General features: G+C 34.6%; 1 protein-coding gene across 1 annotated transcript; it reads right to left on the bottom strand.

Moving 5' to 3' along the window:
• Positions 1-22,195: 22,195 nt before the first annotated feature.
• LOC148947860 (uncharacterized) lies at positions 22,196-36,410 on the bottom strand. The gene is made up of 2 exons (XM_089095122.1): positions 36,251-36,410; positions 22,196-26,420 (listed from the first exon to the last, which is right to left on the bottom strand). Exons 1-2 carry the CDS (start codon positions 36,408-36,410, stop codon positions 25,369-25,371), a joined length of 1,212 nt encoding a protein of 403 aa, XP_088951248.1. The 3' UTR covers positions 22,196-25,368.
• Positions 36,411-72,089: the final 35,679 nt, after the last annotated feature.

Raw genomic sequence — 72,089 nt, forward strand, 5'->3', positions numbered from 1 at the left:
TCCATTTTTTGCCAGAAGAAAGATCACGGATGCGTGTTTATTTGTTTTTTTGTTTCTTTTTGTTTGTTTTTTTTTTTCTTTTTCCCAGGGATGATCGTATCGAACCAGTGGTCCTAGAATATCGCGGTAGGGCTCATTGGAACGGAAATTAAAATTTCTAGTGCTCTTTTAAGTGAACAAAAAAATGGACGGCAACTAGGCCCCCTCCCACGCTCATTTTGTTCCCAAGTCACGCGATCAAAATTTTGAGATGGTCAGTTTGTTCAGCATGGTCGAAAATGTTATAACTATGTCATTTAGGATGACTGAATCCCTCGAAGCCCCCAGGGGGAGGGCTGAAAGTTATGAACTTTACCCATTTTTAACATATAGTATTGGTTATTGGGAAGTATACAGACGTTTTCAGGGGGAATTTTTTCTGGTATTGAGGGGAGGTGGATCGGGAGTTATATGGGAGGATCTTTTCATGAAGGAAGTTTTCATGGGGGAAGGGACATGGCTATGAAGGGGAGCCGGATTTCCCATCATTATTTAAAACAAAAATCAGAAATTAAATATAAAAAAAAAGTTTTTCAACTGAAAGTAAAGAGCAACATCAAAACTTAAAACGAACAAAAAATATTAGCTATGTGATTGGGTTCACCTTCTAGTCAATGCCTCGTTCTTTAAGTCAAAGATTTTTTAGTACTTTCATAAGAACTATTTATTCTAATTAACGGCCTTTGTGATTAAGGGATAATTTTTAAAGAATTGGAACAAAATTCGAACTTTAGCTTAAAGAGCAAGGTATTGACTAGGGTTACGTAAGTTAATTTGTAAATTACATCAGAACCAAATTTAGAGACAGCCATTTAGCAAAAGAGAAGTAAAATTTTTATGCAAATTTTGTTTACTTATTCATGATGGTGAGCCAAAATAAAAGCTGCATTAACTAAAAAACGATCAGAAATTAAATAAAAAAAACAAGATTTTAAACTGAAAGTAAGGAGCGACATTAAAACTTAAAACGAACAGAAATTATTCCGTATATGAAAGGGGTTGTCCCCTCCTCAACACCTCGCTCTTTACGCAAAAGTTTGACTCTGTGTCACAACTTTATTTTTTAAAACAATAAAAAACTTTGGCGTAAAGAGCGAGGCCCTGAAGAGGGGACAGCCCCTTTCAAATACGGAATAATTTCTGTTCGTTTTCAGTTTTATTGTCGCTCCTTACTTTCAGTTTAAAAAACTTGTTTTTTTTATTTAATTAGCTAAAAGGGCCGAAGTCCACCTTTCCTAATTTTACAGGAGATCAACATGAAATGAAAACGCACAATGAAAAAGTCTTTCTCACAAATCCGAATTTAAGAAAGCTATAACTTTAAAGAATGATTCCTAGTTAACTTTTTGATCGAAAATCAGTGGAATATCCTGAATATTACTCAGTGGAATATTACTGAATTTGTTGTTACTTACAAGATAGAGGACTTACGCTCTTGTTACGCCCTTTTGGAACAATTAATAACTCGGTGAGAATTATATAAGCCCATTTTGAATAAAGCAATCGAAAGATATTTTCAAGTTCTTTCGAACCATGTTCGAAACTCATTTTTGGAAGAAAAAAACTGGACTTAGGTCCTTTTTTGCAAAACGCCACAGAGTTGCCAAACACTGTTTAATGAAATCTTCTGAAAGAAAGGATTAGCAGGATAATATAGGTCGGGAGAATCAAAGCGTGGTTGAAGATACATCGCTCCTTCTGAGAACAGCTTAGCAAATTGTTTTGACAATTATTCTAGATCCTTGGAAATGTCATATACGTGTTTTAGCTGTGGCAGTGATGATTTCTTAGTAAAAAATATGGTATATATTATATACTTCCTAATATATAAATTACTAGGATCAAATACGAAAAGATTTATTTTTTTCATAAAAGTTTTACTAAAGACCAGAAAAGTAAAATAAAACACTGATTTGACGTTTTGACGTTTAACGTTCTGATTTACAATTTAACTGATTTAACGTTCTTTAATGTTTCTATCCTAAAATCCACTGTAAACTAAAAAATGTAATATAAAACTACAAATGAAAGCATGGGAGTGTCAGGAAATATTTTATAAGTGTTCAAGGAGGACGGAATGTGATGTTAACGTTAGTAGAATGGGGGGTGCTACTCGTGTCAGGGCTCCTTTTATGGGCATAGAATACTGACAAGGCTCCAAATATGGGCATAGAGTCATTAGGGAGAACACGTGGTTAATGGGGTCAATGACCTCTTTTTCCAAGGTCGATTTATTTGATGTTTCTATGTGCAATAACTCCGGGACGAAGGTTGCACATGCGCATTGAATTCTAACGGGAACAATGTTATTGATTGCGTAATCGAAGGGGAAGTGAATTTCCGAGAACTTGATTGCGTAATCGAAGGGAAAGTGGATTTCTGAGAAATTGATTGCGTAATCAAAGTGTGTCAACAGCAACAACAACGACCTTGACATTCGCTGAGAGCGTGCACTTACAACAACATCGACCTTGGAACACCTGTGCAGTCGACCTCAATTCACCTATCGTGAATCAATAATTCCCCTTAGAAACAACAAATTAATTCCCATTTCTTGACAGATCAATCACTCAATGACATCATCTGTCAGACTTTAAAAATTTCCGCCTAGAAACATTTCTCCAGGAATAGATCCATATCATTAATGTCTTTGCCTCGGGAACAACTCTTTTGGTCGAACTCCAAAGGATATTAATAACCAAAGGCCATGGAAACAATTAGGCAAGAAAGATCTTAGCGATGAATTGTTTTAGCGCGCGAGAAGGTTTCCTATTAATTTGAAATGCGTTAGCACAGAGATGCCAATAACAAAGGAACACGCTGAATTTACGTTTAGTGATTATTTGGGCGAAACCGTTTTAGACAGGTTATGGAACTATTTCGGCGAAACAGATAGAGACATTTTAAAAGAAGATTTTTGAAGAGATTTTGGAGGAGGTTTTGAGTGTGGTCGTTATAATACACAAGTTTCATTTGAACAGTGTTGTGAGGTCCTCTAACCCAACCCCAAAGGGTTCCAATCCTCCTACCCCAACCCCGAAGGAAGCCCCCGGTCCTCAAAGCCCCCCAAACTCCCAAAGGCCCTCCACCAGTCCCCCAAAGGCCCATCGAGTTCCCAAAAGGCCAACAGGGTTCCAAAGACCCTCCCCCGGCCCCCAAAGGCCCACCCAGACCCTCAACGGCCATCCCCGGGCTCCCCAAAGGCCCATCGAGTTCCCAAAAGGTCCACCGGGCTCCCAAAGGACCAATCAGTCCTCAAGTGCCCCCCAGACCCCCAAAGGCCCACCCTGTGCCCCAAAGGCCCACCACCGGTCCCCAACTGTCCCCCAGGCACCCAAAGGCCCTCCCGGTGCCCCAAAGGCCCACCCAGACCCCCAAAGGCTCTTTCCGGACCCCCCGGCCCATCCCCGTAGTGGTTGGTTTTGGTTTAACTTGTCACCGTTACAGTTTCTTTATTTTTCAAAGTTCATTTTTAATTTCTTTCGTTGTAATGCAATAGTTGGAATATTTCAGTAGTGTTTGGTCGTGGTTTACCTTGTCACAGTTACATTTTCATGATTTTTCAAAGTTCATTTAGAATTTATTTCTTTGAAAAGCAAGAGTTTGAATATTTCAGTAGAGTTTGCTTTTGGTTTACCTTGTCAAAGTTACACTTTCTTGATTTTTCAAAGCTAATTTCAAATTGCTTTTGTTAAAATGCAAGAGTTTGACTATTTCAGTAATGTTTTGTTATGGTTTACCTTGTCACAGTTACATTTTCCTGATTTTTCAAAGTTCATTTTGAATTTATTTCGTTGAAATGCAAGAGTTGGTCTATTTCAGTAGTGTTTGGTTATGGTTTACCTTGTCACAGGTACATTTTCCTGATTTTTCAAAGTTCATTTTGAATTTCTTTCCTTGAAATGCAAGAGTTGGACTATTTCAGTAGTGTTTGGTTATGGTTTACCTTGTCACAATTACATTTTCTTGATTTTTCAAAGTTCATTTTGAATTTCTTTCGTTGAAATGCAATAGATGGAATATTTCAGTAGTGTTTGGTTATGGTTTACCTTGTCAGAGTTACATTTTCTCGATTTTTTCAAAGTTCATTTTTAATTTTTTTCGTTGAAATGCAAGAGTTGGAATATTTCAGTAGTGTTTGGTTGTGTTTTACCTTGTCAAATTTACATTTTCTTGATTTTTCAAATTTCATTTTGAATTTATTTCATTGAAATGCAAGAGTTGGAATATTTCACTAGTGTTTGGTTGTGGTTTACCTTGTCACAATTACATTTTCTTGATTTTTCAATGTTCATTTGAATTTCTTTCGTTGAAATGCAAGAGTTGGAATATTTCACTAGTGTTTGGTTGTGGTTTACCTTGTCACAATTAAATTTTCTTGATTTTTAAAAGTTAATTTTTGAATTTCTTTCGTTGAAAAGCAAGAGTTGGAATATTTCAGTAGTGTTTGGTTGTGGTTTACCTTGTCACAATTACATTTCTTGATTTTTCAAAGTTCATTTGAATTTCTTTCGTTGAAATGCAAGAGTTGGAATATTTCAGCAGTGTTTGGTTGTGGTTTACCTTGGCACATTTACATTTTATTGATTTTTCAAAGTTCATTTTGAATTTCTTTCGTTGAAATGCAAGAGTTGGAATATTTCAGTAGTGTTTGGCTGTGGTTTACCTTGTCACAGTTACATTTTCTTGATTTTTAAAATTTCATTTGAATTTCTTTCGTTGAAATCCAAGAGTTGGAATATTTCAGTAGAGTTAGGTTGTGGTTTACCTTGTCACAGTTACATTTTCTTGATTTTTCAAAGTTCATTTTGAATTTCTATCGTTGAAATGCAAGAGTTGGAATATTTCAGTAGTGTTTGGTTGTGGTTTACCTTGTCAAAGTTACATTTTCTTGATTTTTCAAATTTAATTTTGAATTTCTTTCGTTGAAAATCAAGAGTTGGAATATTTCAGTAGTGTTTGCTTGTGGTTTACCTTGTCACAGTTACATTTTCTTGATTTTTCAAAGTTCATTTGAATTTCTTTCATTGAAATGCAAGAGTTGGAATATTTCAGCAGTGTTTGGTTGTGGTTTACCTTTCCACATTTAAATTTTCTTGATTTTTCAAAGTTCATTTTGAATTTGTTTCGTTGAAATGCAATAGTTGGAATATTTCAGTAGAGTTTGGTATAGGTATACAAAGTCAAAGATAGAGATTATATATTTATAAAAGGTAATTTTTAAATTAGTTAAGTTAAATTAACTAGTTGGAATATTTCAGTAGTGTTTGGTTGAGATTTACCTTGTCACAGTTACATTTTCATGATTTTTCAAAACTCATTTTGAATTTCTTTCGTTGAAATGCAAGAGTTGGAATATTTCAATAGTGTTTGCTTATGGTTTACCTTGTCACAGTTACATTTTCTTGATTTTTCAAAGTTCATTTTGAATTTCTTTCGTTGAAATGCAAGAGTTGCAATATTTCAGTAGTGTTTGGTTATTGTTTACCATGTCACAGGTACATTTTCTTGATTTTTCAAAGTTCATTTCGAATTTCTTTCGTTGAAATGAAAGACTTGGACTATTTCAGTTCTGTTTGGTTATGGTTTACATTATCACAGTTACATTTTATTTATTTTTCAAAGATCATTTTGAATTTCTTTCGTTGAAAAGCAAGAGTTGGAATATTTCAGTAGTGTTTGCTTATGGTTTACCTTGTCACAGTTGCATTTTCTTGATTTTTCAAAGTTCATTTCGAATTTCTTTCGTTGAAATGCAAGAGTTGGAATATTTCAATGGTGTTTGTTTATGGTTCACCTTATCACAGTTAAATTTTCTTGATTTTCAAATTAATTTTGAATTTCTTTCATTGACATGCACGAGTTGGAATATTTCACTAGTGTTTGGTTCTGGTTTACCTTGCCAAATTTACACACATGTATACACATGTACGCACATGTGCTTATCATGAGTGCCCATGATAAATTAACCTAACCTTTTCCGGTGAGTATGGTTAGGTTAGACTAGATTAAGTTAGGTTAGATTAGGTTAGGTTAGGTTAGCCTACGTACGCTTCACTTAGGTTAGCTTAAGTTAGGTGAGAGACATGCACTAAGTTAGATGTATGATTAGGTTAGGTTAGGTTAGATTAAGTTAGGTTAGGTTAAGTTAGGTTAGGCTAGGTTAGCCTACGTACGCGCGCGTACGTAGGCTAACCTAGCCTAACCTAACTTAACCTAACCTAACTTAATCTAACCTAACCTAACCTAATCATACATCTAACTTAGTGCATGTCTCTCACCTAACTTAAGCTAACCTAAGTGAAGCGTACGTAGGCTAACCTAACCTAACCTAATCTAACCTAACTTAATCTAGTCTAACCTAACCATACTCACCGGAAAAGGTTAGGTTAACTTATCATGAGCACTCATGATAAGCACATGTGCGTACATGTGTATACATGTGTGTAAATGTGGCAAGGTAAACCAGAACCAAACACTAGTGAAATATTCCAACTCTTGCAATTCAATGAAAGAAATTCAAAATGAATTTGAAAATCAAGAAAATGTAACTGTGATTAGGTAAACCATAACCAAACACCATTGAAATATTCCAACTCTTGAATTTCAACGAAATAAATTTAAAATGAACTTTGAAAAATCAAGAAAATCTATCTGTGAAGAGGTAAACCATAAACAAACACAACTGAAATATTCAAACTCTTTAATTAAAACGAATTAATTTAAAATGAAATTTTAAAAATCAAGAGACATCAACTGTTAAAATTTTAAAAGTAATCAACCACTCGTTAAAGAGTACCCTAATTTAAATTAAACGAATGATATCACAAGAGGAATTACTATACATGCGAATGCTACTTGAACAATGTAAACCATAACCCCAAACTACTGCAATAGAAAAAATATTGAATGTAAACGAAAGAAATTCAATATGAACAATGAAATATAAAGAAAATGTAACTGTGAGAATGTAAACAATAACCAAACACCACTGAAATAGTCCAACTCTTGCATTTCAACGAAAGAAATTCGAAATGAACTTTGAAAAATCAAGAAAATGTAACTGTGACAGGGTGAACCATAACCAAACACTACTGAAATATTCCAACTCTTGCATTTCAACTAAAGAAATTCAAAATGAACTTTGAAAAATCAAGAAAATGTAAATCTGACAAGGTAAACCATAAGCAAACCCTATTGAAATATTCCAACTCTTGCATTTCAACGAAAGAAATTCAAAATGAGTTTTGAAAAATCATGAAAATGTAACTGTGACAAGGTAAACCTCAACCAAACACTACTGAAATAGTCCAACTATGGCATTTCAATGAAATAAATTCAAAATGAAATTTTAAATAAATTGAAATGGCTTAGATACATGTAAAACCTAATACACACACACATTAAACAGTAAAACTCTTACATTACAACGACACACATACAAATGGACATTGAAAAATCAAGACACGTATACTTTTGCAAGGCCCTCAAAAAAAAAACACTGATGACATGGTAAACATCTTTTATTTCACTTAAAGAAATTCAAAATGAACTTTGAAAAATCAAGAAAATGTAACTGTGACAAGGTAAACCACAAGCAAACACTACTGAAATATTCCAACTCTTGCTTTTCAACGAAAGAAATTCATAATGAACTTTGAAAAATCAAGAAAATGTAACTTTGACAAGGTAAACCACAACCATACACTACTGAAATATTCCAACTCTTGCATTTCAACGATAGAAATTCAAAATGAACTTTGAAAAATCAAGAAAATGTAACTTTGACAAGTTAAACCACAACCTAACGCTACTGAAATATTCCAACTCTTGGATTTCAACTAAAGAAATTCAAAAGAACTTTGAAAAATCAAGAAAATGTAACTGTGACAAGGTAAACCACAACCAAACACTACTGAAATAATCCAACTCTTACATTTCAACGAAAGAAATTCAAAATAAACTTTTAAAAATCAAGAAAATGTAACTGTGACAAGGTAAACCACAACCAAACACTGCTGAAATATTCCAACTCTTGCATTTCAAGGAAAGAAATTCAAATGAACTTTTAAAAATCAAGAAAATGTAACTGTGACAAGGTAAACCACAAGCAAACACTACAGAAATATTCCAACTCTTGCTTTTCAACGAAAGAAATTCAAAAATGAACTTTGAAAAATCAAGAAAATGTAATTGTGACATGGTAAACCACAACCAAACACTAGTGAAATATTCCAACTCTTGCATTTCAACGAAAGAAATTCAAATGAACTTTGAAAAATAAAGAAAATTTAAATGTGAAAATGTAAACCACAACCAAACACTAGTGAAATATTCCAACTCTTGAATTTCAACGAAAGAAATTCAAAATGAACTATGAAAAATCTATAAAATGTAACTTTGACAATGTAAATCACAACCAAACACTACTGAAATATTCCAAATCTTGCAATTCAATGAAAGAAATTCAAAATGAAATTTGAAAAAATCAAGAAAATGTAACTGTGACAAGGTAAACCATAACCAAACACTACTGAAATATTCCAACTCTTGCATTTCAACGAAAGCAATTCAAAATGAACTTTGAACAATCAAGAAAATGTAATTGTGACAAGGTAAACCATAACCAAACACTACTGAAATAGTCCAATTCTTGCATTTCAAGGAAAGAAATTCAAAATGAACTTTGAAAAATCAGGAAAATGTACCTGTGACAAGGTAAACCATAAACAAACACTACTGAAATAGACCAACTCTTTCATTTCAACGAAAGAAATTCAAAATGAACTTTGAAAAATCAGGAAAATGTAACTGTGACAAGGTAAACCATAACAAAACAGTACTGAAATAGTCCAACTCTTGCATTTCAACGAAAGAAATTCGAAATGAACTTTGAAAAATCAAGAAAATGTAACTGTGACAAGGTAAACCATAACCAAACACTACTGAAATAGTCCAACTCTTGCTTTTCAACGAAATAAATTCAAAATGAGCTTTGAAAAATCATGAAAATGTAACTGTGACAAGGTAAACCATAAGCAAACACTACTGAAATAGTCCAACTCTTGCTTTTCAACTAAAGAAATTCAAAATGAACTTTGAAAAATCATGAAAATTTAACTGTGATAATGTAAACCACGACCAACCACTTCTGAAATATTCCAACTCTTGCATTTCAACGAAATAAATTCAAATGAACTTTGAAAAATCATGAAAATGTAACTGTGACAAGGTAAACCACAACCAAACACTCCTGAAATAGTCCAACTCTTGCTTTTCAACGAAATATATTCAAAATGAACTTTGAAAAATCATGAAAATGTAACTCTGATAAGGTAAACCACAACCTAACTCTACTGAAATATTCCAACTCTTGCATTTCAACAAAAGAAATTCAAAATGATCTTTGAAAAATCAAGAAAATGTAACTTTGATAAGGTAAACCACAACAAAACGCTACTGAAATATTCCAACTCTTGCTCTTCAAAGAAAGAAATTCAAAATGAACTTTGAAAAATCAAGAAAATGTAACTGTGACAAGGTAAACCACGACCAAACACTACTGAAATATTCCATCTCTTGAATTTCAACGAAAGAAATTCAAAATGAACTTTGAAAAATCAAGAAAATGTAACTGTGACAAAGTAAACCACAACCAAACACTACTGAAATATTACAACTCTTGCATTTCAATGAAAGAAATTCAGAATGAACTTTGAAAAATCACGAAAATGTAACTGTGACAAGGTAAACCACAACCAAACACTACTGATATATTCCAACTCTTGCATTTCAACGAAAGAAATTCAAAATGAACTTTGAAAAATCAAGAAAATGTAACTGTGACAATGTAAACCACTACCAAACACTAGTGAAATATTCCATCTCTTGCATTTCAACGAAAGAAATTCAAAATGAACTTTGAAAAATCCAGAAACTGTAACTTTGACAAGGTAAACAACGACAAAACACTCCTGAAATAGTCCAACTCTTGCATTTCAATGAAAGAAATTCAAAATGAACTTTGAAAAATCAAGAAAATGTAACTGTGACAAGGTAAACCACAACCAAACACTAGTGAAATATTCCAACTCCTGTATTTCAATGAAAGAAATTCAAAATGAACTTATGAAAAATCAATAAAATTTAACTGTGACAAGGTAAACCACAAACAAACGCTAATTATATTTTACATCTAATTAATGAAAAACTAGTAAAATAATAATGAACTTTTAAAAATAAATAAAATTTATCTTGGAAAATTTAAAACACAACCGAACGCTACTGAAATAGTCCAACTCTTGCATTTCAACAAAAGAAATTCAAATGAACTTTGAAAAATCAAGAAAATGTAACTGTGACAAAGTAAACCACAACCAAACACTACTGAAATATTCCAACTATTGCATTTCAACGAAAGAAATTCAAAATTAACTTTGAAAAATCAAGAAAATGTAACTGTTACAATGTAAGCCAAAACCAACCACTACTTAAATATTCAAAGTCTGGAATTTCAACTAAAGAAATTCAATTGAACCTTGAAAAATCAAGAAAATGTAACTGTGACAAGGTAAACAACAAACAAACCCTACTGAAATATTCCAACTATTGAATTTCAACAAAGGAAATTCAAAATGAGCTTTGAAAATCAAGAAAATGTAACTTTGACATGGTAAACCACAACCGAACGCTACTGAAATATTCCAACTCTTGCATTTCAACAAAAGAAATTCAAATGAACTTTGAAAAATAAATAAAATTTAACTGTGACAATGTAAACCACAACCAAACACTACTGAAATATTCCAACTAATGCATTTCAACGAAAGAAATTGAAAATGAACTTTGAAAAATCAAGAAAATGTAACTGTGACAAGGTAAACCACAACCAAACACTACTGAAATAGTCCAACTCTTGCATTTCAATGAAAGAAATTCAGAATGAACCTTGAAAAATCATGAAAATGTAACTGTGACAAGGTAAACCACAACCGAACACTACTGAAATATTCCAACTCTTGCATTTCAACAAAGGAAATTCAAAATGAGCTTTGAAAAATCAAGAAAATGTAACTTTGACATGGTAAACCACAACCGAACGCTACTGAAATATTCCAACTCTTGCATTTCAACAAAAGAAATTCAAAATGAACTTTTAAAAATCAAGAAAATGAAACTGTGACAAGGTAAACCACTCCCAAACAAGAGTGAAATATTCCAACTCTTGCATTTCAATTAAAGAAATTCAAAATGAACTTTGAAAAATCTAGAAAATTTAACTGTGACAAGGTAAACCACAACCTAACACTACTGAAATATTCCAACTCTTTCATTTCAATTAAAGAAATTCATAATGAACTTTGAAAAATCATGAAAATGTAACTGTGACAAGGTAAACCACAACCAAACGCTACTGAAATATTCCAACTCTTGCATTTCAACGAAAGAAATTCAGAATGAACTTTGAAAAATCAAGAAAATGTAACTGTGACAAGTTAAACCACAACCAAACACTACTGGGATGGGCTTTGGGGTCCGGAGATAGCATTTGGGGGTGTGGGTGGTCCGTGGGGGCGCGGGGAGGGCCTTGGGGTGCTGGGGGGACATTTGGGGACGGGGGGAGGGCCTTTGGGGCACTGGGAGGGCCTGGGGGGGGCGGGGGGGCACTTGCGGACGGATGGGTCCTTTGGGAGCCCGGTGGACCTTTTGGGAACTCGATGGGCCTTTGGGGAGCCCGGGGATGGCCGTTGAGGGTCTGGGTGGGCCTTTGGGGGCCGGGGAGGGTCTTTGGGGCACAGGGAGGGCCTTTGGAGGTCTGGGGGGCACTTGAGGACCGATTGGTCCTTTGGGAGCCCGGTGGACCTTTGGGGGCCCGGGGGAGGGCCTTTGGGGGTCCGGTGGGGCCAGTTGGGAGCCTGGGGGACATTTGGGGACCGGTGGAGGGCCTTTGGAACCCTGTTGGCCTTTTGGGAACTCGATGGGCCTTTGGGGGACCGGTGGAGGGCCTTTGGGAGTTTGGGGGGCTTTGAGGACCGGGGGCTTCCTTCGGGGTTGGGGTAGGAGGATTGGAACCCTTTGGGGTTGGGTTAGAGGACCTCACAACACTGTTCAAATGAAACTTGTGTATTATAACGACCACACTCAAAACCTCCTCCAAAATCTCTTCAAAAATCTTCTTTTAAAATGTCTCTATCTGTTTCGCCGAAATAGTTCCATAACCTGTCTAAAACGGTTTCGCCCAAATAATCACTAAACGTAAATTCAGCGTGTTCCTTTGTTATTGGCATCTCTGTGCTAACGCATTTCAAATTAATAGGAAACCTTCTCGCGCGCTAAAACAATTCATCGCTAAGATGTTTCTTGCCTAATTGTTTCCATGGCCGTTGGTTATTAATATCCTTTGGAGTTCGACCAAAAGAGTTGTTCCCGAGGCAAAGACATTAATGATATGGATCTATTCCTGGAGAAATGTTTCTAGGCGGAAATTTTTAAAGTCTGACAGATGATGTCATTGAGTGATTGATCTGTCAAGAAATGGGAATTAATTTGTTGTTTCTAAGGGGAATTATTGATTCACGATAGGTGAATTGAGGTCGACTGCACAGGTGTTCCAAGGTCGATGTTGTTGTAAGTGCACGCTCTCAGCGAATGTCAAGGTCGATGTTGTTGCTGTTGACATACTTTGATTACGCAATCAAGTTCTCAGAAATTCACTTTCCCTTCGATTACGCAATCAAGGTCTCGGAAATTCACTTCCCCTTCGATTACGCAATCAATAACATTGTTCCCGTTAGAATTCAATGCGCATGTGCAACCTTCGTCCCGGAGTTATTACACATAGAAACATCAAATAAATCGACCTTGGAAAAAGAGGTCATTGACCCCATTAACCACGTGTTCTCCCTAATGACTCTATGCCCATATTTGGAGCCCCGTCAGTATTCTATGCCCATAAAAGGAGCCCTGACACGAGTAGCACCCCCCATTCTACTAACGTTAGAAAAATATGTTCATGTTTTAAATGATTTTTGATATAACTTTTCTTAGTTTTGAACCCAAAACATCCTTATAAGGCCTAGCAATTCCTGAATAATTCTATCCGGAATAGTCAAACTGTCAGTTAAAAATATAATAGTATTTGTGAATCGCATGTCCTTGATTCACACTTGTACTTCAGTGACGGAAAATTGAAATGGCAAAAAATAAGACAGTGCGTGGTAAAGAACTGTAAGTAAGGAGTGACTCCGCCCAATAGTAACCTAAACCCTAAGAAAATTAATAACAATTAATGTATAAAAATTTTGGCTTTTTATGCTTATTCCAAATATATAAAATTGATTAAATTTAGTGTTACTTATCAATAGCTTCGAGGCTGAGAAATTTTACCAGATTTTTGAGAAAAGGGAAACATCTCCAAAGAGTCAAGCAACGGAAATGAAAATCATACCGTCAAATCCAGCAAATAAGAAGAACCTACTTTGGATGTTTCAAACTTATATCTACAAAATATGGTCTTTTTTAGTTTTTCCAGACATAGTTTTTTTTCTATTGTTGATCATTTCAAAACTAATGGTCCAGAAAGATCAAAGAGGGCTTATTCTAACGGAAATTAAAGTTTTAATGCCATTTTTCAGTGATCAAACAGATTGATGCGAGGCAAAGCGGTGTTATCTACCATTTTGTGGTATAGCGATTTTGCCCTAAAAAAGGCCGGTTTGCCATTGGTTGACAGTTCTGAGATAGCCAATCGATTTTTGAGTATCAAAAATCGTAGCTAATCTTGATTTTTGAGTAGCCAATCGATTTTTGAGCATCAAAAATCGTAGCAAATCATGATTTTTGAGCAGCCAATCGATTTTTGAGTATCGAAAATCGTAGCCAATTATGATTTTTGAGCATCCAATCGATTTTTGAGCATCAAAAATCGTAGCTAATTTTGATTTTTGAGTATCCAATCGATTTTTGAGCATCAAAAATCGTAGCCAATCTTGATTTTTTAGCCAATCTATTTTTGAGTATAAAAAATTATAGCCAATCTTTATTTTTGGGTAGCCAATCGATGTTTGAGTATCAAAATTCGTGGCCATCTTGATTTTCGATTAGCCAATTGATATTTGAGCCTTGATTTTGATTATCAAAAAACTATATTGACCTTCACAGTTGCAAAGAAAGTAATGCCGTACGCTGATGCATTTGTTCCTGAAAAGTCACGTAGTCTAGTCCATATAAGATAAATTAAATAAAAAAACGAGATTTTTTTTTAACTGAAAGGAGGAGAATCTTCCAATTGTTCGGGGGAAACTTTCCGGGGCAAGTTCTTAGCGACGAGAGAAATTTCAGGGAAATTTTTCTGGGGGAATTTTCGCTGGAGGGATTTTCATCAGGAGAATTTTCAAGGGAAAATCATTCACCGGACAGAGGTCTCTCGACATGATAAGATAATTTAAGATAAAATCAGATAATTTTATTTCACAAAAAAAAATACAGAACATTTTTGCTTCACCTGCTAAGAAAACCGCAAAAGGCATGTTGGGAGCAGGTGGGAATCTTTTATTCTAGGCATTCTACAAAAATACTATTTTATATTATTTTACTTGTAAATGTCACTAAATCCATAGATATACAAAAATTATTCTACTTACACAAAACACATACATAAATACTATTCTTTTGCAATGAAAAATCTTTTGGCTGTGGCCTTGAAGGTTACCAGATGACTTGCATTTCCAATCACAACTGGTATACACAGGGAGCAAAATTTCTTATTACAAAGAAGCTCTAGTTGTTTTTCTAGATTGATGTACTAGATTTGATGCTCCTTGTGTATCATGACTATGGAGAACACTATTAATGGGAAAAATATTTTGTAAAGAAGAGGGAAGCAAATTGTTAAGATATTTATGCGTATGTGAAAATACCAACTTGATAATCTCTAGTTTTTTAAACATCAAAAATTTGATTCCTAATGTAGCATTCGTTAATATTTTGAACAGTGAATGTTTTAGGTGACGAAAGTTTAACAACTCTATTTTGAATTTTCTGAATTTTTTTTTATAAAATGACATTAAATTACTTGCCCATATAGAGCAACCATAGGAAATATATGGGTAAAAAAAAAAGAAAATGATTTAATACATGATCAGAAGTTAAATAAAAAGATAAGTTTCTTCAACTAAAAATCAGAACCAACGCTAAAACAGAAAACGAGCAGAAATTATTCCGTATGTGAGTAGGACTGCTCCTTCCTCAACCCTCGCTCTAAAGTTTGACTTTTTGCCCCAATTCTTTGCCCCAATTCTTTTTGCCCCAATTCTTTAAGAACGACTGCTGAAACACAAAGCTTAAATTGAAATATATTCTATTTCAAAGCACTTAAATCTATAAAAGGAGGAGCAAGTCACCCTCACATATGGAACAATCTCTCTTTTTTTTGACTTTTCATGTTGCTTCTCATTTTCAGTTTTAAAATTTTGTTTTTTTATTTAATCAAAAAAAAAACTTTTTGCACAAAATAAGCTTTTAAAAAACAAGTAAAGAACTCCACTAGACCAAAAATCATCAAAAATAGAATCCAATGCTTTATCCAGTATGCAGCAACCGCAAATCAGAATCAATAAATAAATGAAACCCAAAACAAATAAAAATTAAAATAAGACAAACTAAGAATGATTTTAAATTCATCTGAGTAGGGTTCTAAACCCTGTGATTTCTAAGATCCAGAATATAACTTGTACTTTACTGAAAAAAATTCAGACGAATTTACTTAAATAAAAATGTGCATTGTCAGTTTAATATACATATGCTGATATTTATTCCTTAAAATCTTAATTGATTTTTGATTTCTTAAAGTTATAAAATTTAAAACATTTAAAAGAATTTTAAATCATACTAATCATAGGCAGCGCTATTGTGCTGCCTATGATTAGTCTTGAAAGCCCATATCAACTCTAATCTGCTCCAAAGCATTGCCAATTAATACTACTTTTTTGTACATTTAGCCAGATAGAATAACTGCTGTCCCAAAGTTTTTATTCTTTTTAATTAAAAAAAACTGTATGCCTTAAATCTCCACTCTGATTAGTCGATCATGAAGTCTTTGCGTGAAAGTTGAACATTGTTCAACTCAAAAAATTACGGAAAGGATTCTTTATTGATGTTGTAGACCTGTATACTTTTGATTTTATCCATAAATGTGACTAAAATGTGTCCCGGGCATGAAAGCACTGCTCAGAAGCTGGTGTTCAATGATTTAAGTACTTTTTACCAAATATTGCTGATTGGAAGCCTGCTTCGGTACTTGTGCATAATATGGTACCCACAAAAGAAGTCAAGTGTGGTTAATGATAAATAAATATAATAAAATAGGATGAATATATAATAGTTTAGAAACAAATTTGGGCTGTATATTTGCACATTAGGGTGGGGTGTGGGGGGGGGGTTAAATCATAGCATATATTAAATACGTAACTTAATCTAGGTACCATTCCACCCCTCCCCCCTCCCTAAACCCGCCAAAAAAACAGTTTAAATATCGTAAACGCAATCAAAACCACGCTTTGCATTCCATTTCTCTATTGCAAATATCCGTTTTGCGGGTTTTGTTTCTCGTTTCCTTGGTACAGTTATAGCGGCGGGTACCAGATAGTGCCCAAATACCTTTCCTTCCACCATCCTAACAAAAAGTTGCTTACAACTGTTCCATTTGCCCTTATGTTCCGCAATTTGAACAGTTTTTAGTTAATTTCTCAAAGGATTTGAAACATTGTTATTGAATAATAACTATAGATCGTCATAGCAGAAAGGAAAAAAAAAAGACTAGCACGCCTATTCATCTACTATATACTGAATTTCGGGAAAGGGGTAGACAATTCTACCTTCAGTTTTCACAAAGAGTAGACTACACATACGTCACGTTTTTGGTTTATTTGAATACCTGTCTCTCGGAATGCTCTTTAAGTAGTTTGGGATATAACTTAGGTAGGATTTTATCACAGTAGACAGAATATACCAGTAAGCTTATCGCAGATCATTTCTGGTCTTCGTTCTCGGTACGAACAAAAAGCTCCTCCCACTTATTTCTGCATTAGCGGGATCGATGTTTCCGATTGTTTCCAACAAAGTGCATTAATCGTAATAGCGGGTTTCCACTTGTTTCCGATTAGATCAGTCTGACTTGTCTACCCATGAAAAGATCTGACTTCGCTTATGTTTATATCTGCAAAAACACTCTCCGGAGCACTCGCACCCCGGTCCGGGTTTTTATAATGGGTGAGATAGAGAATAATCATACTGGATAATTCTATAAACTGTGGTTTTTATGTTCTAAAATTTGTGTTACATTTTACGGTTATTTAAGATTTAGTTGAAACTATACTGTTATTTACCTATAACTAACAGTATAGGTAAGCCAATAAATTATATAAAAGTTGTGACGTTAGGCTATAGATGCTATATAGCGATTAACAACCCAGTTTCCCTAGAGAGACGAAATCAAATCAGTTAGTGACTATATCTCATCATAGAAATTGTATGCAATTAGTAGGTTTTACTAAAGGGTGACAAAGTTCATACGTAGCATGGTAATTGTACCCAGTTTTGTCTCATGGCTTGGTGACCGAGTTGGAACTTTCAGAAATGAGTTTTGCTGTTTTTTAGGAGGGGTGTGAGATACTTAAAATTTTCGGGAAGGGGGTAGACTATTCTACCTCCAGTTTTCACAAAACAATAGACTACACATACGTCACGTTTTTGTTTTATTTGAATCTCTTTCTCTCGGCATGCTCTTTGAGTAGTTTGGGATATAACTTTGGTTGGTTTTTACGTTCTAAAATTTGCCTTATATTTTATGGTTATTTTAAATTTTGGAATGCTGTTTAATTTTGCTTCTGCTTATAAAGGTTTACCGGATATATTTCTGAACAATTAATGTGCACACAAATGCGTCCACAAATGACTCCACAAATGCGTCCACAAATGACTCCACAAATGCGTCCACAAATGACTCCACAAATGCGTCCACAAATGCGTCTACAAATGACTCCACAAATGCGTCCACAAATGACTCCACAAATGCGTCCACAAATGACTCCACAAATGCGTCCACAAATGACTAGCAACACATTTTTATTTCTTTGCAATTCTGTTCGACAAACTTTCAGATTCTTTCATTACATTGGTTGTAGAAATTGCAAGTGACCATTCTTACTATGGATATAGCCCCTAAATGACTATTTTTTGAATGAATGTGACTAACCCGTCAAATAGAAAGTCATTTTGTATTTCATTGAAGCGTGGCTACTCTGGAGGCTGTGACACAAAGCTGCCACTTGTAATCCCTCAATGAGTGACAACAATTGTGATGCATATAACAAAAAAATTAACAAAATATCTAGATATGTTGGCCTCAAGCAGATTTATTTTTTCGTAAAGAGCTGTTAGCTGTAGTAGTCAGGCTATCTTCATTTTAATATTCACTGGACACACATGATTACCAATGCTTTTCCCGGGAAAAGAAATAATTCCACTTGGGAGTGATAAAATCAAAAGGAACCAGAGCCGTTATTTGGGGGTGCTTGGTGAGAATGGATAAAGGTCCTCTGTCGCATGGAGCCAGGTGTTAAAACCCTCATGGTATTAAAACACGTGGACAACAGAGTGACGCTAAGCAGTTATGTCTAGAAATCTACTGCAATGGCGCTAATTGGTAAGGATAAAACAAGCCCCCTTGACTCCCTCCGTATTTTAAAAATTTACTTATTTGGTATTTTCATTGAAAAAATACCCTGTTTTTATATTTCCACTTGAAATAACCTAGTTTGGTATTTTTATTGAAAAAAATCGCCCCTCCCCTTATGTTATCTTGCTCCGCTTCCACTTCAAAAAAAAAAAAAATATGAATTGTTGCCATTGGGATGCTGCACTGTCCTGGTCGTCACTTCAATTGTTTTTTTCCTAAGCGCTGACGGGCTCTGAACACAATTGTAGCCAGCATGAGAAGGCCTAAGTCTAAGTAAAGTATATCTGTCAAAAAATTTATGTATCTATAATTTATTAAAATTGCGAAGAAAACTGGGTTTAACAAAGGTATAAGCGCCAAACTAAACAATTCTAACATATTAAACTAACGAACTTCTAGCAATACAGTGTAAAAGATATATAACAATAAGAGACCTATTTCTAACCACTACTCTATATTGCTCATGAGAGTCTTGCATATAGCAGAAGTGCCTTTTTATTGCGACTCGTTTCTACACATATTATTGCTTATCGAATACCCAGCGAAAATTGACCCAAAACCGTATATTTAACAAGTTAGCGTTTTAGTTATTGCAATACTGTTTTCTTCATATATGATACTGGTTTCATCACTAACAGGTTTCGCTTTGTTCAAAAAACCGGTTTTTGGCACCCGTAAGAGAATCAGTAAGCTGATTTTGCTTCAATTCTATTTCTTCATTTTTCGTGTACATTTAGAATGTTTGAAGTTTGAACATTAGTATTTGAAATGAATTCAAAAGATTTCTTGAGTAACAATTTTCCCAGAAAAACTATTGAATATTTGAAAAAAGACATTGTAAAATATACGGTTTCCAATACAATTAATATTCACACATTTTTCAAAGCACTTAATACAATAAGGTTAAAATCAAATTACAACAAATTTCCAATTAGCTTAATTAATAATGACGCATGAATGAAAAACAATACGGGAACATTTTGGTGAATTAACCAAACTGGATGAACGATATATTGAATAAGCAAAACAACACTACAGGGACGTTTTGTTGAATCAACCAAAATATATTTTTCACATTATTCTCATGAGGATAGAGGGTACTGAATTTTTTTTAGAGTTAAAATCTTTTTAGGGTGAATTTTTTTTAGAAATAAAATCACTGGTGCACCTAAGAAGAGGTTTTTATGTTAGAGGTTGCTCTATAGTTTGAAAGATTTGAACGCACTGAGGAAAAATCATAATAAGGAGAATCGAGTCTTTGAAGGGTGTAGTTTTCCCAACTTCAACCTCCCCACCACAGTTGCAGTGCTTATGATGAAGTTGTTATTCTTTTTATTTTTCATATAACTGGAACCGTCTTGTCTCAATTTGGCCATGTGCCAATTTACTGAAAGAGTGAGGGAGGACGATTTCCTGTAGTTGGGAAGCAATTGTCAACAAATTAAAAAAAAAAATCAAATTGTACAAAAACAACCAGAAAGCAGAAAAATAATGACATTTTAGGGGAGGGGTTCTCAGAGACCCTAGCTTACACCCCTGTCTTAAGTACTATATTTAAAGTTTTAGGAATTTTTTAAAGACTTAGATGAAAAGCTTGTTTTGAGGTTGGGGAGGGGTGAGGGTGTTGTTATTGCACTGAAAAAACTTAGCGTGCAAAAAACAAGATTTTACTTCTTGGGGTGGCCGCTAAACTGATGTTAAATTGTTTGTTTGTTTAGAATAAATCTCTCTCTCAAAAAACATTCTAGATTTTATCGCTGTTGAAATCCTTGCAGTTTAAGTTAAATTCTTAGGCTAACCTCTAACAAGGTTCGAATCTTGATTCTGCAGTTGAATTTCGAGTTGCCCGAGAAAAAATTATTTCACGCGTACTTAAAATAAAATTAAACTTGAGTAGAATTAATTACCTCTATTTATGCATTGGTAAAATACACTGTAAATTTTCACATTTTACAAGACTTTCCCTTCCTATTTTCTATGAATGGTGTTTTAACAGCGGTTTATAAAAGCACAATCAAATTAATAATGATAAATATATTTTTGATATGTAATTTTGAGGAATGTGACTAAATATCTAAATCACATGGACTAATTAATGAGATCAAAAAGAAAGCTTTACTGGAATAAAACTGAGATCGCTAATCCTAATTAATCATCACGCTATTTTCAATAATAACGAATTATCTACAAAGTAAATCATCAATTACAAACAGTGAGAATATGGTAACCATCTATAGTTAAAACGCACTAATCAAAGAAACAAAGTTATTAGCCATTTCCGAATAAAGATTCCCATATACAATTACGTGATTATATTATGGTTGCATTATACGCTCAACTAGGTAAAAGTATCTTGAAATTCCAAGATCATATTATAGTGATATTTTACACTCAATGAGGTTAAGTCGCAAATATCAATTGTTTTTTATGCTGCCAGACGATACGCTAGATTGAATGACTGGAACTGGATGTGAACACAATTAACTGAACTATAAACAACTACATAGTTTTTTTTTTTTATCAAAGCACTGTAAGATCATCAAATGAAGTTTGCTGAATGAGACTGCTAGATTATGTTATGGCAAATACTGATACAGATTATTCACTTAACCTCATTTGCAAATATGCAAATGAAGCATATAGTGATTTTTCTGGCGTCTCCAACTGATAAAGTTGATCCAATGACTGGATGTGGCTATCGAATCCAAAAATTTATACAATAATTTTTTTTTTTATTTCAGTTGGCAAAATAAACTTCAAGATTGGGCCCTAGCGCAAAGCCCAAAAATATTATTTGAAAATTTCTATATTTGAAGAGTTTCTAAACAAGTGAGCGTGTCAGCATCAAGGGGGAAATTTGTAATGGAATCATCCTAAATCATCCATTTCTCGAAAAAAAACATTAAACGGAAATTAAAAAAATGTATTTGTGATTTTAGTGAATCAAACGTTCACGAAAAGTTCAGGGTCTTGATTAATGGTTAGGAGTTTGTGAATTATTTCCAGTATTTAAAAAATAAAAAAAGAAGCTAAAAAAGGGGAAAAAAGAAAAAAAAGGCAATGTTTCGAGAGGGGAGGAATTTGCATTGCTTTAAGTCACACCATAGTTTTAGAAGTTTATATTTCGTTTTTAAGGTTTTTATATTGTTTTCCACCAGGGTAAACCACCGTAGCCTTCTATATATATATATATATATATATATATATATATATATATATATATATATATATATATATATATATATATATATATATATATATATATATATATATATATATATATATATATATATATATATATATATATATATATATATATATATATATATATATATATATATATATATATATATATATATATATATATATATATATATATATATACTCAACTTTTAAATTGACGTGTAAGAGATTCGCAATCTAATTTTTTTTACCTATGAGAAAAAACTGGCGTAGTAAAGTTGCACGAAGAGGGGAGGAGGTATGACTAAAAAAAAGGTCTGCTTCAGCTATTAATCACTAAGAATACATAATAAAATTTAATATTCTGTTTCTTTGGGGTCCTAGATCACATCCCACAAAAGCCCGTCACTCCGTGCAACTGAAAATAGATTTCTTGATTCAAATACAAAAAAAGGTATTTGTGTACACTTAAGCTGGTGCACGTCTATTCACGGAAATTTGGGAGAGATTTAATTCTTCAAAATCTTTCCGGGGGGGGCAGGGGCTATTTTCCTGTCTTTTCGATTATTTTAATGAAAATGCCCATAAAAAAACGAAAAGGCATTTTTTTCAAAATCTGAGGTGAGGAAAAAAGATCTAGGGGGAAATTCCCCCACCCCCTTATTACTCCTAAAAGTGCCACGCCTGTTTTAGCTATATATGTAACTAACGTAAGCGATCCCGAGGGCTAGTAAGTATATAAACGGAAATTTATTGGCAAACATAGGACATAAGATAGTCCTTTGATCTTTGCCATACGAGAACAATTGAATTTGCAATTTAATATCCGAACTAATTACAAATAGGACTGCATATCTACAAGATATAACTACTATTATTGCAGTTAAAGTAAATTTCTATCACAAATAAGTAGGAAAACATTATGAGACTTCGTAAAATAAGTAATTAAAGCTGAAATAAATTGGCATTTCTTTGGCATATGTAGCTATATTGTTATACATTTCTAAGTCATATGTAACTCTAAAAGCACTTTTTATAAACTGTTTTACAAGCTAATTGATCCAGATCGATTTTTTTAATCTGAAGTTAATAGGTGGTGGTCTATACTTGAGCCTGGGTATATTTGAAAGCTGTTTGTGAACATTGATTTGATGACTAGTGTTTGCGCCTTGGGCAAAGGTTAGCAAGACTTGAAAACTGAATGGGCTGTAAGCCTAGCTGTTTTCTTTATCTTGAAAATAGCGTAAGTGAGCATCATGAAATAGATAAAATCTTCGAAAATATCATAGAATTTTAAACCTAAAAACGCTAATTTAACAAGGGTATGTTCCAGGTGGAAATTTTAATTTAAAACGTATTTACTTCAAATCTAATATGGTTTAACTACAAACTTGGAAGGATTTATTAACTAACGTTCTAGATATTTATTCCATTATTTATTCACTAACAAAGGATTTATTAACTAACGTTCTAGATATTTATTCTTTATAGATATTTATAACGTTCTAGATATTTATTCTAGATACTTATTCTAATGATTATTAAAATATGGGTAATTTTAATGAGTAATGACTAAAATATGAAATAAACATAAGGGTTAAACCTTAATGATAATTAGTTGTTAAAAATCTGTTGTTTTTTTCGCCTCTATTTTTACCAATTTGATACACTTAAGATTTTAGTTAACCGTAATCCCAAAAATTTAATAAAACATTTAGTAAAAAGTTGATTATCAATCGTTCATTTAGTTATTTCACTCTCACCTGGAACAAAAAATTAATATTTTATTAAATATTATTAGCTTTTTGGCTAAGCTGGAACTCCAAGTCAAAAGAATCAAGACAATGGGAGCACGGTTAGTTTTATACTATTATGTTCTATATGCTATTCTATGCACTGTTAGTTTTTATGCTATTTTAAGTTCTTGAATCTTCAACTTATTACAATTATGTTTGCAACCGGCATTCTGTGCCGTTTTAAATGATTTGTTGCACATACCCCCCTTAAACTAGAACTGGCTGGAAATATGATGCCCATTATGTAAACCGTAATAATTTTCTCAAAAGCAAAATTTAAAATTATAAGAAGAGGCATACCTGCAAAATTTATAGGGGCAGGGGGTCAAATGATTGGAAAAAGTCTGTTTTTATAAAAGACATAAAAAGCTTTTAAACATAATATCAAAATACAATTTCCTAACTATATGATAAGCATAAGATCTTGTATTTTGAAACTACCTACTTCTACCAATAAAGTAAAACCAAATCGTTGTGAAAATATTCTTGTCATAATTTATACCATGAAAATCTAGCTGTAAACAAATCTTGAATTTTTTAATTATTTGGAAAAATTGACCCTCACCCTCTAAATACTTTAGGGAACCATACAAAAATATACTTGTAAAATAATTGAACATATTTATATAATTAGTTTTCCATTTTTTAGTCAAGTCTACTTTTTCAATTTTATTCGCTCATTACTTTTTTACAAAAAAAAAAAAAAAAAAAAATTGCCGTCGACACTAAAATAAGAAATAATTTTAAAATTTTAAATCAGGAAACAATTTGCATACGAGGCATAATTTGTCATAATCGCTAGAAAAAAACTAAAACAAAATGGAAATAAAAGACTAAATCTAATCAATATTGCTTTTGGATTTTAGGCAGTGACTGAACTGGCAGCGCCATCTCCAACAATGACTAGAAACACTCAATGTAACCCTAGTATCTTAACTGAGCAACTTCAGGTATAAAAAGACTATCAAAGTTACAAAAAGGGTTAAACTATGTAAATAAGCCTACTAAGTTTATAAGACAGCACACCAGTCAAACAAAACGGTTCCGGACTTGAGAATGTGGTGCGGCAACCTCCCGAATCCTCCCCCCTGCAATCTGAAAATTATATATAATCATCTACTCATGAACATTTAATGGCTACAAAAGAACCTTCCTATATACGGTCTCCCAAGCTAAGTTAGATCCTTCCACAGACTGAGCTGGGTGGCGGCACCCAACTTATAGTTGGGTGGCGGCACAAGTGCTGAGTGAACCAGGAGCTTAAGTGAACCTAGTTTTGTACTCCAGAAGACTGTAAGAGACGGTTCAAGGTTTGGGAAGGTTGGGTGTACATGTACAAATACAGTGGAAATACGCATAAATATTTGGAAAAGGAAAAAGACATGGTAGTTTGTGTTGCTTTGCTATGAGATACATTATTGCTATACCAACAGTTACAAATCTAAAGAAAACTATAAACGTGAAAAACACATGATTCTTGTAAATTATTGTGAAAAAACTACCAGATTCATGTGATTAAAAACAGAGCTTACTCAAGCTAATAGCTGCTTCGTGGGCTATGTTGACTAGATAATTTTAAAGTTCTACAATTGACTAGTCACAATAGTTTTTATATCAGGACTGGCTTTCTTCATTTTTAGAAATACTGGAATCACGAAAACACGCTGACTCATGATGTTTGTTTAAATAAGATTTCAGTGCAAAACACTTTCCGCAGCGCTCGCAACTATAGCTTTTCCTTGCCGAGTGGGTTTGCATATGGGCACGGAGGTTGGATCGATCTGCAAAATTTTTGCCACAGTGAGCACATCCAAATGGTTTTTCACCAGTATGTGATCGTAGATGACCTTGAAGAAGCCAAGGTCGAGAAAAAGCTTTACCGCATATGTTGCAGACGTGATTTAGTGAGTGTGTTAACACATGCATAGCTAGAGCAGGCATCGATACATAAGCTTTTCCACAAGTCGAACAAGTTTTAGCAGCTCCAGAATCTAGACTTCTGTGCGTTTGCTTATGTCGAGATAAATTCGAAGAAGTTGCATAGGCCTTACCACATTCTGAGCAGACATACTTCGATGTTTTAGACATTGTCTCGCCTTCTGATTCTGAATTGTAATCAACCTTTCGTTTTGATCTGCCATCACTGACGAAGAAAGCTTCATATGTATACGTTATAGTTTCGGATTTGTGTACAGGGGTTGTAGGTACAGGTACGTCAGGGGATAGTGGCATCTCAGAATACGAGTTACTTTTACTCAGGTCGAGGATTGCTTGCGCTGTAGATATATCTCTATGCTCACGAATCTCTATGTCAGTCGCTTGCTTTTCAAGGTCTGCATAAGGTCGATAAAGGTCACCAGGCATTCTCTTACCCATCGGCTTAAATACACCTTGATAGAGTTGGTGATGATAACTGTCATCTTTAAACTCTGGTTTAAAATCATCTTTAAACTCTTGTGAAGACACTTGATGGTAGTATTGGTATTCATGTGATAGTTTTGGCTGGTCTTCTTCGCTACTGCTCCCAAATCCTGACTCGGGTGACTCAGTATGCCGTGTTAGTTGAAGTAAGGCAGAGCTTGCCTCGTATATATCAATATTTTCTCTCTTGTCAGTGTGTAAGTCATACGGCCTATACTTGATAGGGTCAATTTTCTTCGTTGTGCCTAAAAAAAAATCATTCAGATAGAGAAGTCATTTATCTCGTTTTATATTGAGTATGTACGCTGCATAAAGGGCTTAGACTTTTTTTTTCATTATATATGTGTCACACACTTCAAAATAATTTGTCAATACAGAATGAGTGACACGAGAAACAATGCGTTGTCGCTTAAAAAAATCTTTAAAAGGAAAAGCTAATGTTCAGTTTTGTTCAGTTCATTCAAGTTCAAAGCTTAGACTAGTTAGATTCATTTCCTTTCATTTCGTTGCTTTATCAGAAACATACGTAAATAGTTTTTATTTCAAATTAAAAAAAAAGGATTATCTTCCAAAATAAATTCAATTTTACAATTCATGTCATTTAGGTGAAACAAGTGTGATGTTGTTGCACCAGAAATATACAGCGTAATGTCACTGGTATTCATTCCAGTTTAAAAAATAGGTTCTATTATAAATTCAGAGTTTCGATCCCTTAGGTGAAATGATAATAAAGTTGTTCACCTCGATCGTCCAAACTTTTAAGAAACAAAAATCCCACATTAGCGTAAATTTAAATTCGCAACTTAGAGCCTGTAGGCAAAACAAGTCACCTCATTGTTCCACTGCAACCACTATTAAGCAGGGTTGCCATCCAGTTAAACAGTTCACTAGATTCTAATGATATATTGGTCGATTTAGTGGTTTTCTTCAATAATCTAGTGATTTATTCGCTGAATAAGTGATTTTTTTATTTAGGGCAAAATATAAAAACGGTACTTAAGCATTAGATGGTCACTGCTATATACAGCTAAAGAAGTCAAGCTTGGTTAATGCTAATGAAATAAAATAGCATGAAGATATAATAATTTAGAAACAAATTTGGGCTATATATTTGCACATTAAGGGTGGGGGTTGGGGGCAAAGCATAGCATATATTAAATACGTAACCCAACCTAACCTAGGTACCTTCCATCCCTAAACCCCAAACACCAACAGTTTAAATATCATAAACGCAATGAATACCGCACTTTGCATTTCAGTTATCTATAGCGGTATCTTGCAGTTAACCCGTCTGGCGGATTTTTCGTGACTGGTTTCCTTGCACAATATATAGAAGTGACCACATAATGCTTAAGTACCAAAAAAACACTAGAAACAGTGATAAATAATTAGGGTGGCAACCCTGCTGTTAAGTCACTGATATTTAAGAAAATAAATGAAAAGGTCCTCTTACGCTCTATAAAAACTAAATTGTTTAAAGTTTTACATAAGCCATCTTGCTGACATTAATGGAATTCATTTCGAAATTACTATCCCATTCAATAACAATAGGCTCATTTACACCCGCCTGTTGAAGCAAAGGGCCTCATGCTGAGTCAGACCTCTTGTTCTTTGACCTACTTCTCCTCATCGTTTGACATTTCAACCTCCTTTGGGAAATTAACGTCACAAATGAGGCACACTACCTAGGATGGCTATTTTTTTATTATTGAATTTCGTTGAATAGGACTCCAAAGATGAATAGGAACTTGAAATAAAATGAATAGTTACAGTCTCTCATGAGAAATAGGCTTTCAGCAATGCATAAAATATGAAGTTGACTTCGATTCTTGAAGTGAAGGTTCGAAATTTAATTTTTCTATTTTAGGTTTCTTTGGTGTCATGTTAAACTAGTCGGGTAAAAATTTTTCTCAGAATTTTGAGAATTCTATAGGATATTGTCAGCACGTTAACAATTCCAACGTATATATGTTAATGACAAGGCTGGGGCACTCGCAAAAAGTTTTTTTGGGAATTTGGGTCGTAAGTTTACAGTGCTGTTAACAGGCACGTAAGAAAAAAAAAGTAATTGGAAAAAAAATGTTTTGAAAAGTAAAGGAACAACTTTTAAGCTGCAGAAATACATTGGATTTACGTGAAAATTATGGGGAGAATTGCAAAATTTTAGGAGGTTGCCCAAGCCTCTATATAGTTTATTGTATTATTTAATCTAAAAAATGCAATATTACAACCTGCGCAACAAGGGGACATATGATCATTATTGTTAAGTAGAGCTACGGACGTTTTTCGGCCACATTTTCATGTTAGATTGATTAGTCATTTGCCTAAATCCCATTGGTTCCAATGCAATTAAACCCAATCAACTCACCCCCATTAAACTCAACTCATTTAGAATAAACCCCCGTGCGTCTGAGCACCAAGTAACTCAATATCGTTTGGCTCAAAACATATGCAACTCAACCCCAATCAATTCAGCCTGCATTCAATTCAACCCCTATCATTAGAACCTAACTTGCAGCCGGCTGAACGCACAAACGGGTGTTGAGTTGCATGAGGTTAAATTGAAGGAGGCTGAGTTGCATGGGGGTTGAGTTAAAGAGGCGATGAGTTGCACGGAATTGAATTGAAAGAAGGTTTAGACAAATGAAGGTTGTGTTGCCTGGGGGCTGAGTTAAATGGGGTTAAATTCAATGATGGCTGAGTTAAATGGGGGTTTAGCTGAACGAGAGTTGAGTTGAACAGAATGAGTTAAAGGGGGGTTGAAATACATGCATGCCACTCCCATCAGCTAGAGTTTATTTATTCCAAACTTAGTATTTAACAAGTATGATATAGTGCATTTTGGCTACTTGATTTTTTTCTGGTATTTGTTATCGTTCACTATACCTGAATTGTTATTTCCTTTATAAAAATTCAAATCATTTTACCAGGCTCATTACAAATTTGAGAAGGCTAATCGCTAAAACTTTTTTTTCTCTTTCCTGAAACATTTGGAGTTTCCTATTCTCCCCCCCCCTTATCCCAAAGAGGGGTGATTTGTGGGAAATGACATAAATTGTGTACATTCATAGATCAAACTTGATCTAAGTAGTTGCTATTAAAACTGTAAAAACTAGGGTAATTTCTAGAAAAAAAAAGTGATTTTGACAGCAAAGGCTATAAAAATACAATCTACTTGTACTATTTTTATCCTGATCTATTTTGAATTTCAGTTGGTTGCTTGGTTTCTCATGAAATGTTTCGTTGGTCATGGAAGTACAAATTTTGGGACATCGTTCGACTATTCCTTGTGGACTGATAATCCTTATGGCTACTTCTCATGAAAGTATAAATATTTGAATATCGTAAATAAAAAGTCAATTGCAATAGGATTAATAAAATTAAATAAATAGAATGAGTAAAAATCCAAACGATGTTATTCTTTAGTGAATAATAACCTTTAACAAGTCGTTTATTCTTCAACCGGATATACGTATTCTTAAACATACTGTTGCGGTCAGTGCCTCATCTAATTTGACCAGGGTTACCATTCCTAGTGATTTATCAATATTTAAAGTGGTTTTTATATTGCCTAGTGATTTTCTTCTGGCTAGTGATTTTTATTGATTGTTTTCTAAAACTAGTGATTTTTTACTAAATCTATTCATCAGATTTAGTGATTTTCTAGAAATTTAGTGATTTTTTTCATGATCTATTAATGTATTTGCTGAATTAGTGATCTTTTTTAAGAATCTAATGAATTTTTTTAACAAAGTGAAAAATACAGTAATATTTGCTGGCAGTAGAAAAGATATTGCTGTTAACGGCCTTTTGACGTATTTCGGGACTGAATCCATAGGTGAATTTGTAAGGTCAATCAACAGATTCTTTTTAAAATTTATAAAGCATGAATGCACTGCTGTTGTGACATGTTCCGTCATGAACTTAACTATTTTCTTTATTTCTATTTCTAGGTGGAAATGATCTGTATTTTGGTTTTTTAATGTGTTTAAATTACGAGCATATATAATAACTTAAATTAAATTTTGAGTTCAGTTTTAAGCGCAGAGCTGAAAGAAATTTTAAACACAAAGGAACAATCAACCAATACTATATGTAAACAATGGGCTAAGTCTATAACTGGCAGCCCTTCCCCCGGGAACTGTGGGGAATTAAGTCATCCTCAAAGACACATTAATTATATTTTCGACTATGCTGAAAAAATGGCTATCTCAAAATTTTGATTAGGTGACTTCGGGAGAAAAATGAGCGTGGTAGGGGGCCAAGTTGCCCTCCAAATTTTTGGTCACTTAAAAAGGGCACTAGAACTTTTAATTTCCGTTCTAATAAGCCCTCTCACGATGTACTAGGACTACTGGATCGATACGATCACCCCTGAAAAAAAAAACAATCTGTGATCTTTCTTCTGGCAAAAAATACGAAACTCCACATTTTTGCAGATGGGAGCTTGAAAATTCTATAGTAGGGTTCTCTGATACTCTAAATCTGATGGTGTGATTTGAATCTGATGGTGTGAATCTGATGGTGTTTATTAGAGTTCTATGACTTTTAGGGGGTGTTTCCCCCTTTTTTCAAAAATAAGGCAAATTTTCTCAGTCACTTAGGTCTTGGTGGGTAAGACCAAACTTGATAACACTTATAATTTTGAAATTAGCATAAAAATCTGATTTTCTTAAGGTAACTACTGGAATCAAAATTCCTGTTCTTAGAGTTTCGGTTACTATTGAGCCGGGTCGCTCGTTACTTACAGTTCGTTACCACGAACTGTTTGATTTTGAATCTAGATTTAAAACGTAATGACCTCAACTGTAATTAACTTGCAGCACTTAGAGTGTGAAAATTCAGAAGGCGTAATATGACACTTTTTTAAGGAGTGTTTATAATCCAATCTATTAAACTATATGCACTGGATCGATTGGTCTAATCTGCGCTTCTGTATCTCACTTAAGTCTTAATGTAATGAAGAGGCTGAGTTTATCCAAAATGCAATATATCTCCTATACATAATTAAGAAAATTTTAGAATTTTGACATTTTAACATTAAAACTGTGTTCTTCTGATTTTGAATGCTAGAAACAAATCTTCATTACGCAAAACCTCCGTTTGTTAATATCGAATCGTCAATCAAGGCCGTATCCAGGGGGGGAGGTTAGGGGGTTTGACTCCCCCCCCCCGAAATGTTTTTCTGACTTGTAAAAATGTAACAAAAATGGATATAAACAAATTTTTTATGTGTTTTTTGAGCTTTTTTGCGTATCCCCTCCACCCTTAAATTTTTTTGAGTAAAACCCCTCCGAAAAAAAATTCTGGGTACGGCCTTGTCGTCAATATCGTCAAAATAATCAATATCAAAATATCGTTATTATCATCAGCAATCAAAAGTTTTTGCTCTCCTGTGAAATTCATAAGAGTAACATACTTCCATCTGAATTAGTGGAGCTGACTTTCTAATTAGCTTTGAGGGATATTTTGGAATGTAAGCGTCAGAGTATAGTTTTTCAAAATTTAATTTATTTTAATTTTAAAATTTAATTTTAAGTTTAATTAAATTTAATTAAAAAAATTAATCTATTCAAAGTACGAAGCAGAGTGAAAATGAAACCTTATTATTTCAATTGATTAAGTGGAAGCTTCTATATATCATAAGAAATTAGAAAAACGAGGATTTAATTCTATTTGTTAACAAGACCTCTGTATGCAGTAAAGCAGTTTTGATGGTAACGGATGCTCAGATTTACAGCTTAAGGTAACGTGGGTGAAAAATCAGCAACAATAAGACAAACAGAAAAATATGAAACCAAACAGGTTAAGGAGCTGTAACCACCTTCTAAGGTGTAGTTGATAATCTACAGATTTTTAATATTTAAATTTACCGGAAGAAATGGACTGTCACATTTGATTTTATTAAATAATTAATTTTGCTTGGTTGTGTTCGCGGTTCAACGTGGCAACACTGACAAAATTCAGTAATGCCCTAAAAACTAATTATTTTTTAAACAACTATAGAGAAACATTAGGGAATTGCGGTTTTCTGGTATGGATATACCCAACATGGGTTCAGAGGGGAGGGGGTAAAAATAGTTGATTCCACTGGCATTTTAAGAATAGGGCATTTATACTGACTTGCTTCAAACAGTAAATGCCTGCTATGAAGGAAAAACTACCTAGTTCCAAACTTTACGAAGCTCGGCAAGAGTATTCAACATGTTTTTGACAAAACTTTTTCCTTTTACGACGCTTTAGTCTGTGGTTTAGTTTTCTTTGCTAAACCTGCAGTCTTCTTAAATAAACTAGTTCAACAGGTTAGAGTTTTCTTTGACAAACTCTTTCCAAAAGTTTTCAGCTTTTCCTTTGAAACTTTCTCCTTTTTCCCCATCTCTAGAGCGCTTTTTCAAAGGTCTAAAAAGCATCAAAAAAATATTAATCATGGAACTCTTGAAGGATTTGCTAGTGTATTAAAAATATGATAAATGGACTTCCTTCTTTTCTTCAAAAGAAAATTCTTCAACTCAATAATGCACATGGGAGGAATGAAAAAGAAAGAGGGTGTTAAATCTAGTACCTTTAAATCCATTATTCATTTATAAGCTCCAAGCATAGAACATAGAGCTCTTTACAGTCTTTAGCAGGGTGAGGGGGCCCAAAGAAATTTTGCCAGGGGCAGGGCTAGAGATATAATTAATCAGTGGAGACCAGTGTCGTATATCTGTTGTACGTTGTTTTTTCCTTTGTTTTTTTTTGGGGGGGGGGGGAGAGAGGGATATGTAGTGATGTCTTGATTTTATAAACAAAATTATTTTTTTTTCTTGAAATTCCTTAATTAGTTATGAATATTATTAAAATCTGTATTTACACTATGTGATCAGGGGAAACCTCACCCTTTTACCCCCCCCCCCTCCACCCTATAGGAACCTTTAGCTAGAGAAAAACGAGCAATACATCTCCCTAACCGGCATTCAGGCTTCAACTTTAAATAACAATCTTCCTTATTAAACAAAAGTTTAAAAACAGGATTTATGAAATTGAGTGATTCTCTAAGTTTACTAGTAGCCAATCAGGTGACCTGAAAAATACATACTCCCTGAACAAAACGCTGTCCTTTTACTTACGAATTAAGTATGCGAAATAAGTATATTAAGTATATAGAAAAAAATATGCTGGATTGTTGTTTCTCTTTCAGTTAGCTTGATTTCATCATAACAGAAGGGTGCGGGCGTTGCCCAAAAATTATGGAGCTTATTCCATTTGATTTTGAATTCCCCATCTTTCCCTCCTTAAAGCCGCAGGTCTTATTATCCTCAAAGACACCTTCTTTGCGCTTTACCAAAGCCCCAACTACTAATACCCACACAAAGCATATTTGTCGAAGTTGGACAACCTCGGCCTTCTCCCAGGTATCCTTCACAAGTGACCCAGCTTACTTACTCCTCGCTCTTACAGAGAGGTATCGAAGAATTTTCGTCCTCTTTTTAGAAGAACATTTTAACAAATAATAATTATTGTAGGAATGCTAACATCTTTCCGGACTTAAATACTGTTCTTCTGTCTCTTTTAACTTTCCTTTTACTGTCTCTTTTTGACGCAGTTTAAGTTTCAGCTTTATGCTTCATATTTTGAGTTCATACTTTTTTTTGCCAATTATTTTTGCTTATGACTTATTTTTAACTTGTTTCTTTTATTTTTATTACTCTTTGACTCGCTTTATGCTTATGGTTTATGTCTTGATTTTTATATTGTTTGACCTACAACGCCGTTTTGGCTTTATTCGCGTGTAATAGTTTTCTGTCAATAAAGTTTTATTTTATCTTATTTAAAGGCTCTCATCCAAGCCGTCAGCCTTTTTGAGGAAATATCAGTTACTTTAGGCAAAATGCGATGTACCTTGTGTTTATACTGGAAGTATGAAATAAGACTATCAACATATTTAATTTAAAATGAAAAGTATGTTTTCAATCGATGATTTAGCGTTATGTTTCACCAAGAATGTATCTTCTTTGAGAAATCAGGGGCACATCTCAGTAGTGAAGGGAGGATGTTGCCCCTTTCAGACCTAGACCTAATTCTGCCACCTGATTTTTGTTTGCACTCTTCAAAAGTTTTAAACATGATCAACTTTATTATTTTTTTGTAACTATAATTACATTATTTTCCCTTGTTATTCCAACCTCTCAATACACACCCTTTCAACCCTTCAATTTGGGCTAACTCTACCTTTTACTGTTTTTTTTTCCTGGGTTAACCCAGTTTAGACTTTTTATTCGAAAATGGATCTCTCCCCTCCAGGATTCCTTCAAATTTATGCCAATACTTCGAAGCCTAGCTTGGAAGGGGTTAATAATACAATATAAAACATGTCTACTAATTTACAGAAATTGTAATATTACGAGAAAATAAACAAATATCTGGTAATCTTGCTTAAAGACTGGCCTCCTGGCTGTAATAACAGCAAAATTCTTCCTTTATACAAACAACAACAGGTAAAACAACGAGGAATTAATCCAAGATAGCGAAAATTTTTATCCTTAAATGGATATTGCGGCTGTATATCCAAGGACCGTCCTCAGGCAAAGCACATATAAAAACATAAAATAAGACATGTAGTAAAATGTACGATCCTTAAAACTTAAATTAAAAAAGGGCTAGAACCATTAGTACAAAAAAGTTCAACTTTGACCTTCCTGCTTCTAGAGTCTTGGTTGAACTCCCTTGGAGTAATGATTCTAGAAATGTTTTAATTTTTGATTTAAAAGATCAGGTATTTTATTGCAAGTAACTTTAGCGATAACAGTTTAGGGGGACTTACACACAGGATAACATTAAAATTAGACATGATAACCGAAAACAGACAGAAATTAGATGAAAAATTTTCTAGTGAAAGTAAAAAGTGACATCGAAACTTAAAAGGGACAATTAGAAATGATAAAATTTTCTGCCAGCTAGCAAAATTGTTCTGGGAAATTCTCTGCACTAATCTGTGTTTCCTGTTGCGTTGTAGGAATATTTCGTAAAAAAAATATTCTGTTCCGAACTCTTTAATTGCCGTGAGTTCGTTAGAATGGAATGTGTTTAAGAAAAGTTAAAATTATTTGTTTCGTTTTTGACCATTTTGAATTATTTACAAGCACTCTATCGATTAATGTTTGCTTTCAGTATTATTTTTTCCTATTATAAACATGAATTTCTGTTTAAGTTTTTCTTTTTTTTCGTTTTTTAGTCTATTTCTTGTTTGTACGCCTTTGAACCGCCCTAGAAGAGTGGTTGGCACACTAAACTTGAAATCCTTTATCTCTGAGAATGGGGAGTTCAAGTTCACCTATCGCTGGTCGTTCGGTTTGGAACGGTCAGTGGCGGGACTTCTTAAGGCAAGCCAAAGTCAACCCAACTCTACATGGGCACCTGCAGAAATTTGGAAACATAAATAGGAAAAGTGGGCGAAAGGACAGGATGGCTGGCACCGAACCCCTTACTTCACTTCCTGGCTGAAGGGCCATGAATGGGAGATCATCTCCACCGGTAGGTCCTGTAAGTTTATTGCCGTGCTCTTCTTTTCTTCTCCTTGTACGATTTAAAGTGGGCTACAATGGACTTGTCTTATTCTAAGAAAAATGAAGTAAATTCAAATTGCACTTAAAAATGAATTTATCAAGAAAATTAAAACAAGGCTTACTTTTTTCTTAGGGAGTATGATTCTAAAGGTAAAAAGTAAAGAGTGGTTGAAGTGCTTTAGAAATAAAATGAAGTACCTTGGCTATTTTACCTCCAGACTGGCTAACAAGGTCGCATCTAGGGTGAGGCAGGAGTTTAGATCCCCTCCACCCCGAAAAATTTCTGTCCGAAAAATTTGTGATGCGTGTTTAAATTTTGTAATTCCCTCCCCAAAAATACACCCCCCGAAAAAAAAATCCTGGATTCGGCCCTGATGGCTGTAGTCGGGACTTGAACATACTTAGTAATTAAGTGTGTTTAAACTTTACTTTAAATTTAATTTCTATAAATACCCAACTGCATTAATAAGCTATTATAAATATTCTCCCTGCATATAGTCCATATATTTATATAATGAACAGTTACGTACCATACTTGATGACGCTACAGGATCCATCTAATTCCTTAGTATTTACCCCCTGACGGGAGTCATCACTTGGAGAATCATTTTCTTTTTCACTATTACTCCAGTTTATAATTCGTAAACTCGCTCTTTTCTTGGGTATGCACACTCTATCTTCTACTCCCATGCTATCAGGGGGGCCATGTAACTTGACTGCAAGCAACAGTCTCAATAACTGATCCCTTTATAGGCTTCTTTCCCGGGAATCCAGCCCATCCCCTTTTCGCTCAGTACCCAATCGGATTTTGCGCTAAAATTTCCCCAGCTCTTTCCGTCCTACACGCGCAGTTTTTTTAGGTACTTCCTTGGTGGTCGGAACACGCACATCAGTAACTGGAATATGATATCACAGCTACCGAAATTGGATCTAATTGGAAGAAACGAAATTTAAGGTTGTTGCAGACAATGTTATGAAAAAGACACAATTTTTGGTGAATGAAAAGGGCAGCTCTGTAGGCCATAGGGCATAAGCAGGTGTTGGAAAAAAAATTATCTTAGACATTTGAATAGTTATTAAAAAAAAAGGAAATTATTGGGAAAAATTGGAAAACCGAGGAATTGAAAAAAATTGGAAGAAACCTTAAAATCGGAAACCAAATTTGGAAGACAATTTCAGTCACATGTTGCAAAAAAAAGAAAAAAAAGGATTGTGTACAATTGTGCGGTTTTCTATTAAGTCCACAATGCAGGTGGAACAATCTTTCATTCGGAATTATAGACAGAGAAAACCTTAAAGGGCCAATTACTGGTCCAATTTGGACCATTCGCACAATAATTAGTGTTAATAGGGTTATAATTTGGTTTCTTTAGGTAAGGCTCAACTCTGGTGCCACAAAATACATATTTTCAAATATTTCTTCTTTTCGGCTATCTCTCTCCATCCCTGCCTCCCCCTCTCTCTCTCTCTTTATTTGTTCTTTACAAGTTAGTGATTTAATAGTAGGCCTATGTGTATCTCCCCTCTCCTTTGGAGGCCATGGAACCTTTCTGAGGCTAAATGTCGTAAATTTCCTCATTATCTTTGTTCTTTTATTTTCTTTTTTTTACTGTTGGAACATATCTTTCTATCATCTCTATATACATACTGATATTTATTAATTCTTTTCTTTTGTCTTAGTAAGTAGGTGTCTATTTTTCTCTGAGCCTGTGCTCCCTATATGTTCCCCCTAATTTACAAGCTAAGGAGACTTGGGGGAGGGGTGGTTTGTGTTTTATTGTATGTGCAGTAATTATGACTAAATCTTATCAAAACCCTAAGTTGTTTTGGGGGCTTAAAACTTCCCTAGTTTTTCCTGTGAGGCGCTACTGCACCATGCATTATCAGTTAGCGTCCCATCTATCGTCCAGTTGACTCTTCTAGTTCCAGAGACAATAATGCCTCGATTTTCTCACAGTTCTAACATCATTTTCTAATATATTTACTGAGAACTTAATTCATCGAATCTTAGAAACTAAATCTTTATATAAAATACTAGAAAGTTACAGACTTATTTAGACTTCGGTCTTCACACGACTAGAGAGGCATAAGGCAGCAACGGTAGACCTCCAATTCAGACGATCTTAGGCCAGGAACCAGAGCTCATTCAGAGTGGTTTTAGACTTTTTGCCTCTTTTTCAAGAGAGTGATCTAGTGTGTCGCGATTAGGCTGCAAAAATGTGATAATTAAATCACTAAAATTTATTGCTCGTGTGCTCGAGCTTCTTCTTTTTTGTACCAAAAATATTGAATCAATAGCGGTAATCCAAATGGCGTTGTGTGACAACTGGGCGTTGCGTAACAATGGCGTTGCGTAACAAATGGCGTTGTGTAACGTTTTCGTCAAACTGGGCTTCGTAACCTACCTTCTTAAACCGAGATGTTCCATTGAATGGTTCAATCAATTTTCCCATTCTTGATTGTCAGGATTTGGGTTTTTAGGATTAATCGGATCTTATGTTCTCATGAGGCTTAAAGTGCCAGGGAAAACAAAATAAAACTATTTTCTGCGCCATGGATCCATCTTTTTGTCTCTTCCACTGGGACTAATAAAAATTTGGCTCCGTCGTCTGTAGTTTTTGCCTCTTTGACCCAGTAACTAGTTCTATTTTTGACCTCACAGGGGTGGTGGGCTTGGATCTGTCTCTGGCCATAGCTTGTAGGTTCATTTACTTTACGGGACTGCCTGCCCTGAACTCCGTAAGACCTACTGATTAGAACCGTCTGATTCTTTAGATATGGCAAAGTGAATAGAATGCAAAAATATGCCTTCCTTTTACAAACAGAGAAAATGAATTCGTCTTATATATGAAGAAAAAAACAAAAAAATTGTCCGTTGTCAAAAAGGGCGGATCCAGGATGTTTTTTCGGGGGGGGAGGTTACTAATTTTTGACTCAGTTTTCGACTAATTTTACTGATTTTTGCCTAGGTTTTACTAATTTTCGACTTATTTTCGACTCGGTCAAAAATTTAGGGGGGGGGGGTTCAAACCGGGTAATCCCCCCCCTGGATACGGCCTTGGTTGTCAAGAGGGATAAGCGATGCATAAAACACTGTCAATGGATGCAGCTTAAACTAAAATAAAACAAATAAACTTTTTATTGATAAAAACGGTGATTTTATGCACAGAAGAAATCCTTAAAAACGGAAACCACCAACTTAATTTCAATCTAATACAAGAAAACAGAAATCCTTAATTGTGTGGTAACAAATAAGTCACTCCCAAAAGGGCTAAACACTCCATAAAACACTGTACATGATTGCAGCTAAAAATGATATACTAATCAAACTGAGATTAAAAAATAAATGTTGTATAACCTTTAAAAAGAAGGTTTAATCGAAAGAAGATATAATTTAAAAACATTAAGAATTAATTGATAGATTAAATTTCATTAATACATTTTATGGATATAATTGATTAAACGATCAATTTAATTTCATTCTATGAGAAGAAAACAGAAATCCTTAATTATATGACAACAAAATAGACAATCATTTTAAGATAAGAAACAAAAAATCTTGATTAAATTGCAACAAGATATTGACTGCCAAAAGGGCCAATGCCTCAGTGAAACACAGTACATGAATGCAGCTAGAAAAGAAATGCCAATTAAACTGAGATTAAAAAGGAAACGTTGTTTAACTTTTAAAAAAGAAGGTTTAATCAGCCGAAGCCGTCTTTTAAAACATAGTAAGCTTTAATTGATAGATTTAATTTTATGAATACATCTTAGGGGTAAACAAAAGAACATTTTTGGATTAAACCATTAACTTAATTTCATTCAGAGAGAAGAAAACAGAAATCCTTAATAAGATAAGATAGATAAGATTTATTCATTATCAATACCCATACAATAATACACTGTGCTAATCCATGTAATCATATGACAACAAAAATAGACATTAGAAATTGAGAACAAAACAATGGCATAATATGTAATTATATGACAACAAAATAGACATTAGAAACAAACAACACAACAATGAAATTGACATTAAAATAAGAATAAATACAAATTATACGTATAATGATGTATCTGACGAACCAAAAACGAAACCGAAAACAAAGCGACAACGAAAACGACAACGAAAGCAGACACCTTTTTATAAATGGCAATCAAAATTAAATATATCAGCGCCAAAAGGGCTAAACGCTCCATACGACACTAGATACGAATGCAGCTCAATATGACACGCCAATCAAACTTAAAAATTTTTTTTTTCACCTTTATAAAAATGAAGAGGTACCTGTATCATAAACCCCCTACCGCTCAAGTTGTTCATTCATTGACGCATTATAGAACCGTTTTTTTTTCGTTAGCCTCTATCAGCTTAGGGTGAGACAAGACAAAGAGAAGTGAGAGAATAGATGGAAAATAATTTGGGCTATATATTTGCACATTACGGGGGGGGGGGGAGTATTTGGACAGTGTGAAGTTAGAAAACAGTTCTTACTTCATAATATGCAGAACAGTTGTACCAAACATATTTTGCATATAGACCCACTATACTCTAACCCCCCCTCCCTAATGTGCAAATATTTAGCCCATTTTTTTCTAAAGTATTATACTTTATCTTATTTTGGTATATTTCATTAGGATTGAGCGTCAGAGAAACATATTAGAAGAATATTAGGTAGGGGTATATCATACAAGTACGAATGAAGATTTCATTGAAAGAAAGTACCTTAAAAATAGAAATATTTAGACCATTAACTTAATTTAATTCTAAGACAAGAAAAAGAAATTCTTCATTATTCAACAACAAAAGACTCACTGCCAAACAAGGCCGTATCCAGGGGGGGTTACCCGGTTCGAACCCCCCCCCCCCCAAATTTTGACCGAGTCGAAAACAAGTCGAAAATTAGTAAAACATAGGTAAAAATCAGTAAAATTAGTCGAAAACTGAGTCAAAAATTAGTACCCCCCCCCCCCCGAAAAAAAATCCTGGATCCGCCCTTGCCGCCAAAAGAGCTAAGCCCTCCATAAAACATTGTACATGAATCCAGCTCAAAATAATACGCCAATCAAACGGGATCAATAATAATGCAGTGACAGGTCCTACACAGTTAAAATTAGACTCTACTATGAAGTTCTGACAAAATGAAAAAAATTTTCTTATTGAAAATGTAATGATGGTTTTACAAGTAAAGGCAACTTAAACAATAATAAGTTATGATAAATTACATTAAATAATAACTAATTATATTAATGAGCTAGTAATAAGGAAACTGCTAACCGGTTCGTATTCTCATTAATTTCGATTAATTTAATTCGTACAAATGTTAGTATTTTCCAGACATTTTATTTTAACTGTTGGTAAAAGTTCTTTTTTCCCTACTTAAAAGTAAGAAAACGTTAATGTTTTATGTAAAAAGTAACGAGAGGTACATTTCTCTTTTCTAAGACAATCCAAGGTTCGTCGCTGATAGATTTCAAGCATAATCCGTCATAACTTTGGATAGTTCCACCACTGGTGTCAATCTACAAAAACAGTGGGGGGGGGGCGGGTGTGCAGAATGTATTTTCAAAATCTATGGGGGGGATTTAATTTTTTTTTTTTCATTTTTGAATGAAAATACCGAAAAAAGAGGCATATTTCAGTGAGCCTCTGCCCTTCCCCCGAAGGAAATATTTATAAACCTAAAGGAAAGAAGAGGATAAATTTAACTTCCCCTCTCCCCCTCCGATTGACACTCCCTGAATTCTGCAAATTTCATCTGATTAAAGTTCATACTATTTTGAAAACCTTTCTTCTCTTTCTATCCAAAATAAGTGACAATACTGAAAACTATTAATAGTCACTGTTTTTTTTTGCAATTTTTTTTTAATTAATATATTTAGACATCTTATGGGCCAAGTTATGAGTCGGGCATTATTAATGATTCTTAAACAACGCAAGAAATGTCTGAATGGTATGGGTATCATGAATAATTTATTTTAAAACACATTCTTCAAGAGTATCTGGTGACAGTAGAACAAAACATACGAAAAGATTCAACATAGAACACAGGACAAGCAGAAAAAAAGAAAAAAGGGAGAAGGAAACCTAGCTAAGAAGGATCCCGTAAAGGACCTACAGAAGACTAAGTAACTTTAAATCAGGTAACGCTTATTGGACCATACTCTTTTCCAGGGGCGAATCTCCAGGCTTTTTTGTGGGGGGGGACAAGAGGCGTCCATATCCGGATAGTCAAGGGGAATGGGATATATATATTGGTAGCAAATCCCCCCCTAAACGAGGCCCCTGTCCTTGTCCTATAGAAAGTTAATTTTAAAATAAAAATAAAATGGTCACATCCCTCAATCAGCTTCAATCGCCCAAGAATTTAAAGCGATTGAAACCAAATCGATAAAAAAAAAATTCAAATGCATATTTTATTCAAGAGTTGAAGGGGATAGACATTGTGCCTTAATTATCTATGGGCATTATTGTCATCATAAATAAATCATAATAAATAAGCATACATCATTCACTAAGGATGTGTTTACAACATTTATAATGACATCTGTTGTTGAGTGAATATCTAAAGGGTTATGGGACGAAGGGACAGTGGCTCTTTTTATTTTGATGAGTGAAACGAGAGGGGGTAAGATGAATGAGGCTGGATGAACTGATGCTTGTTGATTCCCTTGATTGTTGCTGATGACAGATGCAGAATCAAATTCATGCTTAAATGATAACTGAAGGCGGAAAATATAACTCTTACGAAGTCAACATTTTTAAGGGATTTAACGCTATGCTAATAAATAAAATTAAAGTGCCAGTCATAAAATAAAAATATTTTTTATCCCCTGGACCAGGCACACACCCACGGGAGAGGGGGGCTTAAAGAGGCTGTATCCCCCCTCAAGAAAAAAAATACATTTTGTTTGTAAATCTTAGATATTCTGCTCGAGTTTTAAAATTCATTCCTTAGTCCCTACTCAAAACTTGCATTCAAAGAGCTAAATTAAAATTAAAGTAATGCCTTAAAATACCGTTTTTTTCTAAGGAACTTTTAAAGTTTTCCGTTGGTTGGCCCAGGGGCTTCTCGGTCAGCCCCATCCCAAAAAAAGAAAATTACTTTTCTGAGTGTACCACTGTCCTGGACCTTTCTTGGTTCTACTCATACTTAAAACAGAAATACCTTAAGATTTCTCTTTCGTTTGTTTAAAAAATATAAGGTTTTTACGGCAGTACCAAGTTTTTGTCAGTGTTGCAACATTGAGCCGTGATAATAAATCGACAAAACTAATTCGCCAAGTTTTACAGGCCTTTTCGAGCGTAAAAATTCAGACATGAACAGTACGTTCATCACCAAAGACAGCTACACCTTCAAACTTAGCGGCCAGATCAAGGACACTTAAGCATGCTTGAACGTAGCGTACACGCCTACACATATCGCGCCAGCATGTTGCAATCTCACGCGCATCTTAATTTAGTGGAAATACCCCCCTCCCCCTCCATAGTCCTAAAGTATTAGTCTGAAAGACTTGGGAATCATAAAAAAACATTTTTCGTAATTTCCAATTTTTCTTGTTTCCGCTAAATAAGTATAGGAAGCTTGACTTGACTTATGTCCCATCCATTCTCGAAGGTTGTTTTGGGGCCTCTCCATTCACTATGTTATTCAAGTCAGTATCAGCATCTATCTTCAGTCAAAGGCAAGAATAAAAATAAATTAAAATTTTTAGCTAGTCGACTTTTTTTTGTGCAGCCGAAAGAATTAATTAACTACCAAGTTCCAATTAATTAGATACTTTTTCTTCAAACATATACTGTCTAATTTTAAACATTAGTGACGACAAGTTTTGAAAATCATATCAACTAAAGAAACGAAATTAAGGGCAAAAATTGTTGGTACTTGTTAATTAAACGAAACCCACTCAAGAATATCGCTTGGGTTAGATCTCAGAAATTCAGTTTCATAGCTACAAAAAGACAAGTGACGGGTGATAGAATGCATTGGACTTGTAAAATTTGGAATATATATGTGCACATTAGGGGGATGGGTGGGTAGGTTTAGACTAGGCTTTGTTAGGGGCGCTGTCCAAATACTTTACATCCACCCTCCTTAACGTGCAAATATATAGCCAAAATTATATTATCATATAAAGTAAAGCTTATATTAAAGTTATATTTCATTATCCTAATTATCCTAATTTCATTTCTTCGGCGTACTTCGTTTAATTAACAAGTACCAAATTATTTAATTATTTAATTTTTAAATTAAATAATTATTTAAAAATTTTATTAGACAAAAAAAAAACAAAAAAAAAAAAAAACAATCCTCGGATGATCTGCGATTATTTCTCGCAATTTGTGACATCCGGGATTCACAAGCCATCCCCCACTTAATGCAGGTGATTCCGTGTCCTATCGTGGTTAGATCATCTGTTGGTTGAAGGGAAGCCATTGATGGCACGTGCCACAAGAGGGAAGCATAGATGAAATTTGAGACAACACGGAACAAGAGACTTAAATTCATTCGCAGTATTCAAAGATTAAGAAAGGCTTCAAAAGAAATAACGGATGTGCTAAGTGGACGTATCATTAAGAGTAGGAAACAAAAGTTGGTGCTTATGAGAGTGGAACTGAATATTTATTTTCAAATTAAAGAGAGGTATTAACTGAGTGAAGGGGGTCAGAAAGAGAAATTATGAACCGTAATATAAATTTTTGCTACTAAATTAAGTAGATGCTCCGGCCTGCACTCTTTAACAAAAGGTAAATAGCCCAAAGGGTTTGAGGCTAGTCCATCGAGTAGCAGGAGTATATATTGGTTCCATCTTTTTTATTTTTTTTATTTTAGAATTTTTTAAAATGTATTTTAGTTTAGAATATAACAATTAAACTTTAGACCCTTTCTTCCTCAACGCTGAGACTACTTGTTGCATCCAGGCAGAATAATCCTGTGATTGTTCATCGTTTTTTATCTATTGGCCATTGACCTGCTGTTTAGTCAGATTTGTTTTCCTTTAGATTTGTCAGAGTAGACCGTTTTGGCCTCAAGTCTTTTGATTGTTACTAATTTAATTACTATTAAAATGTAATTTGATTAATATTGAGAATTTTTTAATTTTTAAGAAATTAGATTTAATAAAATGTTTTTTCAACTAAAAGTAAGGAGCAACATTAAGACTTACAACGAACAGAAATTATTACTTATATGAGAGGGTGGGCTTCTCCTCCTCAACACCTCGCTCTTTATGCTTAAGTTTCAATTTTGTCCCAATTCTTGAAGATAGACTCCTGAAACACAATGTTCATTTAATTAGAACAATAATAAGCTTTTTTCAAGTAGCAAAAAAAAACTTTGGCATAAAGAGTGAGGTGTTGAGGAGGAGCAACCCCCCTCATATACGTAATGATTTCTGTTCGTTTTAAGTTTTAATGTTGCTCCTTACTTTCAGTTGAAAAAACTTGCCGTTTTAATTTAAGCATTACAATAATTCACAAAATATAAACCACTATTTTAGGGAAAACGCAGTTTGGCTTTCAGGAAAAGGGGGAGGGAGACAAAAAACTTTACAAGACGAATCAAAAGTTTGTTTATGTGCAGTTTTGTAAATTTTTGCATATTTTGTTTATGTACATTTTTTTTTATTTAATTTTTGAACGTTTTGGAATTAATGCAGCTTTTGATTTTGGCTCACCGTACGTAAATAATTACAACAAAATTTTCATATTAATTTTACTTTTATTTAGCTTTCTCGAAAGTTGTTTAATTTTATTCACGAACGTTTTTATTAGTAATAAATATACATAACTTACGAATTAACTTACGTAACGACCTTCTATATTCATGTTTTTTTAACATGTATATTAGGGGGTTCGTACCCTAGGCAATGCCTTGTCTTGAAGCTAAAATTCGCATTTTGTTCCAATTCTTTAAAAATGACCCCTTAATCACAAAGGCCGTTAATTAGAATAAATAGCTCTTATAAAAGTACTAAAAAAATTTTGGCTTAAAGAGCGAGGTTTTGACTAGCGGGTGAACCCAATCATACACGTAATTATTTTCTGTTCGTTTTAAGTTTTGATTTTGCTCCTTACTTTAAGTTGAAAAACTTGATTTTTTTATTTAATTTCTGATCTTTTTTTAAATAATGTTGGGAAATCCGGCGCCCCCTTCATAGCACTGTTCCTTCCCCCATGAAAACTTCCTTCATGGAAAGATCCTCCCACATAACCCCCGAACCATCCCCTCCCGCCACAACCAGAAAAAATACCCCCAAAAAACTTCTGAATACTTCCCAAAATAAACAATAACCAATACTATACGTTAACATTGGGTAACGTTCATAACCTTCAGCCCTTTCCCCGGGGACTTCGGGGGATTAAATCATCCTATAAGACATAGTTATTATATTTTCGATCATGCTGAACAAAATGGCTATCTCAAAATTTTGATCGGGTGACTTTGGGAAAAAAATGTGCGTGGGAGGGGGCCTAGTTGCCCTCTATTGTTTTTGGTCCCTTAAAAATGGCATTGGAACTTTTAAATTTCCGTTCGAATGAGCCCTCCGACGATATTCTAGGACCACTGAGTCGATACGATCACCCCTGGAGAGGAAAAAAATAAAATAAACACGCATCCGTGATCTTTCATCTGGCAAAAAATACAAAATTCCACATTTTTGTAGATAGGTGCTTGAAAACTCTACTGTTGGGTTTTCTGATACACTGAATATGATTGTGTGATTTTCATTAAGGTTCTGAAACTTTTAGGGGGTTTTCCCCCCTTTTTTCTAAAATCAGCCAAATTTTCTCACGCGCGTAACTTTTGAGGGATAAGACTAAACTTGATGAAACTTATATATTTGAAATCATTATTAAAATCTGATTCTTTTGATGTATATATTGGTATAAAAATTCCGTTTTTTAGAGTTTCGGTTACTATTGAGCCGGGTCGCTCCTTACTTACAGTTCGTTATCACGAACTGTTTGACAACAGCCCCGCCTGAATACAGCCTTCCTTGCTGACACGCAGCAACTGACATCCTAACCTTTACTTTACACTAGATAATTACAGGGAACAAGAAAAAAGAAGAAAGAAAAATCAATTCTTCAAAAGGATACAAAATTTCCAATAAATAATCTAAGGGCTATAATCATTTTATAATTTTTGAAATTTTAATTTTTATTAAAATAAAGTAGAGGGTGCAGTTAAAAAATGAATATAATTAATAAATTATTAATTAAATAACACAATAAATAAAAAAAATACAAATAATGATAATCAAAATACTTAAATAAAAATAAATAAAAATAATTAGATAATTTAAATAGTTAATGAACAAAAAATGTTAAAGAGTAAATTGTTAATTAAGAAAAAAATCGAAAACATACATTTGTTTATATTTGTACCCGTAAGTTTCTTCAAAACGTGTTTTTAGATTTTTATATTACAATTGGCTTAAGTTCATTCTTTACTTGAAGATTTTTGACAAAAACTGCATTTTCATATGCAAGATGAATTTGCTATATTTAGTGCTTTTTTGAATTAATTATCCAGGCATTAGTCTGGTCTCTGTAGGTAGTAAGTTACTTAGTAATATGATACGTTTTAGACTGAGAGATGCCGTAGACAAAGTTTTAAGAGAAGAACATGCGGTTTTAGAAAAGGTAGAGGATGTGTTGACCAAATTCTCACTCTTAGGCTAATTATTGAGAAGTGCCTGAGTTTTCAAACACCTTTGGTCCTCAGTTTTATAGATTATGAGCAAGCGTTCGATTCAGTTGATAGAAGAGCTTTAGTCAAGGTTTTATCCTTGTATGGTATACCAGACAAATACACTGAAGTGATTAGTGCTATGTACGAGAATAACACTGCTGTGGTTAAGGCAGGAAATGAGGTTAGCAGCTGGTATATATTTGTATTAAATCAGGAGTTAAGCAGGGTTGTGTTCTATCCCCCTTTATATGGATTATTTTGATGGAATTTGTTATAAGGAGCACAGGAAAGGCAATGGGAGACCGCGGAATCAATTGGGGAGGAAAAAGTCTCCTGGACTTGGATTACGCTGATGATTTAAGCATTCTAGATAAAACTCTGAGCAAAATGAATACACTTTTAGAGGTTTTGCGAGTTCAGGGTGCTATAATTGGTTAGAAAATTAATGTTAGGAAGACTAAGTCACTAAGGCTAGGATTAAGTGAAGATGAAAAGGTGAAGTTGGGTAATGAAAAGATTGATCAGGTGGGCAGCTTCACTTACCTTGGTAGTATTATTAGTAAAGGAGTACTGAAATTGTCAAAATTAGAATAACCAAGACTCAAGGTGTTTTTTCACAGTTAAAATGACGTTTTCAAGAACAGGAGGACCAGTCTGCACACCAAGATTGTAGTATTAAGTGCTACAGTAATGACAGTAGTCGAAAAGGGGTCTGAAGCATGGACGCTCCGAAAAGCGGATGAAGATTTACTAGACATCTTCCTGAGACATTACTTATGGTTCGTTCTGGCTACCCGGCTGTCTGACCGTATGTCAAACAATAAGCCATACAAAAATATGGTTCAAAATCACTCACAAGGGCTAGAATGAAAGATTGATTGAGCTGGCTAGGGCACGTTGTTCGGATGAAGGATGACAGATTGCCGAAGATTGTTATTTTCGGCCAACCGTCTAGGGCTAAACGGAAAGCAGGTCGTCCCCGTCTGGGGTGGGAGGGCGTCATAAAGAAAGATTTAAATGAAATAAGAACTTCGTGGGCGGGTGTAAAAAGGGAGGTTTGAATAGATTGGGGTGGAGGAGGAGTGTGCGTAGCTGTGTTGGCCTCAGGGGGCTTGTTGCTGCGGTGAGTTATTATTATTATTATTAGTAGCAGTAATATGAACTCCGTAAAAAACTGCATTTTTATACAAGGTAAGCAATTACGTCATAATCGTAGGTTATAACCATAAATGACGTAAAAATTAAAACCTGCATTATGATATTAGTCATAATGGCGTGAGTACATAATGAAGTCATACTTTTAGGATTACAATTCAACGAGTTAAAAGAAATAAAAATTGGAAAAGTTTCTAAGCCGAGCAACCGAAATATCTACTTAAAAAAAAGCTCGTCATACCATTACGTCATACCGTCATACCATTAGATAGACATCGGCACAAGTAATTAGACACTTTACCATATCATAATGTTTTTTGGTCTGCTTTATTACTTTTAAGAATAAACTTTATAAAAAAAACATCTTTATTTGTTAATAAAATTTCAGTTTGTAACTTTCTAAAACAGTATATTAGGAATATGACCCAGAAACATACAGAAGTAAATATTAGGTTTTAATCCTTTTGAAGATCAGTTTTATAAGCCAGCCCTATAGTGATTCCAACTCACGGAAATTTAAGTGGAGGAAGCAACGATTTTGCATAAACTAAAGATACAAAAAATTATTTTTGGATATCTAAGGGTGGCATTTTGAAAAAAAATTATAAAACACGATATCTTTAAAAAAAAATTTAGGAGGGCCACTGTCCAATATCACTGCCACAATGGCAGTGGCCAGTACTGCCACTGTCCATGGTACTTTGACGCCTTTGTGAGTTTAAAACCTATTTTCAGGCCGTGTTATTAAGGTCCTTATTGTTTTAGCTAATTTTAGCAAGGGTGAGGATAAAAAAAAACTTAAGTGTCTATTCATCAATCTGTCACTCAATCTAAGTTTTTGCAACGAAAGCTTGGCTATAAAACTCAACTAATTTTTAAAATTAGCTTTAATTAGCTACTAATTAAAGCGAAGTTAAACTAATAATAAAGTTAAAATAATTTATTAATGAATTAGCGTAATACGTTTAAATAAAGAGGTAGAATGAATTCAGTTTTGAAGCCTTCCCTTTTTATTCTAATGAATAGACCCTGAGAAAGTCAATAACCTCCAACCCCTCCACTCCTTTCCGCTTAGTTGAACGACAGGATCATTTTCTATCCTAAAAACCCTTGACATTTTAAGATCTTCTGAAAAACGAAATTTCCAATGAAGAATTTGTATTGACTCCGTGGGATTTGACCGCCAATTTGTTTCAGCTAGATCTGAAGAGGGATAAGGGTGAATATTTGTGGAGTCAAAAGTTTCCCTTGAGAATCTAAATGCTTATTTCTTGAAGTGTAATTTGCTTCTCGTTCCCTGTGATAACAACCTCGAACTTTACTTCTTATTGATGAATTGTAAAACTAGGGAAAGGGGATATTAAACATTTTCAGAATTTTCGGCATGCAATATGTAGAATAATTGTAGACTATTACAGAATAAATGTATTATTTGGAGTTAAATTGGGACAAAAGTGAATTTTTGTGGAGTCAATAGTTTCCCTCGAGAATAAAAATATTACTACTACTACTACTAACAATTCAATGTAGCATGAAGCCGTCTGAGGCCAACACAGCTACGCACATTCATCCTTCATCCCAATCTATTCAAAGCCTCCCTTTTTACACCCTCCCAAGAAGTCCTCATTTCCCTCAAATCTCTCCTTATGACATCCCCCCTATTCGGTGATGACCTGCTTTTTGTTTATCCCTAGACGGTTGGCTGACAAGGACAATCTTTGGAAATCTGTCATCCTTCATCCGCAGAACGTGTCCTAGACATCTAATCCTTTGTCTCATTATATATTTGTATATTTATTGGGGACATGATATTTATTTTAAAGTGGGTTTAACTAGTGTTTGAATAATGTGGTATATGTCAAGGAGGGGTAATTTCCTAGCACTTGGAGAAATGAGGAAGTACTTAGGAGAGTAAAGGTAAAAGATGGTCCTTATTCGTGCCTTATGTGTGGAGGTAAGGGTGAAGGGTATATTTTAATTCATGGTTCTTTGTCCTGAATTACAGGATTTAGGAAAATAATTAATTTCGAGTAGTTTGGGGTCAAGTGAGTGGTTGGTTTCAGTAATGGGATCAAAACGTTAAGGGACAATAAAAAAGATTGTAAATTATATTAAATTGGGAACGACCCATGGAGAGATATTTTTGTAAAGGGGGGGGGGGGGGGTTGAAGTGTTTTGTTTTTTCTTTTCGTAGCCATTTCCCATTTGGGTTTAAAGTATTTAGTACCTATCCGTCATGTGTGCGACATTTTGTGTAATTATGTAAGTTAGTTTTTTGTATTATGTGCTATATTATGTTTGTTTTTGTTTTGCAATTGTCATATTTTTTCATGGTTATAGTTATGTAACTTGTTTTGTTATTATCATGTTCCATTATTTTATGTCTTTTGTTTTGGTCATGTCCCAAAGGAGGCTTTTGTTGCAATACCTATCTATCTGTTTATCTATTAAATAAAATAAAAAACAAGTTTTTTAACTGAAAGTAAGGAGCGAAATTAAAACTTAAACGAACAGAAATTATTCTGTATATGAAAGGGGCTGTCCCCTCCTCATAGAGCGGAATGAGGGGCTGTCCCCTCCTTCTGTATAGAGCGGGGCTGTCGCCTCGCTCTTTAAGCTAAAGTGTTCTATTGTTTCAAAAAATAGAGTTGTGAGAAAGAGTAAAATTTTAGCGTAAAGAACGAGGCGTTGAGGAGGGGACAGCCCCTTTCACATACAGAATGACTTTCATAATACAGAAAAACCGTTTTTTAGAGATTCGGCTACTATTGAGCCGGATCACTCCTTATTTACAGTTCGTTACCGCGAACTGTTTTGATTTATAGCTCTATAATAGGCATTAGAGTCCATAATAGCCAATAAGAATGTAAACTCGGTACTGTTCTAAAATGCGGGAGACACGCGTCGGGAAAAGCAAAGCTCAGATAGCCATTACCCGATAATTGCCTATCTGACTCTTTATAAAAAGGGGTTTCTCACTCCGGGAGCTATATTTAAACTTAAGTTTTTTGGGGGGTTTAGTGGGAAGAAAGTACCTAGGTTAGGTTAGGTTCCGTATTTAATATATTCTATGCTTTACCCTCAACCCCGTAAATTACAAATATATAGCCCAAATTTGATCATAAACTATTATATTTTTATACGGAATGATTTATGTTCGTTTTTAGCTTTAATGTTACTTCTTAATTCCAGTTGGATAGTTTCTTTTGTTTAATTTCTTATTGTTTTTCAAATAATGTCGGGATATTTTTCTCAGCTCCATGGAAAATTCCCTATATAAACATATCTTACTCGCAAAATCTCCGCCTCCCTGGAAAATTCCTCCAGACAATTCCATCCTGGCTGAAAACTGATCTTGGATAACTTCTAGAGACAATTCCACCTCTGAATTTTCTTTAATTTTATTTTAAAAAAAGACTTGTTTTTATCTAATTTCTGATTGTTTTTCCAATCATCTTGGACCCCCCCATCCCTGGGAGGATCTCAAGAAATTCCCCCGTGGATAATTTCTCTCACGGAAAATCCCTGCCCTATGGAAAATCCCCCCAGACAGCTTCAACCCCGCATAAAATTTCCTTTGACAGTTCACCTGAAACATCTTTACACGTAAAATTTAGTCGCTAAAGAGAGAGTAAGGCAAACAAAATTCCTAATATGAATTTTGGAAGATTCCTCTGGTTTAAAATTGACCCTGGAAAATTTCTCACCGAAAACTTCCCTCCCCACTATAAATTCTCCTCGTGCAGAAAATCCCTCCCCCTAAAAAAATGTTGGCATGATCCCAACAATGAATACTATACCTAAACAACAAATTTCCGCCCTTTAATTTACAGCCCTTTTCTCAAGGGCTGTGGAGGGGGGTTTTGTCATCCTCAGAAGTTTATTTATTGGACCTTTCAACTATATTCAATAAAATGACAGTGTCAAAATTTTTATCGGATATCCTTGAAAAAAAGGCGTGGGAGGGGGGCTTGTTGCCCTCCAAACTTTTTGATCATTTAAAACGGGCACTAGAACCTTTAATTTCCATTTGAATAAACCTTTACCCAATTTTCCAGGACCATTGGTTTGATACAATCACCCCTGGGGGAAAAATGCATACGCTATCAACATAATAATAATAATAATAACATTTTTTCACCCAACATCTACAAAAATAGATTATAGGGGAGCACTACAAAAAGAAAAAAGGAAAGAAAAAGAAACCAGCTTCAAAAGATAAAGATACAACACTCATTGTAAACTGTATGGGTAAAGGAATGGACAGCCGCCACCATATACGGGATAGTGTAAGTTCGTTTTTAGTTTTAATGTTATTACTTACTTTCAGCTCAAAAAATCTGTTTTTTTATTTAATTTTTGACCTTTTATCGAACAATGCCGGAGAATCTCCTCCTCCTCAATGGAAAACCTCCCACGAAAAATTTATCCTGCATAAAATCTCCCCCCCTCCTTTCTGGTAAATTCCCTCGTACAATACCATCCTCGCTGAAAATCCCCCGGAAAATTTCCTTTGGAAAATTCCATCTGAAAATTCTCCGTAATTTAATTTGAAAAAGACTTCTTTTGTCTAATTTATTATCAACGTCAAAAGTCAATAATCATCTAAGGCTTTGACTATATTAACTTTAAAAGGATAAGAAATTGACTTGGTGAGATTGGCTTCAGAAAATGTCATTTATTTCAGTGAAATATATATATATATATATATATATATATATATATATATATATATATATATATATATATATATATATATATATATATATATATATATATATATATATATATATATATATATATATATATATATGTATATATATATATATCTTAAATAGAAGCTAAAAGCAAGCCCCGAACTGAAAATATAAGCCCTAAAGATCTAACCATAAGAAACTGTTATCCTTGAAAATGACCAACAAACATGGGAATTTCTAGTGTAAAATACCGAACTGTAAATATGGGGCCATAAATTCAAATTATGCCTGCTTGTTTCAAATCGAAGTTCCAAGTTGGGAGACAACGTTGATCAACAACAAATTTTAAAACACCATGTTCCAATTTTCAGTAAAACTCTGGAAGTAGTTATACCACGGAAATAAAAGTTTTATGGAGTAGGTTTTTATCTAATATTAGAGCTAAAAAGGTCCTTAACTCTTAATATTTTCTGGCTTCTACCTGTACTCCTTCATTGATTGTAAGGCTCATAAGACTTACCAAGGGTGTATCCAGGCTTTTGTTTGGTGGTGGGGTTAAAAAAAATTACAAAACATATCAAAAATTTGTTTACATGCATTTTGTTACTTTTTTACGAGTCGGTCGAAAACTTTGGGGAGGGGGGTTATAATCTGGTATCGCGCCCCCTGGATACGGCCTTGGACTTAACTCTACGAGTACAGTTCCCCGATTGAAAATCCCGGTTGTTAGTTAAGTGAGTACAAATTATTCTCTTATTAAGCCTTTACTTCAGTTTTCACCACATTAGTCAATGCTTCGTATTCTTGAACGTATTTCAATGTTGTCTCTTGAAATTTTCAAAAGATCTTTAACGAGTGTATTGCTACTTGCGGATTTGTTTGGATGATTAAGGATCAACTTTACTCCTCCCACACTAGTAATCACTCAGCGTTGCCACACTTTGAAAAAAACTTGATCGGTTTTCCGACTAAACGTGTACCGCAAGGCTAATGTGCACCATCTGAAAAACATGTTAGGAATGTCCGGTAACCAGAAGAGAATTTTTGATAAACTAAAACCAGAACAGATATGGGAGTTAGAAAGGAGCAAGTAAAACCAAAATATACACAAAAATTTGTATATTTTAAAAAAAAGCACTAGAACTTAAAATTTCCAATCGAATGAACCTCTTTTGAAGTTTCTATGACAACTTCTTCCGAAGTGCCTTGGTGAAAATAAAAAAGTTTTGAAAAAATGAAACAATAAAAAATAAATAATGCATGTACCCACTTCACTGTTTACTTAAGCAGTACCATTACACTGTCAACGATTGCCAGTAATTTGCAGCCTCTTGGAACAGATAATGAGTCTGAAAGCTATTGAAAAAAGAAAAATTTTGCAAAGATTTTGCATACGTACAAGAGTGGGAGGGGGCAAAAAAAGTTGTTTCTGCTTCATCTTCGGGGGACCACAATTACAGGAAAGGTTGGAATGTTTGAAACGTCCTGGCATAAGACATCTTTTAAAGCTTCAGCATCCTCTCTTTAAAGAGTTTTTACGTATCAAATGACTTGAAATAATAATTGTTTGATATTTCCTATACGATAAAGAAAAGAAAATATATATAGGAATATAAAAACTGGCTACCATCGCTGTATATTCTGTAACCACAACTGAGCCATCACCACTTGATTGCTTTAAAAAAAATGTTGCTCGCAGAAGAGTTACCCCAAGATTTACCCGGTTACCTGAGATACCCAGTAGGGTAGGTTACCCGGTAACTAACTAGACCTTCCAACGCTGTCAAGGATACGAATGGATTGCCGGGTTTTCTGTTGGCCAAGGGTCGGAACTTACAGCTAACCATCGGGTAATCTGAAGCTCAACTCCTATGCCAGCAACGATTTTTTCAAGCATTCCCCTGCTATTAGTATAATTTGCTGAGCTTAGAGAAAATTCCTGCTGGTCTCTGTGGCTGCATTTTGGGACTGACATATCCTTGTTTTTTTTTTCCTAAAAAGTTCCAGATTACCAGTTAGTGTTGAATTTTGCTAGTGGCTATGGCTGCCATTTTAACTGAATATTTGTGTGCTGAATTATCGCTAAAACTTGAGAAAGAATAAGATTTTAGGATTGATATATCCTCGTTTTTCTTTTTCCTAATGCTAAAAAGTTCCAGATTACCAGCTAGTGTTCAATCTATATCATACTAATTTGTTTTAATCAATTAAGTGGATTTTGATAATTAAAAATAATCTTTAACATGCTTCTTTACGAATAGGTGCTCTAAAGAGGAAATAAATGATCAAATTACCTATGGCAGGGTACAATTTTGCCTTGGTGGACTTAATATAAATGCCTATCATAATCAGGCGAAAAACAGGAACAAAATAAAATAATGAGCAGAAAACAGAGAGCAAATATGAACAACATACAGCCTAATGGCTTGATGATACACACTATCCCCTTACTTTATCCCACTAGGCATCTTGAAACTAGGCAAATGTTGCCTAGGCAAAGGTTTTAAGTTATGCTGGTTGAACAACAAAACAAACAAAAATATGTACTTATTCAATTCAGCCGGTTGGAGTAAAAACCAAGTTCGTGTGAAATATTTTCTAGACAAAGTTTTGCTTTCTAGAGATATAGAATCCCAAGTAATTTTTAGCTGCCTTGACATTCGTTTTGTAAGCTTGTTTTCTGTTTATTACTATTCACTAAAATTATTCTCCACTTAAAATTAATACTATTTTGAAAAAGAATGAGATTTAAAATAAAATATTTAACTAGGTTATCCTATCCTTTTTTCTGGGTTTGCGGGAAATGATCCAGTGATCTTTCAGGGATGTCTTCATGATTTTTGTGGCAAAATGCTAGCAAGTGTTATCATCAGGAATCGTAAAAATTGGTGATTCATCATAGTTCCCTTGGCGACAGCAAGATGTCAATAAGGTAATAACTTTACATTAGTACATCGTACGTAAGGCTTAGGTTTTTATCTCTGCAACATCCAGATCTACACCAGAATATTGGTCAGTAGTAGTACTAGGTTGCGTTCTGAAGCATGGTGACATTTTACAAAACAACATTGAACGTTTATGACTTTCTGTCTCTTCAAACACACAAAAAGAAGCCAGAGCTTTCATTCAAACTTTTCAAAGCAGGATCTCAGCTGCTTTCTCAATAACACTTCCTTCTCAAGCACTTCAAAATTACATGGAACTAATAGTTGAGCTTAAATATAATGAATATTTGAGAGTCAAAGAGCTCTAGATACCAAGAGGGCGCTTTGAACACGAAATTTGAAGTTTTTCTCTAAAACATGATTAAGCACATTCTAAGAGTTTGGGAACCCTTGTGTCTGCTTTATCGAAGAAATTTCTATAACCCCTTGTTGCTTTGAGAGAAACTTGTTGAGAATTTGGTTTACAGGATAAGTTTCTTTGATGAATATCATTTTCACAAGGGAATTGATGTGGTCTTGATTAAAAAAAAAACTTCTTAATTGTGGGTTAAAGCATCCATAAGCGACATGAGATTTGGGAAATTTTTAGCTTTTATTGGAAATTAAGATACTTTAGTTATTGAAAATAAACAGAGATATGGTGCAGAACTCTTACAGAGAGAAGGAATTTTGCTTGCTAGAGGGAGTGTTTTAGAGACAATAACACAAGACTATCAAGTGTTCATGTTTAAAGTATGGAGTTTTTCAAAAGAAAACGCCATATATATATATATATATATATATAGTCAAACTTTATAGAATAATAGAATAGAATAGAATTTATTGCGCTAAAAGCCCATAGTCCAGGGCAGAAAATATAAACAAAGAACCATTACAAAGAAATTGCACAAATCTTAACCTAATTCTACAGAAATCTACTTCTATGATTCACGCGAGACGAAGGAACCGTGCCAAGCTTCTGATAGGCATAAAACACTCATCCGCACACACTCTCATCAACCACTCAAAATCATATTTCCCCATACCAAAAACTTCAAGTCTCCAATCACTCAGCTCCTCATACATCAAGTGATGTACGCTCTCATCTAAACCTCCACACAAAGGACAAAAATAAGGAACAGCCTTTGACCTTTTCCTCCCGATAAACTTTCTTCTTTGGTCCAGTCGCAAACTATCAGCCCTCATTTCAATTAGTAACTTTATTTCATTTTTATTCAAACCCACCTTAAAGAATAAAACTTCACCCCAAATCTCCTTTGACCGACAATCGAGATCCAGTGAATTCGAAAGCGAACGCTGCCTGCCATGCCTGTTTTTCTTGGTCCTGTAAAATCCTTTCAACTAATCTACTTGCTTGGTCCTCCATATCCTCGAGCCCTAAACCATCCGCCCCAACTGATCTAATACATTCTTAATTTGGTAGGGGCATCCCCTACCCAAGGCCATACCCAGAGGGGGGGTAGGGGGTTTGATCCCCCCCCCCCCGAATTGTTTGTTTGACTCGTAAAAACGTAACAAAAATGGATTGTGTACCACCCCCCCCCCCCGAAAAAAAATCTTTGAGTAGAACCCCCTCCGAAAAAAAAATCCTGGGTACGGCCTTGCCCCTACCTGAGCTGCCCTTCAACATTTCTAAATAATCCACCTTCATCACTCGCACCCTAGGCATCACTAATTTTTTTTTTTTCCCAAAGCCTAACCGTGTTAATTAGCCTACGACTTCTTGAAAAAAACAAACCTAAATCACCTCTCACTACTAAACTATTTGTATTCTTGCTTATCCCTAGCCACCTATTATAACATCCTAATTGCACTGTCCCTTCAAATATCTCCCTTCACATACCCCCAAACCTCAGAGCCATAGTGCATTCACTAATTTTTTCTTTTTGCCTTATCAGGAATGCTTAAACTAACTTTAAAGTTAAATTTGTCTTGTAATTTTGCAATTTTTTACCATTTCGCTTGTTTATCTGTGTGTTTCCTTCTTTTTCTCTGCTATTTTTTGCCATTTAATATACCAAATACAAACATCAGAACGAGTGCCAGATACACTGAAATACTTTTTTATACGCATTTTTATAGGAATTTATAAATCAAGAAAATAATTTTATTTTTTGAGGGGGAGGAAGTCAGATTAAAAAAGAATGGTCAGATAAGGACATGCTTACCTATTTTAGCTATTGCCCTTTGTAGTTCTTATGAATAATTTTGAGGTTGAATTTTCAGTTTCAAGAACAGATACACTCTTGTTATCATGAAATTACTCGTATCCACAGCTTGATTCGGAATCAAATTCTTAAACTCAGAAGAATCGTCGCCGGTGCTGTGGAAACTAATATTTGTGGCAAGCTAGATCAGTTTAATATGAGTTTAATAATTACATAATGTTGCTGTGTTGACGCAGAGGGAAGCAAATACTTTGGCTGAAAGCTATAACCTTACCTTACCTACTTCTAAAGTACTGAAAACCGCGAGTTCAAAAGACTAAAATTCATGAGCCAGTATTTTTCTTTAATTTCCAAGGTTTAACACAAATTGTTGTTTAATACAAATGTTTTTTTTTCATGTTTAATAAAAAAAAACAATTTGTCGAAAAAATGGTCTTTGAACATCGGGAGAGGGCTCGTTTGAGCGAAAATTAAATAAAAAAAAACAAGTTTATTTAACTGAAAGTAAGGAGCGACATTAAAACCTAAAACGATCAGAAACTACTCCGTATATGAAAGGGACTGTCCCCTCCCAAACGCATCACTTTTTACCCTAAAGTTGTTTATTGTTTATAGAAATTAATCTGTTAGGTATAGTCAATCTTTAGCGTAAAGAGCGTGGTGTTGAGGAGGGGCCAGCCCCTTTCATATACGGGATAATTTCTGTTGGTTTTAAGTTTTAACGTCGCTCCTTACTTTCAGTTAAAAAAACTTGTTTTTTTTATTTAATTTCTGATCGTTTTTTAGTTAATGCAGCTTTTATTTGAATAAAAATTTTACTTTTTTTTTGCTAAATGGATGTCTTTACAAATTAACTTACGTAACTAACTTCTATATTCGTATATTTTTCTTCTGGCAAAAAATACAATGTTGCAGATTTTTGCAGATATGAGCTTGAAACCTATGCAATAGGGTTTTCTGATACGCTGAATCTGACGGTGTGATTTTCATTAAAATTCTTTTACTTGTAGGGGATGTTTCCCCCCTCTTTAGAAAATCGAGTAAATTTTCTCAGGCTCTTAGCCATTGATGAGTAATACTAAACTTAATAAAATTTATATATTTAGAATCAGCATTATAAGCACATTCTTCTGATACATTTATTGACATCAAAATTCCGTGTTTAAAAGTTTCGATTAATATTGAGCAGTATCGCTTGTTTTTTTTTTGTTTTTTTTTTATTACGTATACGTTATTACGTATATGAGGGGGTTCTCCCCTTAGTCAAAAACAAGCACATTAACTTAAAATTTAAAAAAAAATTTTATTAACAAAACCCTTAATCACAAAGGCCGTTTAATTAGAATAGATAGGTATTTTGAAAGCAATAAAAAAAACTGTAGCTTAAAGACGGAGGTTTTGATTTGGGGGATAACCGCCTCACATACTTTATAATTTCTGTTCGTTTTAAGTTCTAATATTCCTTCTTACATTTCAGTTGAAATTTAATTATTCCTTATATTAAAGGGACTGTCCCTTCCTCAACGCCCCACTCTTTACGCTAAAGTTTTTTGTTGTTTTAAAAAGTAGAGTTGTGACAAAGAGTCAAACTTTAGCGTAAAGAGTGGGGTGTTGAGTAGGGGACAGTCCCTTTCATATACGGAATGATTTCTGTTCGTTTTAAATTTTCATGTCGCTCCTTACTTTCATTTTAAAAAACTTGATTTTTTGTATTTAATTTCTGAACGTTTTTTAGTTAATGCAGCTTTTATTTGCATAAAAATTTTACTTTCTTTTGCTAAATGGATGTCTTTACAAATTAACTTACGTAACTAACTTCTATATTCATATATTTTTCTTCTGGCAAAAAATACAAAGTTGCAGATTTTTGCAGATATGAGCTTGAAACCTATGTAATAGGGTTTTCTGATACGCTGAATCTGACAGTGTGATTTTCATTAAAATTCTTTTACTTGTAGGGGATGTTTCCCCCCTCTTTAGAAAATCGAGTAAATTTTCTCAGGCTCTTAGCCTTTGATGAGTAATACTAAACTTAATAAAATTTATATATTTAGAATCAGCATTATAAACACATTCTTTTGATACATTTATTGACATCAAAATTCCGTTTTTAAGAGTTTCGGTTACTATTGAGCCGTATCGCTTGTTTTTTTATTGTTTTTATTTTATTACGTATATGTTATTACGTATATGAGGGGGTTCTCCCCTCAGTCAATACTACGCTCTTTAAGTTAAAAGTTAAAAAAAATTTGATTCACAAACCCCTGAATCACAAAGGCCTTTTAATTAGAATAGATAGCTCTTTTGAAATCAATAAAAAAAAACTGTAGCATAAAGAGCGAGGTATTGACTTGGGGGAGAACCCCCTCACATACTTTATAATTTCTGTTCGTTTTAAGTTCTAATATTCCTTCTTACATTTCAGTTGAAATGTAATTATTCCGTATATGAAAGGGGCTGTCCCCGCCTCAACGCCTCGCTCTTTACGCTAAAGTTTTTTATTGTTTTAAAAAATAAAGTTGTGAGACAGAGGCAAACTTTAGCGTAAAGAGCGAGGCGTTGAGGAGGGGACAGCCCCGAACCCCTGAATCACAAAGACCGTTTAATTAGAATAGATAGCTCTTTTGAAAGCACTAAAAAAAACTGTAGCGTAAAGAGCGAGGTATTGACTTGGGGGAGAACCCCCTCACATACGTTATAATTTCTGTTCGTTTTAAGTTCTAATATTCCTTCTTACATTTCAGTTGAAAAAACTTCTTCTTTTTTTTTATTTAATTTCTGATCGTTTTTTAAATAATGCTTGGAAATCCGGCGCCCCCTTCATAGAAATGTCCCTTACCCCAAAGAAACATCCTCCACGGAAATATTCTCCAGAGTAACCCGTCCTCTAGCCCCCCCCCCCTCCAGAAAAATTCCTTCCTGAAAATGGTTGTATACTTCCCAATAACCAATATATAATGCTGGCAAGTCCGGCGCCCCCTTCATGGCAATTTCCCTTCCCCCATGAAAAATTCCTTCATGAACAGATCCTCCAACATAACCACCGACCCCCCCATCCCACCCACAACCAGAAAAAAAAACACCTGAAAACTTCTGTATACTTCCCAATAACCAATCTTATATCTTAACATTGAGTAAAGTTCATAACTTTTAGCCCTCCCTCTGGGAACTTCGGGGGAGTAAGTCATCCTAAAAGACATATTTATCATATTTTCGACCATGCTGAACAAAATGGCTATCTCACAATTTTGATCGGGTGACTTTGAGAAAAAAATAAGCGTGGGAGGGGGCCTAGTTGCCCTCCATTTTTTTGTCACTTAAAAAGGGCACTGAAACTTTTAATTTCCGTTCCAATGAGCCCTCCCACGATATTCTAGGACCACTGGGTCGATGCGACCACCCCTTGGAAAAAAAAAACAAAAAAACAAATAAAAAAAAGACACATAAACACGCATCCGTGATCTTTCTTCTGGCAAAAAATGCAAAATTCCACATTTTTGTAGATAGGAGCTTGAAACCTCTATAATAAGGTTCTCTGATACGCTGAATCTGATGGTGTGAATTTCATTAAGGTTCTATAAATTTTAGGGGGTCTGTCACCCTTTTTTGAAAATCAGCGAAATTTTCTCAGGCGCGTAACTTTTGATGGTTACCACTAAACTTGATGAAAGTTATATATTTGAAATCAGCATTGAAATTTTATTCTTTTGATATATCTATTGGTATCAAAAACCCATTTTCTAGAGTTTCGGTTACCATTGAGCCGGGTCGCTCCTTACTTACAGTTCGTTACCACGAACTGTTTGATTAAAAGTTTTAGTGCTCTTTTTAAGCGAAAAATAAGATTAGAGGGCAACTAACCCCCCTCTCAAGGCCGTACCCAGGGGGGGGGGTTTACCCGGTTTGACCCCCCCCCCCCCCCGAAATTTTTGACCTAGTTGAAAATTAGTCTAAAAAATACCTGTAAAGACAAAACTTTACCAGAAAAAAATATGCCCCCACACTAAATCCGATTGCATTTTGTGGGTTAACGGTTCTGATCAGCTTACGCAATTAGGTGACCGTAGGTAACCCCATGTTCACCTGACCTTGCATAGTAAATTAGGGAAAATAATATGCGCTCTAATCAGCTTACGCAATTAGGTAACCCCATGTTCACCTGACCTTGCATAGTAAACTATAGAACCTCGCTCTTTTTTCCTTTCCTGGACCACTTCACTTCCGAGCTGAAACAACGATTTGTGCTTCACCAGAAACTGCCAAATCTGTCAAATCTCAGCGTCCTTTCTCCTGCCAAAATTGTTTCTGTCGATCTGAAGACATTAAACCTGGAGTCATTGGTTGAATTTTATGGCGATATTCTTCCCGAGTCAGACTGTCTGAAGCAAGAAATTGAGCTAGGACGCATAAAGTGGGAGAATGTTCTGGTATCAGAGAGGCCTACTTGTGCTGTGTCTTCCCTTCAGGCATGTGAAGCTACCTTTTTTCCAAATGTTTTTCTTCTTCTGGCTGTTCTTGCGATGTTATCTGTTAGTACTGCTACCCCGGAAAGAAGTTTCTCAACTCTCAGAAGGCTCAAAACCTGGCTGAGAAATTCAACATGAGAAGAACGATTGAGTGGCTTAGCCCTCCTTGCAGTCCATAGGGACGTTGACATCTGCCCTGACAAGGTCATCGACATTTTTGCAGGGAAGAAAAATCGTCGCCTGGTTTTCTTTGTATATATACTCGCCCTTACTTTTAAATAAAAAAAAAAACTAAAAAATATATAGACTACTTCTAGCCTACTATTTGGCTTCTTTTTGCGCAAAAAAAAAAGCTTGTAGTATTTAACTTTATGTAATAACAGTTTTTTGTCTTGTTTTTGCGTTACTAAAAAAAAAAAAAAAAAAAAAAAAAAAAAAAAAAAAAAATGCCTCTTATAGATAGATACGAAAGTATGCCTAGTGGACGCGCCCTCGTTCGCAATTCTTCTTTATAAGTACATTCCTTTCAAATGCATAAACATAATAGGGTGAATCATTTATCGGTCAATCTATTCAAAATATTGCTTTAGTAAACTAAATAACTAGATAATAATTGCCAGAGCCTAATATTTACAAAGTAAAAAATCACAGACTAAATAATAGAGTATTTCATAAATAAGGTATTTTTCAAGGTCGTATCTAGGGGAGCTAGGGGGTTTGAATCCACAACCCCCCGAAATGTTTGTCTGACTAGTAAAAAGGTAACAAAATGGGCATAAACAAATTTTGTATGTGTTTTTTGAGTTTTTTTTGTGTAAACCTCCCCCCCAAAAAAAATGTTTTTAATTAAAACCCCCTCCGAAAAAAAACCCTGGGTACGGCCTTGGTATTTTTTAATCTTTTATTTGGATTTTGCTTTTCATTAACATATGAAATGAATACAGAGATTAATCAGATAACGCATTTATTAGTCATCAATTAATCATTAATGTATGCATCCTAATTAAAACAAGTCAAAAGTAGAAATATGGACAAAGAAGAAAGTACCATTTTCTTGAAGTACAAATGAAACTCATCTTGTTTGCCTCTTTTTTAAATTCTTGATCAACATGCCTAAGACTCTAGGCAGGCATGCCTTTCCAAAAACTAACCTGACAAGTATGTGTCCAATTAGAGAGTCATTCATACTCCTGCCATTTACCCGTGCCCCAGCCATTGAAACATTTGCCTCTCAATTACTTGGACTATCGGTCTTGGCTTTTCTCTGTCTACAATTACCCAGCCCAGTCTTGATGCAACCTATGCAACCTATTGCCCAAAATACTTGATAACTTCAATTCAAAAGGATGATAGCTCATCCTCTAATAATGAGTCTTATATTATCTAGCAGTTAGCTGTGAACATTTGTTTACTAAAGTTTGATAGTGAAGAAATGAGTTGTGAACATTTCCTATCCGTATCTTTGTTTAAATTTGGTTATGCACGGGTCGCATTTTTCTAACAGTTTGTTTCTACGAACTATAAGATCACCTTTGTTCAACACTTGCAACATTTAAAGTTTAAAGGATCCTGAAACAGTGGCAGATCCAGGGGGCCTTGGGGGGATCCCGGCCCCCCAAAAATTTCTTATGGCGCCCTCGTTCCCTGTTTTTTTTTTCTTTTTTACTTTTTTTAAGCATAAATTTATCAATTTGGTCAATTATTGGCCCCTTTGTCACATCCCCCCTTCGAGAGATTGTGCTCATTGGCACCCTTGTCACATTGGGCCTCCCCCAAGATTTTACTCTATATTCACCCGTGTCCTGAAATAATATTTTACCTTACTTTCGGAGGTATTTATTTAGACGCAGCGTTAAATATCGATTCTTATTAATTTACTGTTTTCGGACACTAAGATTTTAACCTTTACCTTTGTTCCCTGCATCAAATTTTCTTTTCAAAAAAGAAAATCTGTATTTTCTTTTTGAAAACATTCTAAATAAAAAATTTCAAAGGGATAAAAAAGCAGCTTAAATTTAAAGAAAAACAACGTATAAATGATGTTATTCACGCGATTAAAATGCAATCTTTTTTGAGTGCAGTTGAAGCTTGAGCTATTTTGGAAACCACCCTAGTTTTGGGAAGCTCTTGGTTCCTTTGGACACACGTATAGAACTTTTACATCTATAGGTGTCATCTTTCTCCGGATAAATTTACTAACTTAGTTATTTAGTGCTAGCAACAAATTTGTGGCGCACAAAGTCTTATGATATACTTAGTGGTTCTCAGCCTAATGGTTCATCGAGAAAACTAGAATTCATTTCACATGAAGATTTTGCATTAGTAAAAAAAGAAAAAACAAATCAAATTCAGTGGGTAGTATAATACATTGGTATTTTTCAGATTTAGGGTAGCAGCTTAACAATTTTTCTAACAATAAAAATTCACAAAAGTATGCTGTAAAAAACTAAATTGCTTTTTTTTCTTTTATAAAAATGTAATGTTTGTAGAGAAAATTCTGTCTGTACACTTTGTAGACATGTAAATTCAGCCATTTCTTAGTAAAATTAAATTGTCTTTTATATTTTATCATCTTTTTATTTTAAAAACCTACCAGCTTTTACTTATTTCTTTTATAATTCCACCATACAGTTTGAGTTTCAATTGAATATCACTATCCATTGCATCATAGTCAAAATCAATTCTATATTTGGAAAATTTCATTTTCTATTGAGATCATAGCCATGTTAATTAATAAAGCCTCTTTACGTCGTGAATTACATTGTTTCTGTTGGAAGGTAAATAAATCTTGATAATTTTCAAGATTTGTTGGACTTTAAACACTTATTGAGATTTCGGCAAAACAACTAGGTTTTTTTTTACCCATTTAAATTCCGAGAAATTTGCCCTGGAATTCCAATTTATTTTTTAATGAGTATTGCATTGCTTCAGTCTGGCTCACTTGCATTTCATTAACAGTGTATATAACAGTTTCTTGTGCTTTAGGAGGCTATGGATCGATATTGTTCTTCGATTTTTGTTTTTTTGAACTTGTTTTTTTTATGAATATTAGAAATACTGAGATATTGAAGGTACGTCCTTTTAACATAATTAGTGTCTTTTGATTTAATTCAACACACCCTAAGAGTTTCAAGTTAATATCAGAAGCAGCTCCTAAGATATTATAGATATATCTTTTTGACAACATGGATGCGCATAGTGTCTATTAGTCAATTCAACATCCCTTTAAGCATCCCCTGAAAGTTTTACTTTATGATACCAATGGCTGTTGCTGACATATTGTAAATACGACATTCTGAAATAATGGATGCGCAAAGTGTTCTTTTTCTTTAGTTAGACGTCTTCCTCAAAACTTCCTGAAAGTTTCAATTTGTTACCCTTCGCCAGTTCTGAGATATAGCATATACGCCTCTTAGACCATCTGTATATGCATAGTGTCTTTTGATTTAGATCAACGTCCCCCTCAACATTCGCCGAAAGTCTTGGTCTAATACCCTTGGTAACTTACTGAAACTTTATAGATTCTCCCTTCCTTACAAACTGTATACGCATAATATCTTTTATTTTAATTGGACATTCCCTGAAAGTTTCAACTTAATAATCTTAGCTGTTTACGAGATATTGCAGATGCACTCTTTTGACTACCTGAATGCACATGGTGTCTTTTTATTACATAAAAAAAACAAGTTTTTTTTAACTGAAAGTAAGGAACGACGTTAAAACTTAAAACGAACAGAAATTATTCCGTATATGAAAGGGGATGTCCCCTCCTCAACGCCACGCTCTTTACGCTAAAGTTTTTTATTGTTAAAAAAAATAGAGTTGTGAGAAAGTCAAACTTTAGCGTAAAGAGCGAGGCGTTGAGGAGGGGACAGTCCCTTTCATATACGGAATAATTTCTGTTCAATTTAAGTTTTAACGTCGTTCCTTAATTTCAGTTAAAAAAACTTGTTTTTTTAAATTTAATTTTTGAACGTTTTTGAATTAATGCAGGTTTTGATTTTAGGTCACCGTATATGAATAATTAAAACAAAATTTGGATATTAATTTTACTTTTATTTGGTTAAATGGCTTTCCCGAAACCTGTTTAATTATATTTACGAACATTTTTACTAGTAATAAATATACGTAACTTACGAATTCACTTACGTAACGAACTTCTATATTCATATATTTTTAATACGTATATTAGAGGGTTTGCCCCCTAGTCAATACCTTGCTCTTTAAGCTAAAGTTCGAATTTTGTTACAATTATTTAAAAATGACCCCTTAATCACAAATGCCGTTAATTATAATAAATTGCTGTTATTAAAGCACTAAATGATCTTTGGCTTAAAGATCGTGGTATTGACTAGGGGGTGAACCCGATAATATCCGTAGTGTTTTCTGTCGTTTTAAGTTTTGATGTTACTCGTTACTTTTAGTTGAGAAACTTGTTTTATTTATTAATTTCTGATCTTTTTTTAAATAATGCTGGGAAATCCGGCGCCCTCTTCGGACCAATCTCCCTCCCCCCATGAAAAATTTCTTCATGGAAAGATCCTCCCACATAATCTCCGACCCATCTCCCTCCCCCCACTACCAGAAAAACTCCTCCCTGAAGACGTCTGTATACTTCCCAATGACCAATACTGTATGTTAACTTTGGGTAAAGTTCATAACTTTCAGCCCTCCCCCCGGGGACTTTGCGGGACTGAGTCATCCTAAAAGGCATAGTTATCATATTTTCGACCATGCTGAACAAAATGCCTATCTCAAAATTTTGATCAGGTGACTTTGGGAAAAAAATTAGCGTGGGAGGGGGCCTAGTTGCCCTCCATTTTTTTGGCCACTTAAAAAGGGCAATCGAACTTTTAATTTCCGTTCGAATGAGCCCTTCCACGATATTCTTGGACCACTGGGTCGATACAATCACCCCTGGGGGAAAAAACAAACAAACAAATAAACACGCATCTTTCTTCTGGCAAAAAATGCAAAATTCCACATTTTTGTAGTAGGGTTCTATGATACGCTGATTGTGATGGTGTGATTTTCATACAGGTTCTATAACTTTTAGGGGGTCTTTCCCCCTTTTTTCGAAAATCAGCCAAATTTTCCCAGGCGCGTAACTTTTGATGGGTTGGGCTAGACTTGATGAAACTTATATATTTTAAATCAGTATTAAAATTTGATTCTTTTGATGTATCTATTGGTATCAAAATTCCATTTTCTACAGTTTCGGTTACCATTGAGCAGGGTCACTCCTTACTTACAGTTCATTACCACGAACTGCTTGATTTAGCCCAAAACGCCCTCATTCTCTGACAGTTCCAGTTGAATAACCTCAGCTGTTTTTATATATTGCAGATACACCCTTTTGACAACAAATATTGTGTTGCACATAATGATTTGGCTCAAAATCTTCTTCCACATGCTCTGAAAGTTTTAGCTTGATACACTTAGCCGTTCCTGACATATTATTGATAATCCCTATGAAAGCCTTGGTACAAAAAAACATCTCTTGATTTTGTTCAACATTCCCTTCAATATTCTCTGAAACCCTCGTCTTGATACCCTTGGCCTTTTCGGACACGCAGGATCAAACACGTTCTATTTTTCAATTAATTAAAAAAAAACTTTTTCCACAAAATAAGTTTTTCAAAGAAAAGTAAAGAACTCCATTAAACAAAAATTATCAAAAATAAAATCAAATAATCTACCAAGCTCGAAACTACCACAAATCTGCATCGATAAATAAATGAAACCCAAAACGAACAGGAATTAAAATAAATAACCGAGTCAAACTCAAAACGAGCAGAAATTAACATAAGTTGGGCGCATAACCCCTATGCCTTCCCAAGGCCCGAACAAAATTTGCACTTTGCTGAAAAAATACAAATGAATGTACATTGTCAGTTTAATATACATATACTGATATTTAGTAATCAAATGTTAAAATTATTTGATTTATTAAAGTTATAAAAGTAAAAACATTTATATTTTTTTCAGTAAAGTGCTAATTTTGTCTTTGACAGAACTTACACTATTTTGATTTGGTCAAATTTTAAGAGCAGAAGTAGCCTCGAAAGTTTGAACATAATACCCTCAGTCGTTCTTGGGATACTGCTGAGATGCCTTATTGGGAATTAGCATTATCACAGTGCATTTTGATTTAATATTTTGGCAACAGTTAGTTTTTAAACATAATGGGCAAATGGGAGGGTGGGAGTGGAAGGGGGATTAGTTGCCCTCCAATCACTTTCGACTATTAAAAAGGGCATCAGCCCTTTCTATTTTCAATCGAATGAGCCCGTTTTGAAGTTCCTACGACAACTCCTTCTATACAAAGTGCCCTGGTCTAAACAACAACAACAACAAAAATATTACTAATCACTTTCGACTATTAAAAGAGCACTAGCCCTTTGAATTTCAATTCGAATGAGCCCTTTTCTGAAGTTTTTACGACAAAATCTTCTATAAAAACCTTATATGCCCCCAGGGCATAACTTAAAACCCTTGCCCTGAGGGCTTTGGCTGAGTATCCTCCTCAAAAACATATTTTCTATCTGTAAATCAACTACACTGAACAAAATGGCTATCTCAAAATTTTTATTGGATGTGTATGGGGGAATGATGGGCATGGAGGGGTTAGTTGCCCTCCAATCACTTTTGAATATTAAAAAGTGCATTAGCCCGTTGAATTTCCAATCGAATGAGCTTTTTTTTAAGTTTCTACTACAACACCTTCTATAAAAACATTTTATGCCCCCTGGGAATAACTTAAAACCCTCGCCCTGAGGCTTGCGGGGGAGTGTCCTCCTCAAAAACATATTTTCTATCTGGATATCAACCACGCTGAACAAAATGATTCTCTAAAAATTGTGATTGGATATGTTTGGGTGAATGATGGACGTGGGGGGGGTGCTAGTTGCCCTCCAATCACTTTCAACTATTAAAAAGCGTACTAGCACTTTGAATTTCCAATCAAATGAGCCCCCTTTGAAGTTTATATGACAACGGTTTCTATAAAAACCTTATATACCCCAGGAACGCTGAACAAAATGGCTATCTCAAAATTTTAATAGGATGTGTTTGGGAGAATAATGAGTGTGGGACAGGGGCTAGCTCCCCTCGAATCACTTTCGACTATTAAGAATGGAACTAGCCCTTTGAATTTCCAATAAAATGAGCCTCTTTTGAAGTTTCTATGACAACGCCTTCTATAAAAACCTTATATACCCCAGGATATGACTTAAAACCCTTACCCTGAGAGTTGTTGGGGAGTGTCCTCCTCAAAAACGTATTTTCTATCTGGAAATCAACTACGCTGAACAAACTGGCTATCTCAAAATTTTAATGGGATGTATTTAGGGAACTGATGGGCGTGGGGGGGGGGCTAGTTGCCCTCCAATCACTTTCGACTATTAAAAAGGGTACTAGCTCTTTGAATTTCCAATCGAATGAGCCTGTTTCGAAGTCTCTACGATGACTCCTTCGATACGAAGCGCCCGGGTATGGGGAAAAAAAAACAACACATTGTGCCCACATCGTTTTTTACTTAGGCAGCGCTAGCACGCTGCCTATGAACAGGTGGGCATGAGAGGGAGGGTTAGTTACCGTCCAATCACTTTCAACTATTAAAAAGGTCACTAGCCCTTTGAATTTCCAATCAAAAGAGCCTTTTTTGAAGTTTCTATGACAACGCCTTCTATAAAAACCTTATATGCCCCCAGGGCATAACTTGAAACCCTTGCCCCAAGGGTTGTGGGGTAGTGTTGTCCTCAAAACATATTTTCTATCGGGAAGACAAATACGCTGAACAAAATGGCTATCCCAAAATTTTTAGTGGATATGTTTCGGGAACTGATGGTCGGGGGGGGGCTAGTTGCCCTCCAATCACTTTCGACTATTAAAAAGGGCACTAGCCCTTTGAATTTCCAATCGAATAAGCCTTTCTTGAAGTTTTTACGACAACACCTTCTATAAAAACCTTATATGCCCCCAGGGCCTAACTTAAAACCCTTGCCCCGAGGGTTGTGGGGTAGGGTGGGGTATTTTCTATCTGGAAAACAAATACGCTGAACAAAATGGCTATCTCAAAATTTTGATTGGATGTATTTGGGGGAATAATGGGCGGGGGGGGGCTAGTTGCCCTGCAATCACGTTCGACTATTAAAACGGGCACTAGCCGTTTGAATTTCCAATCGAATGAGCCTTTTTTAAAGTTTCTACGACAACGCCTTCTATAAAAACCTTATATGCCCCCAGGGCATAAGTTAAAACACTTGCCCCGAGGGTTGTGGGGGAGTGTCCTCCTCAAAATATATTTTCTATCTGGAAATCAACTACGCTGAACAAAATGGCTATCTCAAAATTTTGATTGGATCTGTTTGGGGGAATAATGGGCATAGGAGGGGGGGCTAGTTGCCCTCCAATAACTTTCGACTATTAAAAAGGGTATTAGCCCTTTGAATTTCCAATCGAATGAGCCTCTTTTGAAGTTTCTATGACAACGCTTTCTATAAAAACCTTATATTCCCCCAGGGCATAACTTAAAACCCTTGCCCAGAGGGTTGTGGGGGAGTGTCCTCCTAAAAAAGATATTTTCTAACTGGAAATCAACTACGCTGAACAAAATGGCTCTCACAAAATTTTGATTGGATGTGTTTGGGGGAATGATGGGCGTGGGGGGGACTAGCTGCCCTCCAATCACTTTCGACTATTAAAAAGGGCACTAGCAACTTTAATTTCCAATCGAATGAGCCCTTTTCGAAGTTTCTACGACGACTTATTCGATACGCAGCGCCCGGGTATGAAAAAAAAACCAAAAAACAACACATTGTGACGACATCGTTCTTTAATTACGCAGCGCGAGCGAGCGGCCTATGAAACGGTGGGCATGAGAGGGGGGGGCGGGTTAGTTACCGTACAATCACTTTCAACGATTAAAAAGGGCACTAGCCCTTTGAATTTCTAATTGAATGAGCCTTTCTTGAAGTTTCTACGACAACGCCTTCTATAAAAACCTTATATGCCCCCAGGGTATAACTTAAAACCCTTCCCCTGAGGGTTGTAGGGGAGTGTCCTCCTCAAAAGCATGTTTTCTATCTGGAATGGCTATCTCAAAATTTTGATTGGATGTGTTTTTGGGGGAATGATGGGCGTGGGGGGGGGGGCTAGTGGCCCTGCAATCACTTTTGACTATTAAAATGGGCACTAGCCGTTTGAATTTCCAATTGAATGAGCCATTTTTGAAGTTT

Source organism: Artemia sp. Qi Xiang Cuo, chromosome 10 (assembly GCF_049724085.1).
Source record: "Artemia sp. Qi Xiang Cuo chromosome 10, ASM4972408v1, whole genome shotgun sequence".
NCBI lineage: Eukaryota > Metazoa > Arthropoda > Branchiopoda > Anostraca > Artemiidae > Artemia > Artemia sp. Qi Xiang Cuo.

Excerpts from the sequence above, each read along its gene's own strand:
- LOC148947860 (XM_089095122.1), bottom strand. The coding sequence starts at position 36,410 with ATGGGAGTAGAAGATAGAGTGTGCATACCCAAGAAAAGAGCGAGTTTA. Across the intron at positions 26,421-36,250 it reads CTGTAGCGTCATCAAGTATG|GCACAACGAAGAAAATTGAC; the intron begins GTACGTAACTGT and ends ATTTTTTTTTAG.